At 36.9% G+C, this 72,089-nt stretch overlaps 1 protein-coding gene across 1 annotated transcript; it reads right to left on the reverse strand.

The window, feature by feature from the left end:
- Positions 1–510: 510 nt before the first annotated feature.
- Positions 511–50,454, reverse strand: ISOC1 (isochorismatase domain containing 1). The gene is given in 9 exon segments (XM_044004612.1): positions 511–741; positions 19,107–19,120; positions 25,735–25,837; positions 26,050–26,106; positions 26,108–26,181; positions 26,184–26,214; positions 26,217–26,249; positions 26,358–26,477; positions 50,041–50,454. Coding segments are annotated over 9 exon segments (915 nt in total). The 5' UTR covers positions 50,377–50,454; the 3' UTR covers positions 511–594.
- Between the last annotated feature and the right edge of the window lie 21,635 nt (positions 50,455–72,089).

Raw genomic sequence — 72,089 nt, forward strand, 5'->3', positions numbered from 1 at the left:
AATAAATAAGAGCCAACTTCTGCCGTCCAAAGTAATTAATATATCATGGCTTGAGAATTTGCTCCTACTTAAAGAAGAAGTAAAACGCTTTTTTAATTGAAAAAAATTCAGAAATGTTTTTGAAATTCTTTTAAAATAATTTTCATTTAATCAGTTTACATTGTGAGAAAGCATGGAATCCATATGACATTTATATATATATATATATATATGTATATAAATATTATGTTAATGCCAGAAGTGAAACCACTCACAGGTACTTTTTATTATTAACCAAGTGCCCAATTGAGAAATTTCACAGAAGTATGAACTTTTAAGAGCTTTTACAACAAACAGGACCAAGTATAGTGTTTTGAAAATGAAAGAACAAGGATGAAATTAAGGAAGGAAATAAATAACAAACACCAAAAACCTTTGATTTTTGTGACCAAATTCTGATACCCAAATAGACGAATCAAATTAATTTTATGAAGACAAGCAAAAGAAAATAGTCAATTTTTAACATTTTAATTGAAGTACATGTGAAAAGACAGCACATCTATATTTATGATTTTGTTCTTATTTAAGATGGATTAATAACCAATCATTTAAAACCTACACTTTGGAAAGTAGACCAGATTCTGGGGCACTTGCTTTAATTAGGTTCTGTATTTCCTTGAATTTTGGATGATCCTTGTCAGCTACCAGCTGTAACAGCACCGCTTCACTTGTAGTAACTATTATTCCAGTACGAGCAAGACGCTAAAAAAGAAACCAAAGAAATAAAATCAGTATAAGAAATAAAATTTTCCCAAAAAGAAAAGGCATATCAGGTTATAATAATTTAGTGCATTCTGTATGGAAGCCAAGGCATCTAAGTACTACATAAGAAAATAAAGCATAAAGATTTCTTTATTTTATGTATAACTTAGGGCTTTCCCCTGGATATGTGGTATCTGGTGGTTCAGTAGCTTTAGTTGTGTCTCAGTCTTTGTGACCTGCCTGACACTGGTCCATAGCACCCAGAGGCAAAGAGCTATGGGTGGTGATGTTGGAAAAATAACAATATTGGGATATGCCAAGATATGCTTCTACACTTGAGTAAGTATTTCAGTGCAGGAAAGAAAGAAGAAAAAAAGAGAGGTGGAGAAAGGGAAGCTGTAGTAGTAGAAAAACTTCCTAATCCTTTACAATTTGAGATTAATGCCTTCAGCCTAGGAGAAACTCAAGCTGCTACTGAGTCTTTCTAGAAGAGTTTTTCCGATTCCATTTGTTTTCTTTTTCTTTTCATTCTTTATAAAAAAGAATCTTTATTAATCTACTTTGTTTTTTTAAGACAACACTTTACTTTTTCCTATTCTTCCTCTCCCCACTCTAAGAAAGTCATTTTATTTTTTGAAAAGCATCTTTTTGAAAGATTAAAAAAAAAGAAATGAGGAAAAAAAATCAATATAATTGGTCATACATTGAACAATTCTGAAAATGAGCAATGTACAACACTTGTAGGTCTTTCATTTCAGTTCTACTAAGTGAGAGCATCTTCTCATATCTTTCTTTTTTCTTTTCTTTTTTTTTTTTTTTTTGCGGGGCAATGAGGGTTAAGTGACTTGCCCAGGGTCACACAGCTAATAAGTGTCAAATGTCTGGGGCCAGATTTGAATTCATGTCCCCCTGAATCAAGGGCTGGTGCTTTATCCACTGTGCCACCTAGCTGTCCCACTCCCATATCTCTTTCAAGTCACATTTGTTCTTTATAATTTTGTAATACTCAGATTTGATTGTATATGTAATTTTTCTTTCTGTTTACAGTTTTGTAGTCATTGAGTATAGTATTTTCTTGGTTCTGATTATTTGTTCTTTGCTATATCATAACATTCATCATTTCCTAAAGCACGGTAATATTCTATTACATTCATATACCACAACTTGTTCAGCCATTCCACAAGTGACAGGCATTCCCTTGATTTCCAACTCTTTGACATCACAAAAAATTGCTATAAATATTTTTGTATATTAGGTCCTTTTCCTATTTCTTTGATCTCTTTGGGATACAGATCTAGTAGTAATATTGCCAGGTCAAAGGACATGCACAGTTTTAGTGAATTTTGTTTTTTTATAAAAATGCTGTTGATTTTTGAGGCCTTATTTTATAGCCTATAACTTTACTAAGGCTATTATCTTTATTATTATCTTTCTGACTCTCCAGAATTTTCTAAGTAAGCCATCACATCATCAGCAAATATAGTTTTATCTCTTCTTTACCTATCTTTACACATTTAATTTCAAGTTTCTTCTATTATTGTTACTGCTAGAATTTCCAAAACTATATCAAATAAAAGTGGGAAGAGTAGGCCTCTTTGTTTTACTCCTATTTTTATTCAGAAAGGTTCCAATTTATACCCCCCTCAATAAGTCATTTGCTTTCATTTAGACATTTTCCTTGATATAAAAAAAATCCCTCAGTGCCTATACAGACATACTTTGTTTATTATGCTTCACTTTATTAAACTTCACAGATAATGTATTTGTAGTAACCCTGCATCAAGCAAATCTATTGGAGCCATTTTTCCAACAGCATGTGCTCACATCATGTCTCTTGTGTCACATTTTGGCAATTCTAACAATATTTCAAACTTTTTCATTATTATCATGGTGATCTATGATCAGTGATCTTTTATTAGTACTATAATTGTTTTGGGGTGGCACAAACCATGCCCACATAAGATGGCGGACTTAATAGACAAATGTTGTGTGTTCTGACTGCTCCACAATGGGCCATTCCCATCTCTCTCCCTCTCCTCCAGCCTCCCTATTCCCTGAGACACAACAATATTGAAATTATATTAGTTAATAACCCTACAGCAGCCTTTTAGTGTGCAAGTAAAAGGAAGAGTCAATTGATGGGGCAAATTTCATTGTTGTCTTATTTTAAATTGCCACAGCCACCCCAACCTTCAGCAACCACCAACCCCCCTTAGCAGCCATAAACATTGGGGCAAAACCCTCCACCAGTAAAAAGATTGAACTTGCTAAAGGCTGAGATGATAATTAGCATTTTTAGCATAGAGTATTTTTTTTTAGTGAGGCAATTAGGGTTAAGTGACTTGCCCAGGGTCACACAGCTAGTAAGTGTTAAGTGTCTGAGGCCAGATTTGAACTCAGGTACTCCTGATTCCAGGGCTGGTGCTCTATGCACTGCACCACCTAGCTGCCCCGCATAGAGTATTTTTTAATTAAGGTATTTACATTGGGTTTTTTGGACTATTGTATACTTAATAGACTGTAGTATAATGTAAATATAACTTTTATATGTACTGGGAAACAAAAAAAAATTGGTGTGACTTGTTTTATTACAATATTTGCTTTATTGTAGTGGTCTGGAACTGAATCCGCTGTATCTCTGGAGTATGCCCATACTTTGTATAGGTATTGCACAATAAAATCAGTCAATAAACATTTATTAAGCACTTACTACATGCCAAGCTTGATGTTATTGCACTGGGGATATAATGAAAGAAAAAGACTGTCTAACTCACAAAGAACTCATGGTTCAATGGAGAAGACAACATGCAAACAAACTATATGTAGGATAAATTGGAAATATATCCATGGGAAGGCACTAGATTTATGGGCAACCAGGAAAACCTTTCTGTAAAATGTAAGATTTTATCTGGGACTTGAAGGGAGCCAGGAAGATGAGCATGGAATCATTTCAGATCATTCTAGGCACTGAGAGACAAACAGTGAAGAAGCCTGGAGTCAGAAGACTGAGTATCTTGTTCAAAGAATAGCAAGGAGGTGGGTAGCATTGGCAAAGCATAATGTGTAAGAAAAATGAACAGTGTTGAGGGAGGGAAAAGGTTATGAAGGGCTTGGAAAGTCAAACTGAGTATTTTATATTTGATACTGGAAGTAATAGGGTACCACTAGAATTGAATAAAGGTGGGGTGTGTGACCTGGTGAGACCTACACTTTAAGAATATTACTTTGACAGCCGAGTAGTGAAGTATGGAGAGATATGTAGCAAGGAGATGTACCAGTAGGCTATTATGATAGTCCAGGTGTGAAGTGATGAGGGCTTTCATCAGGTTGGTAGTAGTGTCAGAAGAGAAAAAGGGGCATGTGAGTTGGTGGTAAGGTAAGATGGGCTTTGGCAATAGATTGGATCTGGGAGGTGAGAGTGAGGAATTGAGGATGACATATAGATTTAGGGCCTGGGGGATAGGGAGTATGTTTTTATTTTTTAACAGGATTGTTTTCCTAATATTGAACCATTCTCTCATTCCTGATATAAATACAAATTGGTCATGATGATTTCTTGATTGAGTTGTTGTAGTCTGTTTCACAGGATTGCCTTTAAATTTTTTTTAATTGATGCTCATTGATGATATTGTTCTATAGTTCTGTGCTTTATCCTACCCTATTTAGATATTAGGAGTATTTTTGTCCTATAAAAAGAATCTCACAGTATTTTTTCTTCCTTAATTTTTGAGAATAATATGTATAGTACTGGAACTCATTGTTCCTTAAATGTTTAATAGAGTTCTTCTCTGAATTCATCAGTTCCAGGAATTTTTTTCTTTAGTAATTACTTTACAAATTATATTTTATTTTCTGAGAATGGATTGTTTAACCTTTATTAGTGTGGGTACTTTATATTTCTGAAAGTATTCCTCTACTTTGTGTATAATAGGTTCTGATTAATCTTTTTATTTCTTCTGTTTTTATTGTGAGTCATCTTGTTCATTGGTTATATGCTGATTTGATTTTCTGTCCTTGTCTTAAAATTATATTGGTTAGGGGCAGCTAGATGGCGCAGTGGATAGAACACTGGCCCTGGAGTCAGGAGTACCTGAGTTCAAATCCAGCCTCAGACACTTAACACTTACTAGCTGTGTGACCCTGGGCAAGTCACTTAACCCCAATTGCCTCACTAAAAAAAAAAAAAAAATTAAAAAAAAATTATATTGGTTAAAGATTCAGCAATTTTATTAGTTTTTTTTAAAGAACCAACTTTTAGTTTCATCATTTGTACTGTATTTTTGGTTTCCAGTTTATTCTTCTTCTAATTTTTTATATCTCCTCTTTAGTGTTTATTTTCTGTTCATTTTTTTGATTTTGAATGTTAATGCATATTTGATTACACATTTAGTGAATCAGTAGTTTTAAAAAAATTATTCATGTGTTTTTGGATATTATTTTTCCCCCAGGGAAGAGATTTAGCTACATCCCCAAAATTCTGTTATGTTGTTACGTCTTCATTTTCTTTCACTTAATTGCTGTTTCCAAAATGTATTTTTTGTTCTGAGGGAATTAATTCTTTTTTAATCTTAATAGTATTTTATTTTTTCCAGTTACATGTAAAGATGATTTTCACCATTCATTTTTATAAAATTTTGTGTTCCAAATTTTCTCCCTCCCTCCTTTCCTTCCCCCCTCCACAAGAGAATAACCAATCTGATATAGATTATATATGTACAATCATATTAAACATATTTCCACATTAGTCATGTTGTAAAAGAAGGATTAGAACAAAAGGGGAAAATCTCAAGAAAGGAAAAAACCAACAAAAAAAGTAAAAATAGTAAGATTCAATTTTCATTCATATTCTGCAGTTCTTTTTCTGGATGTGGAAATATTTCTGAGGGGATTAATTCTTGATCCTATATCATGGATTTGATTTTACTCCATAATTTTATTCTGTGATCATATTCTTCTCTGCCTCTGAGAGAAGCTTCTGTGCTGACTTTCTCCTCTCTAAAGTTAGATACCAAAAGTTAAGGTTTCCCACAATAACTGTCAGTTAAAGAAAAACTCTGTTCTCATTACTTTCATAAAACATTATCTCAGCATTTCCTGCAAGGTTTGTGGGGTATTCTTTAGAAGTTAGGATTATCTGACCTTGTCCCATCTTTAACAATTAAGTGGTCTTATCTAATTATCCAGTTGCCTGTAAGTCTGCCTTTATCAGTAACCTCAAATAACCCATGAAAGCATTTCTTAGAGATAGAGAGGTGACTCATCAGCCTTGGGGTAATGCCCACTTTCTTTGATGTAACCAATCATAATCTCTCACCTAAGTAATACTGGGCCAATTACATGATTTTTTTTCCAGTTCTTTGTTCTATGCTTATAATCAATTCAGAGGCTTTTAGCCAGAGGCAGGATCATTCTTTCTATCCTTTATTATCAGGTAGCATGCCCCTTTTAATAAATGATATCTTGCCTGGAGAAATGACTCAGTGTTCAGCAATCCACAATTATATTAGATATTATGTATTTGACCCTGATTTTGCAGACATTCATAAATAAGACTATTTCTGCAATACAACTACAGATGGATCAGGCCAAGCAAAATCAATTCAATGCTCTGAAGGAGCATTTGCCCCTTTATACTGTCAAAGTTCTTTATAGTAGCAAAAGAAGAAGGGGTATGTGCTGCAATAGGCAGCTATGCATGTATAGACGATTATGCTCCTAACATAATCTTCAATCTTACACTGATAGAAGGAACCAAAAAGTATCTTCCTCAAGATCCAGAATGAGAATTAAGAGATAACTAGCATTAAAGTTATTTAGGGCACTGGATCTGATATGGGGGTTAGGATGACCAGATAACAGGACAGACATATCAAGGAGTCAAGGGACTATTAAAGTTTAAACTGGCTAATTAGATATCAGGATGGACACACCTAAGAAGTAAGGGGAGATAAAATTCTATAGCAGGAAAGTCAATTAGGCATGGCTACTACCTGAGCTAGGAGACAGAGATAATTCCAGAGGTCAGGACTATCATTCAAAAAAAAAAAAATCCCCCTGACTCTCAGGAATCTTTCCCCACCCTACCATCACCCCATCTATCCTCTATAAAAGCTTTTGACTTCCTTCTGTTCAGGGAGGAAGCTATTTCTAAGCCATCTCCTCCCCAAGGGTGAAGTCTTTGACTTCCCTCTTGGTCTCTTTCTCTAGTGCCAAAAAAAGACCATTTTAATCCTAACTGGACTGTGTGTGAGAGTGTAATTCTTTAAGGACCCCCCCCACCCCAACCTCTTCCCTGTGACAGATCCATGGATTCCCTGGGGAGTGGTATTGGTAATGGTAGTTGCAGTGGTGGTGGTAGTAATAGTAGTAGTTAAACTCTGTTGTTTGCTTATTGTGATACTGCTTAGAATTCGTGTCCTGACATTAATTTTATGAATAGTGCCTCTACCTCTAATTGAGGTCTGGATCCTACATTACAAAAGATGATTTGAATCATGGGATAGTTTTTTCATTACCCTAATTAAAAGGCAGAATGTAGTAAGCGTGAGAATCAGAGCACCACCACCCTGCTGAGAAAGACCTTGGGAGAACCAAGGCAGCTTCGCCCTGAGGAGAAAGCATTAGGTGACCTTTCTGAGATGTCAAAGGTCAGATTGGTGCCCAGAAGTTATGTCTACAGCCTGTAAGTTATGTCAATCAATGGATCAGCCAATTAGCTTGGAGCTGTGTGTATGGACTGCCCTCTTCTGGTTCAACAGGGGGTTTCCGGTGGAATGGAGGATATTCTCTCTGGGATAGCTAGGTGAAGGTGGCTTTTCCTCTCTTTGCTAACCCCTAATATACTTTAATAAATGCTTAATGCCCAAAGACTGGTGCTAAAGCTTCTAATTTAAGGTGACCACACATTAGATTTTAGACATTACAGTTAGATTTTTAAGCTTCAAATAAGCTATGGTCAAACCTAAAGGCATTAAAAGCTCTAAGGTGGGGGTAGGGAGGAGAAGCAGGGTGGAGGGAGAAACCAAGATTTCTCAGGGGGACGTTTCTAGGTTGCAGTGAAGATACAATTTTCTTTTTAATTAAAAAAATACTTTATTTTAGAAGTTTATTGTTTTTTAACTTTAAATAATTTTATTAATATCTTTTGGATTTTATATCACTTAAATTTTTTCTTTAATTTTTTTCTTAAGCATTCATTTAAAAAGATTTTTGAGTTCTGAATTCTCTCACTCCCAACCCTCCCTAATGCATTGAGAAGGCAAGAAATGTGATATCAATTATACATGTGAAGCCATGCAAAACATTTCCACATTAGCAATGCTGCAAAAAAAGAAAATTAAAGAAAGTGAAAAAATTATGTTTCAGTATATACTTGGACTCCAGAGAGCAATTTGAATCACAAGTCCTTGGCAATTGTTGTAGATTCCCTATATTGGTCAAATATCTAAGTCATTCACAGTTGATTATTATACAATATGGCTGGTATTGTGTACAATGATTGCCGGTTTCTTTATTTTATATCAATTCATGTAAATCTTTCCAGGTTTTTCTGAAGTCATCCCCCTCCTCATTTATTGTAGCATAATAGTATTCCATCACAATCATATGTCACAACTTGTTTAGCCATTCCCCTATTGATGAGCATCCCCACAATTTCTATTTTTTTTGCTCTGCCACCATAAAAAGAGAGGCTGTCAATAGTTCTGTACATATAGGTCACAAAAGAGGTGTGAAATGAGCGAAAAGAAGTAAAAGGGAAAATGAGCAAGGTAGTGGTGGGCAATGCCTGAACCTTACTCTCATCATATTTGGCTTTAAGAGGAAATAATATACACACTCAGTTGGGTATAGAAATCTATCTTACCCTACAGGAAAGTAGGAGGGGAAGAGGGTAAGGGAAAGGGCAGGAGAGTTAATAGAAGTGGGGGCAATGAAGGAAGGCGGTGGTTAGAAGAAAAACAGATTTCTGAGGAGGGCCAAGGTGAAAAGAGATAGAGAAAAACAGGGGAAAAATAGAATGGAGGGAAATGCAGAGTTAGTATTCATGACTGGGATGAACTCACCCACAAAACAGTAGTGGATAATAGAATGGATTGAAAAACAGAATCCAACATGTTATTTATAAGAAGCACACCTAAAACAGTGAGACACACTGAGTAAAAATGAAAGACTGGAAGATAATCTATTATGATTTGGCTGAGGTAAAAAACAAACAAAAGCAAGAATAGCAGTCTCAAACAAAGCAAAAGAAAAAAATAGATCTAATTAAAAGAGATAATCAGGGAAACTACATTTTGCTAAAAGGTACCATAGGCAATGAAGTAATATCAATATTAAACATACATGCACCAAGTGGCATAGCATCCAAAATCTTAAAGGAAAAGCAAAATGAGTTATAGAAAGCAGTAGACTGTAAAACTATATTAGTGAGGGTATGCAACTTTCTCCTCTTAGAACTAAAAAAATTTAACCATAAAATAAGAAGTTAAGGAGATGAATAGAATTTTATAAAAGTTAATTACATCATAAAAAAACCAAAGAGCAGATAAATGAACTGGGCATGTAATTAAAAAAAACAAATAGACAAACCACTGGTTAATTTGATTTAAGAAAAAGAAAGAAGAAAACTAAATTACCAGTATCAAAAATTTAAAAAGTGAATTCACCACCAATGAAGAGGAAATTAAAATGATTATTAGGAGCCATTTTGCCCAATTATATGCTAATAAACTAACAATCTTAGTGAAATGGATAAATATTTACAAAAATATAAATTATTCAGGTTAACAGAAGAAGAAATAGAATACTTAAATAACTCTATCTTAGGAAAAGAAATTGAATAAGCCATCAGTGAGCTTCCTAAGGGGGGAAAAAATCCCAGGACCTGATGGATTGATTCACAAGTGAATTCTACGAAACATTTAATTAATTAATTAATTCCAGTATTATACAAACTATTTGGGAAAATAGGCAAAGACGAGGTCCTACCAAATTCGTTTTATGACACGAATATCATGCTGATACTAAATCAGTAAAAAAAAAAAAAACAGAGAAAAAAACTATACAACAATTTCCCTAATGAATATTTTTTTTTATTATTTTCTTTTTATGTTTTTGGTGAGGCAATTGGGGTTAAGTGACTTGCCCAGGGTCACACAGCTAGTAAGTGTTAAGTGTCTGAGGCCGGATTTGAACTCAGATACTCCTGAATCCAGGGCCGGTGCTTTATCCACTGCGCCATCTAGCTGCCCCCCTAATGAATATTGATGCAAAAATTTTAAGTAAAATACTAGCAAGGAGATTACAGCAATATATATTAAAGATCTTACTCTATGAGCAGGTGGGATTTATACCAGGAAATCAGAGTTGGTTCAATATTAGGGAAAATATCATCCTAATTGACCATATCAACAATAAAACCAACAAAAATCATACGGTTATCTTAATGGATGCTTTCTAAAACATTTGACAAGGTCAACACTCATTCCTATTAAAAACACAAGAAAGCTTTGGAATAAATGGAGTTTAAAAAAAATAAGTGGCATCTATCTAAAACCAACAGCAAGATTATCTGTAATGAGGATAAGCTAGAAGCTTTCTCAGTGAGATCAGAAGTGAAACAAGCATAGCCATCATCACCACTATTATTCAGTATTGCACTAGAAATGCTAGCTATATCAATAAGAGAAGAAAAAGAAACTTAAGCAATTAGAATAGGAAAGATGAAACACAACTATTACTCTTTGCAGATGATATGATAGTATACTTAGAGAATCAACAAAAAAAACTAGTTGAAATAATTAACAACTTTAGCAAAGTTGAAGGATATAAAATAAACCTACATAAATCATCAGCTTTTCTATATGTGCCAACAAAATAATAGCAAAAGACAGACAAATTCCACTTAAAATAAGTGCAGACAATAAATATAAAATACTTGAGACTTCCCCTGCCAAGAGAAATCCAGGAACTATATAAACACAATTACAAAACACTTTTCACACAAATAAAGTCAGATCTAAACAACTGGGAAACTATTATTTGCTCATGGGTAGGCCAAGCCAGTATAACAAAAAGGACAATTCTACCTAAATTAAAACGTTTAATTGAGTGCCATAACAATCAAACCACCAAAAAATATTTTATAGAACTAGAAGATGAATAGCAAAATTTATCTAGAACACAAAGGTCAAGAATATTTTTTTAAAATATGAAGGAAGGTGGCTTAGCCATACCAGATCTCAAACTGTACTACAAAACAGTAATCATCAAAACAATCTGCTACTGGCTAAGAAATAGAGTAGCATATCAGTGAAATAGATTAGGTACACAATGCACAGTTTGATAAACCCAAAGATCCAAGCTTTGGGGAAAAGAACTCACTATTTGACAGAAACTACTGGGAAAACTGGAAATCAGTTTGGCAGAAACTTGGTCTAGACCAGTATCTCACATCCTATACAAAGACAAGATCAAAACAGGTTTTTGATTTAGACATAAAGGGTGATATCATAAGCAAATTAGGGGAGCATGAAAATTTTCACCTATCAGATCTATGGATAAGGGAAGAATTTTTGACCAAATAAGAGATAGAGAATTATGGGATTTAAAATGGATAATTTTGATTACATTAAAATAAAAAAGTATTTGCAAAAACAAAACCAATGCTGCCAAGATTAGAAGGAAAGCAGGAAATGGAGGAGGAGGATTTTACAGCAAGTTTCTCTGATAAGACCTCATTTCTCAAATATATAAAGAATTGAGTCAAATTTATAAGAATACAAGTCATTCTCTAATTGATAAATGGTCAAAGGATATAAACAGGCTGTTTTGAGATGAAGAAATTAAAGCTATCTATAGTTATATAAAAAATGCTCTGAATCACTAGTGATTGGAGAAATGCAAATTAAAACAACTCTAAGGTACCACCTTATGGCTATCAGATTGGCTAATATGACAGAAAAGGAAGATAACAAATAATAGAGGGGATGTGGGGAAATTGGGACACTAATGCACTGTTGGTGGAGTTGTAAACTGATCCAACCATTCTGGAGAGCAATTTGGAATTATGCCCAAAGGGCAACCAAACTGTGTATACCCTTTGACCTAGCAATACCACTACTACATCAGTATCTCAGAGAAATTTTTTTAAAAAGGGAAAAGGACTTCCTTGTACAAAAATATTTATAGCAGCTCTTTTTGTGGTGGCAAAGAATTGGAAATTGAGGGGATGCCCATCAATTGAGAAATGGCTGAACAGGTGTGGTATATAAATGTAATGGAATACTATTGTGCAATAAGAAATTATGAGCAGGCAGATTTCAGAAAAGCCTGGAAATACATATGAATGAAGTAAAAAAGTAATTAAGAATTAAATTGATTTCTGATAAACATTTCCTCTCCAAGTCTTGATTGATTACCCTGGGGAGTGTGAGCTAGCATCATCTTGGGTGACATCTAGTGACCAAATTGAGAATAGCAAAACTCTTAGGTGATTTGGTCTGTCAGTGGCATTTAGGTATCCACATCTCTTTAACTGTTTTGAACATCACATTAGAATTAATAAGGAAACACTCAAGCTGCTCCCTCACGTGTGTGTGTGTGTGTGTGTATATTTTGCTAAGTGATTGTTTTTCTGTGCCTAATGTTTATCTGTCTATGCGCACTTAGCATAGAAGGCAGGAGGCAGAGGGACTGAGATCTTTTCCTCACTTTGCAGGATTTTATGACATCAAAAACTAATTAGACATTGAGTTTGTAACTGAATTTTAAGTTCTCTACTATAATTCTCCCTATTGTGGTATAAATGTTGATATATTCTAGTGAGTTCTGAGTTAATGGTCTTTAGGATTTGCTTTAAGGAAATAGTATATAACTGTAAAAGTTACAGGGAAAATAATATTCAGGGCTCTTATCACAATCTTCCTGCCAATCAACTGTTTTATTGTTCTATAGCTAAGAGAGCAAGGTTATTTAGCTGATTAGAAAGAAGCTGGTTTGGAAGTAGTTATCAGTGGGAGCCATGATGGTGAAGGAAAGGCAGTGAGCTCACGAACTCATGACACGATTGCTCCAAAAAAACTCCAAATAATGCCATAGGACAATTTCTGGAGCAGCAAAATCCAAAGAAGATCATATTCCAACCAAAGACAGCTTAGGTCAGGAGGGAGCTGCTGTGCTGAGACAGGAGTGGAGGCCAACCCCACAGTTATGCTGATATAGATCTAGTCCCAGGAAGGCCTCAACAGAGAAAGAGACCTCCAGAGCCTCTGAATCAGCTACAGTGCCAGTGTCATCTAGAACAAAGCTCACAGTCTGGTGAGAGGGCTGAACAGATGGCAGGGGGGAGATTACAGGCATCTCTGCTGGTGCTGAGGCAGAACTTGGGCTTTTCACCCCTGTTGGGAACCAGGAGGTTGCCTTGAGTAGCAGTGGCCCAGGTCGGGGAAAGGCACAGGCTCATCAGACCTAACAACCACAGCATACAAAGTTTTGCTGTCTGGTTAATTAGCAACTTGGCCTGGGGTTATCTACAGACCTGGGAACAGGCCAGGTGACTGAAGAACCAGCCCCTCCTTAAATCATACCACCTGGGACTAAGCTCACAGTCTGGTGAGAGGGCTGAGCCCTGGGCAGGGGGGAGACTACAGGGGTCTATGCTGGTGCTAAGGCAGAACTTGGATTTTACACCCCTGCTGAAAACCAGGTGGTAGGCTCAAGTAGAAGTGGCCCAGGTTGGGGAGGGGCACGGGCTCATCGGAGCTAACAACCACAGCACACAAAGCTGGTTGATTAGCAAGTTGGTCTGGGGTCATCTAAGGACCAAGGAACATGCCTGGCGAGTGAAGAACCTGATTTTCCTTAAATCATACCACCTGGGACTTCTTAAGCTTGGGATACTACAGCCTGGAAAGAGTGCCCTTTAGTGCCTTTAAGGAGCTAAAAGTCAAGTAAAAGAAAGGCAAGATGAGCAGACAGAGAAAGGTGAGGACCATAGAAAGTTTCTTTAGTGACAAGGAAGATGGAGGTACACCCTCGAAAGAGGATAGCAACGTTAGGGCTCCTATATCCAAAGCTTCCAAAAAAAAATACGAATTGGTCTCAGGCCACAGAGGAGCTCAAAAAGGACTCTGAAGATAAAGTCAAAGAGGTAAAGGAAAAAATGGAAAGAGAAATGAGGGTGATGCAGGAAAGGCATAAGAAAAAAGTCAACAGCTTGAAAAGCCAAATGGAAAAAGCTCTCTGACAAAAATAATTGCCTAAGAATTAGGATTGAACAAATGGAAGCTAGTGACTTTATGGGAAGCAGTTATTAGTGAAATTTCAAAGTGTAAAAAAAAAGTTTTCATCTTACATTTTAAATTGATCTGGCATTTTAAAACTTTGTTGCGGGGTAGCTAGATGGCGCAGTGGTTAAAGCACTGGCCCTGAATTCAGGAGTACCTGAGTTCAAATCCGGCCTCAGACACTTGACACTTACTAGCTGTGTGACCCTGGGCAAGTCACTTAACCCCCATTGCCTGCAAAAAAACAAAAAACAAAAACAAAAATTGTTTGTTTATTAATAGCTCTTTCTTGGTTCCCTAAAATAAGTTTGTGTAAATTAAAGAACCAAATAGTAAAAAAGTTTGATTAGGCCTTCTAATTAAATACTTGGAATTTACAAATTAAAGTTAAGTACTAGCCAATTTAGAAAGAAAATTTCAAATTTGTGTGTCTTACAATCAGAAATTTTGCTGCAAATAATATTAGGCTCCCCATTTGGGTTTGGATATTAATTGGAGTAGATTTCGAACAATGTGCCAAGAAGAAAATGATACTCCTACCCACTTTTTTTTTTTTTTTTTTAGTGAGGCAATTGGGGTTAAGTGACTTGCCCAGGGTCACACAGCTAGTAAGTGTTAAGTGTCTGAGGCCGGATTTGAACTCAGGTACTCCTGACTCCAGGGCCGGTGCTCTATCCACTGCGCCACCTAGCCACCCTGCTACCCACTTTTATAATAGATTATGTAGAATGCTAGGGCTAGATCTACTCAGACCACATGATGCAGAAATTACTAACTTTGCTTTTGTTAACCAATCCTTGTCAAGAATTAAGTGCTATATCTATTTTTTTTGCCCTAGATGGCATGAGAAGGGTACAAATAAACTTAGGAGCATCACCATAGAGGTGGGAGAGAGAGAGAGAGAGAGAGAGAGAGAGAGAGAGAGAGAGAGAGAGAGAGAGAGAGAGAGAGAGAGAGAGAGAGAAGACGAGCGCAGGCAAGCGAGTGCAAGTGCAAACACACACAAAGAAAAGGAAAATCAACACCATCATCTCCACCCTACTGCCCAGGGCAGTTATACCCTTCTGAGATCCTCCTATTCCTGGCCACCTGTTCCTAGTACTGACTATATCTCTATAAACCCCAACTACAATTCAATGTCCCCTAGCTATTCTACATCATGTAACCATAGGCTGAAAGAATGTTTTTACTATCACAAGAAGGATCACACTGTTTGAAAGTTGAAAAAAAAATGATAGTAACTACCTCCCAAGGTTGTTGTGAGAATCAACATAACTCCATCTTAGGAAAGGAATGTTCAACATAAGACCTGGCATGTGGAAAGCAATATATGCTTGTTAATTATTATTTCTTTGATTGAATGCAATTATTCCATACTGGATGACTCTATAGTAAGTTTTAAATGTGATTGGTGTAAAATTCTAAAGTTGGAAAAGTGGATGGTTTTCTATATAAGATAATTTGGAAATGTATTTGACTGAATTGATGTCATCTGATTAATAAGTCTTGTTCATGTTTTCCATTCAAGATGCTATGAATGTTATAATTGTATTTCTAAATTTTCTCTCTATTGTAAATTCTGAGAAACCATTGCTTAAAAATACTGTTAAGAGGATGATAGTTTTTCCTTTTTCTAATACTATAAAATTATTAATTATGCTATTAGAAACTATTGTCATAATGTTAGGGACCTGTGAATCATTTAATTGGGTATATTTCAAAAGGGAAGAATAATTATTGCTTGCTTTACAGTGTAATGATTGGAATGACGCCACCTACTGGAGACTTGCTGTGGAGAGCTCCACCATGAGGAAAATGCCTCAGAGGCATTGTGGCTTTTCCTTGGCGTCAGGAAATGACGCTTGCTCATGGGTGCTGTCTATCAAGTCTACCAGCCAATCAACTGGAGGAGCCTCCTATGGTCTGGGAGGAGACAGGAAGGAGGAAAGGGAGCCTGCGCAGAGAGCGCGGGGCCCCTTTTTGGCTTCCGGACTTGATGGTGGTGGAGGCAGAGGACTTCACAGGAGATTTGAGGAAAGATAGGAATGCCAGACTGTTAGAATTCGTTCTCAATCAGTTAGCAATAGTTATTATATTCTTTTTACTGTTCCGTCAAGGAAACATTTTGTTTCTTGAGGAACAACAGGGGGGACTGTAATGATTGGAATGACGCCACCTACTGGAGACTTGCTGTGGAGAGCTCCACCATGAGGAAAATGCCTCAGAGGCATTGTGGCTTTTCCTTGGCGTCAGGAAATGACGCTTGCTCATGGGTGCTGTCTATCAAGTCTACCAGCCAATCAACTGGAGGAGCCTCCTATGGTCTGGGAGGAGACCAGGAAGGAGGAAAGGGAGCCTGCGCAGAGAGCGCGGGCCCTTTTGGCTTCCGGACTTGATGGTTGGTGGCGGCAGAGGACATTCACAGGAGATTTGAGGAAAAGATAGGAATGCCAGACTGTTAGAATTCTGTTCTCAATCTTTTTTCTTTCTATTTTCCAATAAACCCTTAAAAACCTAAACTCGTTTTATCAGTGATTTTTAGTCAGTTTCCCCCAAACTGGGGGAACACATTAGAATCCCACATTTAGAATCTTAAATTACACAACAGAAAAGAATAAGACAGAGGGGGAAAAAACCTTGTAGAAATCTTATGTGTATACCCGCCAAATTTCTTGGGACCATATGCTTGAGCAAGGTCATAAACTCTTATCAGCTCTGTGAAACATTTGTTAATTTTTATTTCACTTAGAAGAATGGGTTCTTCTTTACTCCTTGGCAAATGGAGAAAAATTTTAAAGTCTGTTTATAGTATACAAGTGTCTTATGTTATGATTTATGATTATGAAAATTATGAAGTTATATCTGGACTAGTATATTTCTAAATTACATTTTTAATCAATTTAAAGACTTAGAGATTTATTTTTGTTTTAGGGATAAATATATAATGGCTCAGGAAATATTAGTTTGGGGATTACCATCAGTGTTTTCTGAGGGATTCTTTCAAGTAAACATATTAATTATCTATATGAGATTACAGCCTGTAATTATTTTAATAATTTCTAAAGACTGATTTTACTCCATGATGAGTTTAAAGGGGGGGGGGAGGAAATTGAGTGATTTTTGGAAGCCTGGTAGCCTTTTATTGCTAACTAATTTATTGCAAGAACATGAGAATAATAATAACTATATCTAATCCTAAGTGTGATTAGTCAAATTTGCTATTTAAGGTAAAATCTCGTGGAAACTGTAATCTGATGTTATCCTAAATTTTGATTTCAGGTATGATTGTCTGATTGATCATTAAAGTTAGTAATTCACCATTCAAGGGAAATGCCACAAGCTGCTCAGAGGGAGGGCCGTCTGAGAACAGCTACAGGGGAGTTTATGTCCCTGGGTTGAGGGGATCCTCTTGACTCATTTTCCCTATTGTGTTGCTTCCTTTTTGACACAAATGTTTCCCACCTGGTCGAGCCTAAGCCCTGACTGATACTCTGTAAATGAAACTGAACTTTACTATCTGAAGTCAATGGAACCAAAGATGCTTTATCCTATTATATATGTTTTGAGTCATTTCATGTCCTTGGGCTTAAGCCTGGGGGACCAGAATGGATGCCTGTTATAATCATGTCCCTGCTTTTTCCTTTTGTGACAAATTTCTGTGATAAGGGTAAGTAAAGTTGTCATCATTTTTTTTAATATATGAATCTTGTTGCAATACTTGAGCACCTCTGTACTGCTATGTGAAGCAAGTATATATGATCTTACTGTTTTAATCTAAAATTACAGTGGTTTCCGTATCCTAAACAATTTAGCAGATGGGTATTTGAGCATATCCTCTATCTATCAATATTCCTGTATGAGTTAAGGTTGCTGAATTACCTCACACTGTTTTGGGAATGATCAGACAATGCAGAAGTTTCGGATCATTATATAAATTTAGTATTTAGTGTAGTTTAAATCAGAATCATCTACGATTTTGTTTTTAAGATATGGATTTTGCTTCAATCATTTATTTAGAGGGGTAAAAATTATGGACTATCTTGTGTTACCTCAAGGGAAATCATATTTTGCTTAGGTTTTGGGATTGATACTTCTGTGTGGAACAAGCAATTTAAATGTCCATTGCTAGCTGGAAATAGTCACTGTTCTCTGTATGCAATTTGGAATTGATTATTTAGCATATTTACACATCCGATACTTGAATTTTTGTTAAAATTGACATAAATTAGCAAACTTTGGGGGCAGCTAGGTGGCGCAGTGGATAAAGCAGTAGCCTGGATTCAGGAGGACCTGAGTGTTCAAATCCAGCCTCAGACACCTGACACTTACTAGCTGTGTGACCCTGGGCAAGTCACTTAACCCTCATTGCCCCACAAAAAAAAGAAAAAAAAATTAGCAAACTTTAACTAAATTCATTTCTATACTGGAGTTCATCCCCTTATAAAGAGTGTTGTTACCTATGTTTTCATATGAGGATTAGATCCTTATCAGTCTCTATTCCTTTATGGGGGCTATTAATTGAAATTTTAATTATTAATTGGAGTTCTAATAATTTAAGTGGAAAATTAGGTGGAATGATTGGAATAAAAATTTTTTTTTGAGATAACAAGATCAGATGACTATATATGTCAAATGTAAATTATTCTAAATGGGTTATGTATGCCCTGAACATGTTTTTAATAACAAATTCTAAAAATTGGGTTCAGAATTTTTTATATATAAAATTATATTGTTCACTCTGTATAAGCCAACACTTTCTGGTTTCTTTTTTTTTTTCTTTCTTTCTTTCTTTTTTTTTTTTGCAGGGCAATGGGGGGTCAAGTGACTTGACCCAGGTCACACAGCTAGTAAGTGTCAAGTGTCCTGAGGCCAGATTTGAACCTCAGGTCCCTCCTGAATCCAGGGCGGTGCTCTTTCCACTGCGCCACCTAGCTGCCCCGGTTTCTTTTAACACTTAATTTAAAAGGTTCTAAATTGTTTAGCTCTTGATTGCTCAGATTATTTGAATTTCCTAAATATAGCAATATCATTTAATTTGCTAATCTACATCGAAGGAATGATGAAGCATACTATATCCACCTCCAGAGAAAGAACTGATCGTTGTCTGAATATAGACTAAAGCATACTATTTTTCACTCTTTCTTTCATTTTTTTTCCTTTTACTCGAGTTGTTCTTATACAAAATTACTAATATGGAAATGTTTTATATAATTACACATGTATAACCTATGTCTGAATGCTTACTGCTGAGGGAGGGGGGAGAGGAGGGAGGGAGGGACAGAATTTGGAACTCAAATCTTTAAATAAAAATGTTTTTTTAAAGAAATTTTTTCTTTTTTGGGAGCAGGGGGGCGTAAAGGGGAAAGTAAAGGACTAATAATAGTGATACAAATAAAGAAAAATAGCAAAAATCAAACTTTAAAATATATAATTTTTAAAGCCCTATATAATTTCAGTTTCATATACAATCTTCTTTTTTAGCCTTCTTTATATATGTAAATGTTTATAACAGACCAAACCACTAGTATTATTTTTTTATCATCAGAATAGCCTTTTTTTTTCCCCTAAAGTAATAAATGCTGTTTAGCTATATTTTAGTGAAGCTTTTTGTTAAGTATTTTATACTTTTATTTTGGACAAGTGAAGAGGTATAGTTCAGAGGATAATAAAATCAGATGAATTAATAACTGGCTGGACAGCAAGACTCAAAAGAGTTGATATTAATACTTCAGTACTGGCATAGCAGATGTTCACAGAGTACCCAGGGATATGTGTTTTTGCCTTGTTTGTTTTTCATATTTATCAGTGAGCTGGATAAGGGTATAGGTGGAATAGTCATTGAATTTGCAGATGACAAAAACTAGAGGGAAAGCTAAACACATTGGATGATAGAAGTCAGGTTTCTAAACGTATCTTTACAGGCTACAATTGAAACCTGATAAAAACAAAATTCAACAACAATAAATGTAAAGTTTTAATACTTATATATCAATAAATTGAATCAAATTTAAAAGTTTAAGAATGGGGAGGGGGAGGGGGCATCTGGTTGGTGCAGCATGGGCCCTGAATTCAGGAGGACCTGAGTTTAAATTAGGCCTCAGACACTTACTAGCTGTGTGACCCTGGGCAAGTCACTTAAACTCTCATTGCTCCACCAAAAATAAATAAATAAAAAGAATGGAGAGGGGCATGATCTGGACAGTTTTCATTGTGAAAAAAAGTGGACTTTTCAGTGGACTATGAACTCAATATGAATAATGAGTGTGATATGACAACAAAAAAAGCTAATGAGAACTTGAGCCTCCATTGAGAGGCATAGCTTCCAGGAATAGTGAGGTGACAGTAGTCTACATCTCATCAGAACTCATCCTGGAGAACTGTGTTCAGTTTGGGGGACCACAGTTTAAGAAGGATGTTCATTGTCAATGTGGACAGTATTCTCAGGAGGCAATAAAGATGACTAAAGTGGTCTAAGACAGTGTCATGTGATGTTGGCTGAAGGAAGTGGGCAAATTTAGGCTGGAAAGAAAAGAATGGGGGGGCAGTGGTAGGGAAGGTGTCTTCAAATATTCAAAGGGCTAACATGCAGAGGAAGTAACAGATTTGGTTTTTCTGGTACTGGAGAACAGAAAAGGAGCAATGGGGTAAAGTTAAAGAGGCAAAGTTAGACTACATGTTAGGAAGAACTAACAATTACAGCCCTCCCAAAGTGTAATGTACAGTCACTTCTTAGAGGTCTTCAAGTAGAAACTAGACAAAACCCTTTTCAGGTTATATTATAGTTAGGATTCCTTTTGTATATGGTTTGATTAGACAGGTTGAGATCCTGTCAGCTCCCAAATTCTGTGATTCTGTAATTGTGATTCCTGGTTTGAAGGGCAATTGAGGGGCACATCTGGATAATCCCTCTTATTTAAAGAACTGCATACCTCTTTCAATAATCAGTTAGCTTGAGCTCCAATCCAGTATATTAAATATGAAATAAACCAGAGAAACCTCTTTTCCCATAACCGTTGCTCATCTCTCTGTCAAACCCCCTCATCTATTAGGCTCATATATGAATACTACTGGCTATAGGAAAATTTCTTAAATGGATACATGTTTTGATCTATTCCTGAGTTCCTTCCAAAGATTTAGCTTGCAACCCATTCCTGTGTAAAGCCAGGGTACTCGTAGTCCATTTAACAGTTAACAAAACTATGTGTGGGCATCTGGGTTTGGCCCTGTGCTGTTTATTATACTTACCAATGAACTAGCTACTAGCCATAGTAAGAAACAAATATTCTTAAAATATATTAAAGGTATTTACCAAAAGAAACATTGGTTTTCAATTAAGCACAGCTTCCCTGCATCTATGTTACCCATTGGTGATTCACTAGTAAAACCTTTGGGTACAGGCTGAAACTCAATGTATCTTTTTGTACCCAATTGACCTGGAAGCTACATCAACCTCTGAGCTTAAACTAAGTCTCTAGGAGAGATATTTGGTTTTGTTTTCATTAAGAAAAGAAGTGGCTCATCTCCTACAGCAATGGAATCAGGATGATCAAGTCCTACTACCACCTGCTACTCCTTAGTTGCAAAGCTTCAACCACTTAAACTGCTTTATGTCTCTTAAGGGATAGGCCAAATTTGTGAGAAGTTTGGCACAGACCATTCAAATATGTATTCATACTTAAGTAAATTTGGGGTGAGTTTGCCTAAAGTCACGGTCAAGGTTTCCCTGAAGCAACACTATTGAGGAGAGAAACATCCTTGTTTCAAGCAGAAGTATTTGGAAGATCCCCTGTGGGGATAATAGTTGTGGCAACTAATCAGAGGAAGTTATGTATGTCCACCCTAGGGGTGATAAAATCAAATGACCATTTCATTTCTGGAGCCAAAGCTTCCTGAAGCTACCACTTACTATACCACTTTAAGAAAGCAGTTCTTCAGGTCATTTCAGTCATGTCCAACTCTTTATGACCTCATTTGGGGTTTTCTTGGAAAAGATACTAGAATGATTTTCCATTTCCTTCTTCAGCTCATTTGACAGATAGGGAAATTGAGGCTAACAGGCTCTAAATGACATGCCCAGGGTCAAACAGCTAGTAAGTGTCTGAGGACAAATTTAAATTCAGGTCTTTCCTGAACTCCAGGCCTGGCCCTTATTCATTGTCATTTAGCTTCCCAAAATGCAGTTACTCTCCGTTATTGGATCCTAGTGGTTACTAAGCAGATGATGCTTATCACCATTACCCAGAGTTGCCTGTTGTAGGTTTGGTGATAAAAGATGAATCTTTTAGAGGTGGACAGATAAAGCACAAGAGGGCTTACTATTGTTTAATGTAACATGGAAATTTTACATTCAAGAATAAGCCTGACCTTTCTTCTCATTTTATTTATAACAAGACCATTAAGATTGATATGGTGTCTTATGTCTAAAGCCAGATTTGGGCTTGGGTCCTCTGGGGTCCTGGACAGGTGCTTTGTCCACTGTGTCACTTAGCTGCCCATGATGAAATCTTTAGGGTAAAATTGAGGGGGGGAGAGGACTACAGTGGGGAAGGGGAAGAAGAGAGGTAGAATGGAATGAAATCTCACATGAAAGAAGTAGGAAAGGGCTTATGGAGTGGGGAGAGAGATGGGGGAGGAGTGGGGGCAGTGAATGAGCCTTACACTCATCAGAATCAATTCAAAGACCCTACTCTCATCAGACTTGGCTCAAGGAAGGGAACAAATAGACACTCAACTGGGTGGAATAGTCTACCTAACCCTGCAGGAAAGTAGGAGGGGAAGAGGATAAGGAGGGAGGGAGTAGAAGAAAGGAGGGCAGAGTAGGGGAGGGGACAGTCAGAAGCAAAACACTTTTGAGGGAGGAATAGGGTAAAAGGAGATAGGAAATATAGTAAATATCATGGGAAGGGAATAGGATGGAGGGAAACCGTTAACAAAATAGTAACTGTGAAAAAGATTGATATGACTCAGCTCTTCTAGTACTATGTCAACTCATAGGATCTCACATTTAGAATACAAATGGTCAAATTAAAATTTGTTGATGGATTAAAAACTGATTTTTAGCACCCTCTGCCACTTTTCCCACTACTTTGCCACTGTCACATAAGTGAAAAGGGGCTACAAGGTATGAAGACCATTTAAATTTTTTTCTTTGTTTTACTGGTTGCCATGGCAAAAAAAATATTATTTACAATCCTGCTTGTGATATACTTTTCTATGATAATTTAAGTTAGCCATCGGGAAACAGCTCTTCCATTCTGGGATCAAAAATGAAAATTTTCAAGCATAGTAGAACCTGCCACAGCTTATACTTCATTGTCATAGCCTTCAAAAATCCAGGGCTGTTCCTCCCATGATGCTTAACAGTATAACTCAGATAAGAGGAAGAGAATCAATAGTCCCTCAGGAGAAGAGCTACTGAAACTGGGGTTATGTTAGCATTAAGTAAAATGTAACAAATAGCTCAGGGTTTTAGCTGGCCAATAAAATATCCTATTTTAATAGCTTAGAAATGAAAGTTATTTTAGGCAAAGACTAAAACTTCCTGAGCTCCTCTAGCAGCCTTTCAACCAGATTGACAGGGAAAGAAAGGAAATGAGGTATTAAAGTGAGTAGATAACATAAAGGAACATTCAGTTCCTTCATGCGAGAAAGAGAGAGGAAGAGTGTCTTCATTTCTCTTTCCTAGGTATGCTTAATCATCAGCAGAGATGTTGCTCTATTAATAGTGAGATCCATTGTTCCAGTTTATTAACACTGATAAGACCCTTCTGGCAGTTCCTAATGTTCCTTTCTGGTGTCTTATCTGCTTGTGATGGCTAGCATTCTCTTCACATAAGTCCTCTTGATTCCAAGGCCAGAGTCAAAGGGGTAACCTAGGAATCAAGATGACCTGCTCTTGTAGTTGGGGGGAGGGGGGAGGATGGTGGAGCTTGTGTTTAAATCATGGAAGCACCAAGAGAATGAGAACCACAATATATTAGCAAAAAAGAACTTTTATTGAATGAGGATAAGCTTACATTTCCAGAAGCATGGACACAGTAAAGACCCTGCAGGCAGTATAGGCAGCTTGTAGGGGAAATCCTTTTATAGAAACCAGCAACCTGAAAAGTCACATCTTGCCCCACCCAAAATTAAAAAAAAAATCAGTATGAAGCTGCAGGCATACTTTCAGTGCTAAGACTAACACCCAAAACTGCTCCTTCTCCTAACTTCCCTTTTTCTATTGGTGAGACCACCAGTTACCAAAGCATGAATCCTCATATTCATCTATAGAACACTGAAGGGGGTTAGAAGAATTATATAAGATGAGAAAGTGAAGGAACATTACAAACTGCATCAAAAGAGAGAATACTCACAAATCTTTCAAGTTTTCAAAGAAAACGGTGTTTCCTTGTAAATTAATTTTCAGTCTTCTTACTTAAAATAAGTTGCTTGTAGATTTTTAAGAACTGATGCAAAGTGAAGTGAGCAGAACCAGGAGAACATTGTACACAGCAACAGCAATACTATATGATGATCAACTGTGAATGACTTATCTATTCTCAGTGATACAACAATCTAAGACAAGGCGTTTTGATGAAAAATACTATCTCCAGAAAAAGAACTGATGGAGTCTTAATGCAGATGAAGCAAATAATTTTTTACCTTTTTTTTTTTTGTAGTGTTTATTTTTTTTTTGGTTTGTGTTTTCTTTCCCAACATGACTAATATGGAAATGTTTTTCACGGCTTATACATGTATAACCTAAATCAAATTATTTGCCTTCTTAATGAGGGGGGAAGGAAAAGAGGGAGAAAATTTGGAACTTAAAATTTTTAATGAATGTTAAAATTGTTTTCTGCATTTAATTAGAAAAATAAAATATTAAAAAAATATTACTTGCTTAAGTGTTTCCACTAATCAGTTCATTTGTACTACAATATTTCTACTAAGATATGTGGGTAAAAAGGAATATTCACTCTTGGGGCGGTCAATACATTACTCGTTAATGGTTTTAATAGCAACTTTAAAAAAGAATGGGGGCAGCTAGGTGGCGCAGTGGATCTGCGCACCGGCCCTGGAGTCAGGAGTACTGAGGTTCAAATGCGGCCTCAGACACTTGACACTGCTAGCTGTGTGACTCTGGGCAAGTCACTTAACCCCAATTGCCTCACTAAAAAAGAAAAAAAAGAAAAAAAAAGAATGGAGGGGGCAGCTAGGTGGCACAGTAGATAAAGCACTAGCCTGTATTCAGGAAGACCTGAGTTCAAATCTGGCATCAGATACTGACACCTTACTAGCTGTGTGACCCTGAGCAAGTCACTCAACCCTCATTGCCCCACAAAAAGAAAGAAAGAAAGAAAAGAGCTATAGATACTTGGATGAAAACTATACCAGCTTTTGGTTTCAGCAAACTTAAAGAGTATGGCATAGGTTATTCAAATTTAGGACTATGGTGGTAAAATCGTGAGGTCAGTCAATTCTTTAGGACATCAGCAACCATTTACTTAATATGATTATACTGTGCACAATGGTGGAAGCCCTAATGAATTATATACATTTTTACTTTCTCCACATTCCCGAACTCAAATATAATGATATAGAGCCATTATTAGGTTGTTAAACATTGTTTTAAAAGCAAGTTTACTTGGAAATTTGATAGGATCTACTACAAGAGATATATAAATAATTGCAGATATTAAAGAGATCATGTTACCTCAGAGCAAACATCTGTCCATCATGCTTCTTGATGAAGTGGCATCAGCTACTAATGTGAACTTCAACACCTCGGCCAACCAATTCAGAGCTGTTTGCTGAATGCACACATGAGTCTAATAGAAAAGTGTCGAAATTATAACAGAACAAAAAAACGCAACAACATATTAATTCAGAGTTGTTTTGATACCCCTCTATTCTCAAAATAATAAAATAGAACATAAATAGGCTTAATAAACACAAACTAAGACTTCTATTTGTCAGATTACGTTTTAAGAAATAAATAAAAATCAATACCAATAACAATTTAATAGGAAAAATAACCTACTTCTACTCCAAACAAGACAACACTACGGACTCCAGGAATTTCTGCTAATGCAGCTTCTTACTTCTGGTATTACCATTGAAAATTTAGTCTTCGGAAGTACAAGTTTAACACCTGTTAAATCAATTTCTTGTAAGTACTGCCAAGACCTTTGGGGTATTGTTCTGTTATACAATAACTGGAATTCCTAAAATCCGTTGCCCCTTGTAACTGAAAAAAAAAAAGAACAATTTTTTCCCATAAAAGATATAATGTCTCAACTAAACAGAATAGAAATGTAATACATAACACAAATTATTTTTTAAACCTACCAATCTTTGTCCTACACTAATGATATCACCAAAATACTTGATGGCTGGTCTGAATCTTTCTTGCATATCACAGCAAAAAAACACAGTGCTTGAAGGTGTAAGATTTCCCAATGTGGTGAGCTGGAAAAAAATATGAGCAAAAAAAATTAACAATTAATTTTAGAATTTTAATTCTAGAATATATTCATTAGCAAATTTTTAATGTTTGAAATTTTAAGCAGGTAATTGGATACCTTAAAAATGAAAGGCAAAAACAGAAAATTGCCAATTTGACATGAACTGTGAGAGAACAAAATTGCTTAGAAAAATGAGAGAAAACCAGAATAGTATTGCTTTCCTAATGAACACACATAGTAGAATTATAAAGACCAGAAACTTTTTAATATTGAAATTTGTGCCCTAAGTGCCCTGGCTTGTCTTCTGGTATGTACCTGCTAGTCTGTTGGAGAGGCGTCAGTCAGTCTATAAGGCATGAAACTTGATTCCCATTCTCTACCTGAGAATCAACACATAGCAACAAGGTCTTTCATCCCATCCTCCTTATCTCTAGTCTCATTTCCCAATGTGGCAATTCCAGAGAAGCTAAGTCCCCAATGTCCTATCTATCACCTTTTAGACATATGCATCTTCCTGGACAGTTAGCTTGTCTCTGAGATAACACTAGCCTATCACCTTTTAAAAAAAATCTTTACCTATCAGGATTTGTATTACAGTATTAGAAAAGTTGTCTTTAAAAGCAGCTCACAAATTTGGAACTATGCCCAAAGGGCTGTGGGGCCATGCATACCCTTTGACCCAGTAATACTCCTGCTAGGTTTGTATCCCAAAGAGATCATAAAAAAAGGGAAAAGGACCCCACAAGTACAAAAATATTTATAGCAGCTCTCTGTGGTAGCAAGAATTGGACATTGAGGGGATGCCCATCAATTGGGGAATGGCTGAATAAATTGTGGTATATGGAACACAATGGAATACTATTATATAAATGATGAGGAGTCATATTTCAGAAAAACTTGAAGAAATTAAGTGGACTGATGCTGAGCAAAATGGGCAGAATCTGGAGAACACTGTACACAGTAACAGCAACATTGTGTGATGATCAGCTGTGATACTTAGCTCTTCTCAGCAATACAATTATCCAAGACAATTCCAAAGGACTATGGATGGAAAATGACTCCCACATTCAGAAAAAAATTTGTAGAATCTGAATGCAGATTGAACATGCTATTTCTACTTTTTTTGTTTGTTTTTTCTTTTTTGAGGTTTTTCCCTTTTGTTCTGACTCTTCTTTCACAACATGACTACCGTGGAAGTGTGTTAAATGTGATTGTATATATATACCACATATATCAGATTTCTTTATGTCTTGGGGAGGGGGAAGGGAAGGGAGGGAGGGAAGAAAATTTGGAACTCAATTTCTATAAAAACAAATGTTGAAAACTACATATAACTGGAAAAAATAAATACTATTTAAGATGGAAAAAATAAAATAAAAAGCAGCTTGCAGTTTGAATCCCCCCCACACCCCACTGGCTCCTTGGCCAACCCACCAAGGTGTTTTTAGCCTTGATGGGTTTTTTTTTGTTTTTTGGGGGGGTGGAGGGGGTTTGGGGAGGGGCAATGAGAGTTAAGTGACTTGCCCAGGGTCACGCAGCTAGTTGTCAAGTGTCTTAGGTCAAATTTGAACTCAGGTTCTCCTGAATCCAGGGCTAGTGCTTTATCCACTGTGTCACCTAGCTGCCCCATAGCCCTTGATGTTTTTAAAATAAACTCTTTAAATTTTTCCATATGAGTTTTGCTTCTTTAATCAGGGAAAATAAACATTTTCTTTTAACACTCAAAATGCCAATTTTTTCGGAAGAAAGCAAAAATTGGAGAAATAGAGGTTTTTAATCAAAGGTTTTCACTCTTGAAAGAAAACATCTAACCACTGCTAAACAACCTGCAACATACCATGGAAACAAAGTCTAAAACAATATCTCTGTTCATAAATAGGTATTAAGACAATGTAGAAATTCAATAAATTAAGATAAAAAAGTTGCCTTATTTGATATTGCCACATTTAACAACAGATTCCACTAAGAATCTACAAGAAGAGTTCGTAGTAGTCAATTGATCCTTTAAGGAGGGTGTATTTGTGTTCAGTTGTTTTCAGTCGCATTGGACGACTTTTCTTCAACCCATTTGGGGTTTCCTTGGCAAAGAAACTGGAGTGGTTTGCTATTTCCTTCCCCAGCTCACTTTACAGATGAAGAAACTGAGGCAAACAGGGTTAAATGACTTGCCCAGGATGACATAGCTAGAAATGTCTGAGGGCGCTTGAACTTAAACTCAGGTTTTCCTTACTACAGGCCCTAGCACTATGCCAATTAGACTGCCCCCATTAGGGAGCCCTTTGCTAATTGCCAAGTTTCTGTACTGCAGGGTTATCTCAAGATTAGAATTGGGTGGTGAATAACACTTTACAATTACCATGAATAATAATATGCATTAATTTTAAATTGAAGTTTATACTTTTTTCATAACATCTCTATGAAATAAGTCAATAACCCCTGAGACATATTTTCCACAATTCTCCCTTAATTGTCCTGTTTCCCCACAAAATTTATTTTCACTTTTATCCTCTAATTAGAATGTAGCATAGAATTTGTCCTATGTGGGATAATGATGTTACTTGGTAAAAACTTTAAGGATAGGGGCAATGCCATAGTAATCTTTATTCTTTGCACATACTAGGCACTCAATAGTCAAATGATAACATGAATGGGATCCTGGATCTAATGTAATAAATCAAATATAATAATATTATATTTAATAGTACTGTGAGAAAATAATGGGGTTCTGGAGGACCCAGAGCCCCCCCCCCACTCAGGGGTACTTGTATTTTTTTTAAACATGTACACAGTATGAGGGGAGGGGAAGATAGAGCTAGGCTAGGAAAGAGCTCATGTGAAAGGCAATAGAAGTAACTGTGGGAAAATGGAGGTATATTAGAAAATAAAGCAACTTCAAACATCTACAAACACCTCAGTAAATTCTAAAGAGCAATGGAAGTATTAACCCCAGATAAAGAAAAGCAAGGGGAAACTCCTGCAAGCTCTGTATGCCACTCTAAAATTGCACAAAAAGACTTGCCAGAATCTTGGCAGAAACCTCTAAGTATAAAGACTGAATAGCAATGGGGCTTATGGCAGGGACTGAAACAGGAACTCAGACCTGCTGAGGTACTGCAGAAGACAAGGCTGAGCAGAATGTAGGAAGCAAAACTTCTGAGATTTTGCAGCTAACTACCTGTTTGGGGACTGTGCCAGGAGATAGAGACAGAAAAGAGGCACCATTTTAAGTAAGATTCCAGAACACTGAGGTCAAACCCAGGAAGTCCTAGATAAGATGGGTCCTAGTCAACACTCATAGAGGACCAAACAGGGACCTTCCCACTGCATTCAAGACTATAGGTGGGAGCTAAGTCTTGACTTTCAAATACCAAGTCTAGAAAATGAGTTGGAAATGAATAAGTATTATAGGACTGAGAGAAGTCCTAAGAGGGTAAAGAGCAAAGAACAAAGTAACTTTACTAGTATATTTCATCAGAGAAAAGAAGGTCCTATGAATAAAGACTACAATAGTACCAGGAAGAAAGGAAAGATATAAAATGGAATAACACAGGAGGAAAAAAGGGCAAGGAGAACTGATAATTCCTTAACACAGACATTGGTAAACCTTATTTAAGAATTGAACTTACTGGGGGCAGCTAAGTGGCAAAGTGGATAGAACACCAGCCCTGGAGTCAGGAGGACCTGAGTTCAAATCCGGCCTCAGACACTTAACACTTACTAGCTGTGTGACCCTAGGCAAGTCACTTAACCCCAACTGCCTCACCCCCCCCCCCAAAAAAAAAGAATTGAACTTACTGAGAATTAGAATGGGATAAACAGAAACACTGGCCATTTACCCAAACAAGTGTACAAACATGGACATTTCTTATTGTCCAGGAGACAGTAAGAAATATTAAAATTTTAACTCCCTTGGCCTCTGTTCTCCTGATTTTCCCTCCTTCAACACCATGCCTCTACTGCAGTGTCATCTGGATCCTCCCTCTATACCTGGAACCTCCTAATCCAGAAATATCCATCCATCATGGCAGCCTCTTCCTCCCAGGTCCTCTATTTTAGAGAGAACCTGAGGCTAGGAAATCTTCATTCCTTTCTGGCTATGCTTCTAATTTTCAATACTATGCCCCCCACATGAGTACCTTTGTTTCTTCACACACATACATCTCTGATTTTCAGCTCCCTTTTGTGTGTTATATTGCCCCATTAGAATGTAAGGTCCTTAAGGGCTTGTTTTCTAATCATTGACATTTATCATAGTACCTGGCATTTAGTAAGCACTTAATATATAAAAACAAAAAAGATCAAGTACCAAGGAACCACAGCATCACACAGGACTTGGCAGCTGCCACTGTCAAGAAGATAGGTTTGGAATATCATATTCCAAAAGGCCCAAAACCAAATAAATAAATGAAGGCTTGTAACCAAGAATAACCTATTCATCAAAACTGAGTGTGTGTGTGTGTGGGGGGGGGGGGATTTATAGGAGAAAAAAGAAATGAAAGAAAAGATTTCCAAGCATCCCTGTTAAAAGGCCAAAATGTAAGAGAAACTTGGAAATGCAAATACGGGAGTCAAGCGAATTTATGGGACTAACAATGATGAAGTGTTTATTTTCTAAAGGGAGAGAAGAAACGAGAGTTTCTTCAGATACTTCAGGTTATAGACAAAGTTAAATCAGATAAAAGAAGGCCTGCAGGTGGTCTTGTCCAGTTTTGATGATCTTGGGAAAAGATGGAGAAAGGGGGAAATACTGAGGAAGAAAGTAGAAGGAATCAAATAGAATATTTCTAACATATATTCTAGAGATTCATGAGATAAAGAATATACAAACACAGAGAAAGGTATGTGGGACCACGATGAACCTCACTTCCATCTGAAGCAGAAAAAGGAAGGTTGAACACACAAACACACATTCGAGGAATATAAGCAAAACAAACTCTCATGTCATATAGTAACATGTAAATGGGGGATAAAAAAGAAAGAAATAGTGAAAATTTGAGGCAAGGTAATGGCAAAGGGGAAAAAAAGAGGCAATAGGGCAAAATAAGTAGCTTCAATTAGAAATCACTAACTTAAAAAAAACTATTCTCTTTCAACACCTTCTTGTAAAAAGGGGATAAGGGCTCAAGGTGGGGGCAAAGAGGAAAAAGTACAAGGGGATCTAATAGAGAGAAATATCCAATTAACAATCATTACTGTTAATGGGAATGGGATGAACTCATCATAAAATGAAAAAAGGACAGGAATATGGATTAGAAGGCAGACTCTAAAAATATGTTATATATAGGAAACATATTTGAAATATAAAGGTTACCATAGAATTTTAAAAAGAACTCATGCTGAAGGTGAAGTCAAAAAAAACAGAGGAAGCACTCATGATTTAAGACAACACAAAGTAAAAAAGAGTAGATAAAGAGATAAGCAAAGAAACTATGTTAAAAGCACAATAGAAAAGAATATCAATATTTAATAAATATCTATACAAAATTTTATAGCATCTAAATATTTAAAGGAAAAATTAATCAAAAGTTATTCAAATTACAGGGAGAAATAGTAAACTATGATAGTGGGGAAACTCAATGTACACTATTCAGACCTAAACAAATCTAACAAAAAGATAAACAAGAAAAAAGTTAAGAACCTGAGTAGAATAAATTAGATGTTAGATCTCTGATTATTACTTAATAACATTAGAATTTAAGCTCCCTACAGGGGTAATTTCTTTCTTTGTATTTATATCTCCAGTGCATAGCAGGTGCTTAAAGGAGTATTGTTTTATTGATGGGAACAAAAGGAGTTTACATATTTTTTTTTTCAGCTGGGCATAGCAATTTACAAATGCCAACAAATTACTGGGACATAAAAAACTTAAATATAAAAAAGAAAATATATTATACATATGTTTCCTTTTCTGACCATATTACAATAAATACTCTTAAATAAAGAGTTTACAGAAAGGATAAAAAATAATTTGAGATTAAATAATTTAACCTTACTCAAAGGTAAAGCAAGGAAACATAAAATTTTATCTTAGAAAATGACAATATGAAATAATATACCAAATAGAGCTGAAGTGGTCCTTCAGGGGAAAATTTTATGTTACTAAATACTTTTTTTTTTTTTAGTGAGGCAATTGGGGTTAAGTGACTTGCCCAGGGTCACACAGCTAGTAAGTGTTAAGTGTCTGAGGCCGGATTTGAACTCAGGTACTCCTGACTCCAGGGCGGTGCTCTATCCACTGCGCCATCCTAGCTGCCCCCTAAATACTTATTAACAAAAGGCAGAAATAACAGATTAATGAACTGGGCATGCAAATAAAAAAATTAACAGCATCAATTTAAAAATCCTGAGTAAAATACCAACCAGAAATTCTAAAATGACAAGAAGAGATTAACAAAGAAGAAAATCACAGTGAACTGATAAAGAAAATTACAAAATAGAAAAAAAACCACAATAATAACAGTTAAACTATTGCCCAGTCTGGTTAAAAAGACGAGAAAGTAAAACCAATTGTATGGAAAATGAGGATTCATAACAAATGAAGATGAAATAAAGAAACTGTTAGAAATGGAAAACTACCTCTTTCCCAAGAAAACCCCCAAAGAAGTTATAAAGAAACCAGACATGATTGAACAACATTAGAAATCTTGTCTAATTAAATGACAATAAAACTGATGCTTTGATAAAGATGGGTGAATATTTAGAAAAATATAAAATACTCATGTGATAAAACCAATACTGTTATCAAGGTTTCTCTCATATCTTCCACTCCTCAGTGGTCCAGATGTAAATCAAGAATGAATCTATGCTCCCCTTGACACAGTAAATCACTGCACCCTGCCCTAATGTACAGATTATACTGAGACATGGGGGTGAGGAGATCAGGAGACATCTACAGAAGTCAAGTTCCACTGTGTCCTTGTTGTATATCCTCGCTATGTTAGAACTAAGTTACCTTTTTTTTGGCTTAGTGCTTCATTTTTGTCTCATCATCAATCCTAAACTAAAAAAGTACTGTTTAACAAGTCCTGCCACTGCTAAACGTAATGTATTTGGTAACTGGGATGAGATGAGATTTCACTGTCACTCAAATCATGATTGAACTGGAAGGATACTGCAAGTCTGGAGGGTGGGACATCAGAAGAATGGCAAGAGACCTTCTAAGACATTTATGGGGAATTCTTTCAATGGATATGAGCAGGATCCTGTTCATATCAAGCTATTAGCTCAGTGGGTGTTGAGAGAAGCTGCAAGAGAGGATAAAGCAAACAAACAAAAAAGAGAGGAAAAAGTATGAAGTATAGAATACTCTTGTTCTTATTAACCATCATTTAGAGATTGGACTGCCAGCATAATAAGACTGAATGTAAATTGGACCACCACATTCAGAAACTAAAGCCAGAGTTCTCTGACTTTCAATGAAAATTGAGAGGCAGCTAATGGAGTTAGTGGATGCAAAAACAGATCTCTATTGATGAGGTTGAGGACTGACAAGCCACAGATAAAACATCAGAATATACTATTCAACCTGGAGGCTTCAGTTTTGATGCATCATGCTGAAATCAAAGAACTCTGACAGGAGAATGAGAATGGAAATGAGTAGGAAACTTAGGGACTTCAAATGGTGGTTAAAAAAAAAGATTCAAGGAATTGGGTAGGTTGCATGAGAAGTTTAAACCTGATAAATCCCGGGAGCCAATGTTGAAACCTTCTCTGCAGCTGGGTTCCAGAGATCTAGTGAGCTCTCTATGGATTTATTATTACAGTTGGAAAAATTCAGACAGAGGCTCCAAATGAGGATTAACCATCTCCTTACCCCCTCTCCCAATTTTAGATAACTGAGATTTAGAATTATTCACACCTGGTCCCATAAAGATGAATTCCTACTGTAGCTGGGTTACCTGATGGAGATCTTCAAAAGAGGGCATGGAGTAACTAAAGGGAATGAGTTTGACAGATTGGGTCTATACACACATTCACAGAGCTTCACAAATTGTATGACTGGCTTGCCTTTGGCACTTAGATCCTACCTTCTTGGTGCAGCCTCCTAGAGAATGCCTTCAGATTTTAGCTCTATGTTTCCCCTAGGACACAACTATACCAGTGTAGGTAAAGCAATTAGTGAAGTTTGATTAATAAATTGAGGCATCCGGGAAAAAAATTGCTATTCGTGTGTAAATAGCTACTCCGGGAATGAGGGTAGGAGTTATAAAGCCTACTCCTCTGCTGGGTGGACAAAGAACAATGACATCCCCTCCTGGAGGAAGCTTTGGGTATGCTCTGGAAACACTGGGCAAAAAGAATGCAATAAATGACCCAGCTCATGGAGGTGCTAATAAAACCATACAGGTATTTAACACCAGGACACAGAGTCCCTTCGTCCTGCTCAAGCCTAAGGCCTTCTCTAAAGCCCTAGCCACATTTGTGCCATTCAAGGAAGGCTACAGAGGAGAGGCCAATGGAGAATGGCAATTATGAGCTCTGGGGAGGCAATATCTGCACAGGCCTTTTCAGCAACATCTATGCATCTTGTATGGATATGACTAAATTGGCAACCTTAGAGTTACCCAAACTGTGCTATGTAGTTAAGAGCGAACCAATATCAAGTAGGAGTTGGGGAAGGAGAGAGTGAAAAATATTTCTTCTCTAGTGAAGGAATTGAAAGAACGTGTTCAAAATAGATTTGGCTGAATTTTGTTAAAAACAATTTTCTTTACAACAACTTTGTGTGGACGTGAAGAAGGCAGAATTGCAAGGAGCTAAGCAAAGTCATTACACCCAACACTATAGCTGGTCCGGATCTCATCAGTGTTATGGTCCAGTAAGAGTATGGTATTATTGGCCTCAGTAGAAGCAGTTTGCTATCACTTAGGAAGTAGTCCAATAAATATTTTATTGTTTTTTTGCAGGGCAATGAGGGTTAAGTGACTTGCCCAGGGTCATACAGCTAGTAAGTGTCAGGTGTCTGAGGCTGAATTTGAACTCAGGTCCTCCTGAATCCAGAGCTGGTGCTTTATCCACTGCGCCACCTAGCTGCCACCCCCCTCAATAAATATTTTATATTAAAAATCATTAACTATAACAAATTTATTATCTGTCCTGTGACCCTGATGCTCCTAGTACTATTCTTATTCAGTCACTGTCTTGTATCAGAAAAAATATGTCACTAACTATAATAGAAGTGTCATCATTTGTGCTGTGTCTCATATTCCTGACGCTCCTCTGGTTCTTCATCACTATCATGCATTAAAACCCACTGTCAACTGCAAAGATTTGTTATCACTCACCACATGGACCAGAATATTGAGATCTAAGATTTAGTCCTTCTAACAGGAATAACTTAGGATTGCTAGTTTTTGTCTTCCTCCACATTTTCCTCTTTCCTCTTTTTCTTTATGCTGACTCTTTTGGAAGCTGTATTTCTTTTTCTTTTCCCCTTCGTACTGCCTATGCCAGGAGGGCATAGTAAAAGCCCTGATAAATGGTAGAAGGTCCTCTAGAAGATCCTTGTGATGAGGAGGGTATGTGATAGGATCATTACTACGGTTTCTCCTTTCTCTCCAATTGGACTATGCTAGGGCAGGACTCAAGCTCTGCCTCTCACGATGCCATTTCGTTGTGGCCTCTATCTGGCATGGCTTTCTGGTCACCAAGGGGCATAAAGGTTTCATCCAAATTGAGTCAAGGCTCCTCTGACTTGGTGGGTGACTGAAGACCATGCCAGTCACCATGACTTACAGAAGTTATGTACCACTGTATCCTTGTTGCATGTCCCAGCTATGTTAAGCCTAAGTAAATCTCCTATTGTTCACTGCTCAGTGACTTAGAAGTGCCTCATTTTATCCCAACATCAAACCTGAACTAGCATGATGTTGAAATCAGGCTCACCCTTATAACAACTCAGAATAAAGAAATAGATTATTTAAATTACCTAACACCAGAAAAAAAGTAATTGAACAGTAAGCCAAAAAGTATTTAGTGCTACTACTTGCTAGGAACTGTGCTAAGCAATGGGATTAAAAAAAAAAAGGTCTGGGAGGGGGAGGCCAAAAAGCAATACTTTGCTCAAGAAAAATATATTCTAATGGAGAAAACAGCATGTAAATAAATAGCTAGGCATATATAAGATAAATACAGAGAAGGTTAAGGTAATTAGAAAGAAGATATTATTCCAATTAAATTAGAAAGAGGCATGGATTAGCAGCTGGAGGGTGAGGAGGCTGGGAAAGGTCTTTTAGAGAAGGGGAAGATATGGGCTAGGTCTGTAAAGAAGGCAAGGAGACTAAGAGGCAAAGGTGAAGGGGCAGAGTATTCCAGGCATGGGGAACAGCAACCTTAAAGGCACAACATCAGGAAATGAAGTATCAGAAAACGAAGAATTGAAAGTAAGACTGTAATTCAGGGAGGGAAGAAAAGTGTAAGAAGGCTGGAAAGATAGAAAAGAGACATAGTACAAAGCACTTTAAAAGCCAAAGAGATTATTGTATATTTTATCCTGTAGTTAATAGGCATCCATGGAGCTCACCGAGCAGGAAAAAGACCAGTTATATGTTCTCTATAGCAGGAGGCCAGGGGTTGGGTGGGGGTGTTGGGGATGGAGGTGGGAAATGACCTTTGTATCTTACAGAAGAATGATTTTGAGCATCAAGAGATTTGAGGCAGGGTAGAGCTAAATGGCAAAGTAAAGACTGGGACACCTGAGTGCGCCGAAATTTCCCTCCAAATGATGTTAAAATAACAGCTCAAAACAAATTCTGGAGTGGCAGAACCAACAAAAAGTGAACAAAGTGAAACATTTTTCCAGCCCAAGACAACTTAGAAGGTTAGCAAGAGAGGTCTGTCTCACTAGGGTGAGTTGGAGTGCTGTTTAGCCCAGCAGACCATGCCCTGGCAAGCCACTGGAAAGGGAGTCCCTGGGGGTGACTTACTGTTGGACTACCTGAAAACCATGATCAAAAAAAGAAGCTGGACATCATATTGCAAGAAATTATGAAGGAAAACTGCCCTGATATCCCAGAACCAGAGGGTAAAATAGAGATCCCAAAATGAAAACTCTCAAGAATATTCTAGTTAAATTCCAGAGCTCCCGGTCAAAGAGAAAATATTGCAAGGGAGGGGAGACAACAAAAAACAATTCAAATACTAAAAAGCCACAGTCAGGATAACACAAGGTTTAGCAGCTTCTACATTAAAGGATTTGAAGGCTTGGAATATTATATTCTGGAGGGCAAAGGAACTGGGATTAAAACCAAGAATCACCTACCCAGCAAAACAGTATAATCTTCCAGGGGAAAAAATGGGAATTCAATGAAAGAGAGGACTTTCAGACATTCTTGATGAAAAGACCAGAGCTGAATAGAAAATTTGACTTTCAAATGCAAGACTCTAGAGAAGCATAAAAAGGTAAACAGAAAAAAGAAATCATAAAGGATATTAAAAGGTTAAATTGTTTACATTCCTACATGAGGAGATGATACTTGCAACTCATAAGAACTTTCTCATTATCAGGGCAGCTGGATGGATATTTAAACAGAGGGCACAGGTATGGGTTGAATATGAAAGGATAATATCTTTTTTTTTTTTTTTTTTTTTTTTTTTTTAGTGAGGCAATTGGGGTTAAGTGACTTGCCCAGGGTCACACAGCTAGTAAGTGTTAAGTGTCTGAGGCCGGATTTGAACTCAGGTACTCCTGACTCCAGGGCCGGTGCTCTATCCACTGTGCCATCTAGCTGCCCCGGATAATATCTTTTAAAAAATAAAATTAAGGGGTGAGAGGGAATGCATGGGAGAAAGGGAAAAGGGAGAGGGGTAGAATGGGGTAAAGTATTTCACATAAAATAAGCAAGAGGGGGCAGCTAGGTGGAGCAGTGGATAAAGCACCAGCCCTGGATTCAGGAGGACCTGAGTTCAAATCCTGACTCAGATACTTGATACTTACTAGCCTGAGCAAGTCACTTAGCCTTCATTGCTGAAGAAGAAGCAGCAGCAGCAAGAAAAAGCTTATACAGTAGAAGGGAAGATGGGGGAGGTTCTAGAGAGTGAGTGAACCTTACCAAATGCAGAAAAGCAGAAATATTAAATGCATCTTTCCCAGATCATAACGCAACAAAAATTACATTCGATAAAGGGCTGTGGAAATTATAAAGAGAAGGGATACAGCCAAAGAAATACCTGGGGAAAATTTATGTCTCTAAATGTTTATATCAATAACACAGAGCAAGAGCTGATCAATGAATTGGGCATGCAACTAAAGAAACTAGAAAAAGAACAAATTAAAAATCCCCAATTAAACACCAAATTGGAAGTCTTAAAATTCAAAAGAGAGATTAATAAATTTGAGAATATTAAACCCATTAAACTAGAAGCTGGTTTTATGGGGAAAAAATAAAATAGATAAACTATTCATTAATCTGATGAATAACAATTAAGAAAACCAAATTACCAGTATCAAAAATGAAAAGGGTGAATTCACCACCAATGAAGATGAAATTAAATTATAAGAGGCTATTTCACCAAATTACATGCTAATACATCTAACAATCTAAGTGAAACTGATGAATATTTACAAAAATATAAATTGCCCAGATTAACATCAGAAGAAATAGAATACTTAAATAACCCTATCTTAGAAAAAGAAATTGAACAAGCCATCAATAAACTTCCTAAGAAAAAAAAATCTCAGGACCAGATGCATTCACAAGAGAATTCTACCAAACATTTAAAAAACAAACAATTCAAACACTATATAAACTATTTGGGAAAATAGGCAAAGAAGGAGTCCTACCAAATTCCTTTCTCGACACATTTATGGTGCTGATACCTAAACCAGGAAGAGCTAAAACAGAGAAAGAAAACTATAGACCAATTTCCCCCATGAATACTGATGCAAAATTTTAAATAAAACAGTAGCGACTTGAATTATAGCAATATTATCACAAAGATCATACACTAAGAGCAGGTCAGAATTATACCAGGAAAGCAGGCTGGTTCAATATTAGGAGAAACTATTAGCATAATTGACAGTAACAAAGCCAACAGAATATATGATTATATCAATAGATGCAGAAAAAACCTTTGACAAAATACAACACTAGTTCCTATTAAAAACTCTAAAAAGTATAGAAATAAATGGAGCTTTCCTTAAATTTATAAGTAGTATTTATCTAAAACCAACAGCAAGTATTATCTGTAATAGGGATAAACTAAAAAGCTTCTAATAAGATCAGGGGGTGAGGAAGGTGTCCATTATGCGCAACTATTAGTCAATTTTGTACTAGAAACATTAGCTATCATAATAAGAAAAAGAAATTGAAGAAATTAGAATAGGCAATGAGGAAACAAAAGAATCACTTTTTGCAGACCATACAATGGTATACTTAGAGAATCCTTGAGAATCAATTAAAAAACTAGTCAAAATAATGAACAACTTCAGCAAATTTGTGGGATACAAAATAAACCCACAAAATCATCAGCATTTCTACATATTACCAACTGAGGAATTAATTTTTGATTCTATTTTTATATTTTATTTTATTCTATAATTTTATCCTGTAACCATATTCTGCTTGCTCTATAAAAAGCCTGGGTTTCCTTCTCTGTCTCTGAGAGGTTACCTGTGCTAAGTTCAGCCTCTTCCTTTCTGAAGTTAGATATTAAAATTTAAGATTTCTCACAGTGAACTATCAAGTCTAAAGAAAAACTGTTCTTAATAATCTCTTAAAATATTATCTCAGCATTTCCAACAAGGTTTGTGGGGTATCTTTGAGAAGGTAGGCTGACCTTGTACCTGACCATATCCCATCTCTGACAATTAAGGTCATCTTATCTAATTTCCCAGTTGCCAGGAAGTCAGCCCTCATTAGTAACCTCAGAATGAAGTTAGGACCCATAAAATTCACAAAAGCATTTTTTGAGAGAGAGAGAGAGGGAGAGAGTTGGTTAATTCCCAATCTGGGGGCTATACCTGCTTTCTTTGATGAAAAAAAAAGTAATTTCTCACCTCTGTAATATTGGCCAATTACATGATTTTTATTATGTTCTTTATTCTATGCTTATAAAAATGTGTTGTGCCCTCAAATTGGGATCTTTTGGTCAGAGGTGGGGCAATTTGATCCATACTTTATTATAAGGTGGCACTCCCCAATTAATAAATGAGTATCTTGCTTAAAGGATTTCTTAGTTTATGCTTTGTTGAATTTCCTTGCAACACAGCAAGTCTAGCAGGAAAAGACAGAGAAATTCCATTTAAAATACTGTAGATAATAAAATACTTGGGAGGCCTTATTGTACCAAGACAAAACCAGGAACTATATGAACACAATTATAAACACTTTAGCCCAAATAAAGCCAATCTAAAGAACTGGGTAAGCTAAACTAATATCTAAAAATGACCATTCTACCATAAATTAATTTGTATAATTAATCCGTGCCATACCAATCAAACTACCAAAATTATTTATAGAGCTAGAAAAAAATTCATCTAGAAAAACAAAAGGTCCAGAATATCATGGGAATCCACAAAGGAAAAATTAAAAACAAAACATGAAAGAAAATAGCTTAGCCATACCAGATCTCAAACTATATTACAAAGCAATAATCGTCAAAAACAATCCAGTACTGGCTAAGAAATAGAATGGTGGATCAGAGGAATAGATGAAGTACACAATAACACAGAAGCAAATGACTATAGTAAACTAATGTTTGAGAATCCAAAGATCCAAGCTTTGGGGACAAGACACTCACTATCTGACAAAACTTCTGGGAAAACTAGAAAGCAGTTTGACAGAAACTAGGCATAAACCACTATTCACCTGATATACTGATATAAGTACATGATTTTGACATGAAGAGTGATACCATAAGCAAATTAGGGAAGCATGGAATAGGTTTACCTGTCAGATCTATGGATAAGGGAAGATATAAGAGAACATTACCAATATACAAAATGGATAATTTTGATTACATTAAATTAAAAGGTTTTTGCATAAACAAAACACATGTAGCCGACATGAGAAGGAATGCGAAAACTGGAGGAAAAAAAATTTATACAGCGAGTTTCTCTGATAAAGTCCTCATTTCTCAAACATATAGAGAACCGAGTCAAATTTATAAGAATATGAGTCCTTCCCCAATTTATAAATAATCAAAGAATATGAAGAGGTAATTTTCATTTTCAGAGGTAGAAATATCTGTAGTCATATAAAAATGCTCTAAATCACTATTGATTAGAGAATGCAAATTAAAACACCTCACATCCATCAAATTGACCATATGACATAAAGGAAAATCACAAATTCTGGAGGGCTTATGGGAAAATTGGACACTAATGCACTGTTGGTAGAGTTGTGAGCTGATCTATCCATTCTGGAAAACAATTTGGAAACTATGCCCAAAGGGCTATAAAAACTGTGCATACTCTCGGACCCAGCAATACCACAACTAAGTCTATATCCCAAAGTGATCCAAAAAAAGGGGGGGAAAGGACCTATTTGTAGAAAATATTTATAGCAGCTTTTTGTGGCAGCAAAGAATTAGAAATTATGGTTATGTCCATTAAAATGGTAAAGATTGAAGATTGTTGTGGTATATGATTGTGATGGAATACTACTGGTGCTATAAGAAATGATGAGCAGGATGCTTTAAAAAAAAAAAACAACTGGAAGACTTACAACATGAACTAATGTAAAGTGAAGTGAGCAGAACCAGAAGAACATTGCACCCAGTAACAGCAATTGTATGAGGAGCATTGTGAATGACTAAGCTATTTTCAGCAAAAAAAATGATCTAAGACAATTCAGAAAGACCCAAGAAAAAATGGCTATCTACCTCCTCCAGAGAAAGAAGGGATGGAATGTGAATGCACATTGAAGCATACTTTTTAAAAAACCTTTATTTTTCTTGGTTTGGGGGGTGGTCTGGTTTTTTCTTTCCCAACATGACTAAAATAAAAAAAATGTTTTGTGTAACTGCACACATATAACCTATATCAAATTCCTTGCCTTCTCAATGCTGGGGGAGGGGTAGGAGAGAAGGAGAGAATTTAGAACTCAAAATTTAAAAAAATTAAAATGTTTTACATGGGATTGGAAAAACATAAATATTTAAGAAATTTTTAAAAAGAGATTTGAAGCAGCTATCGCAATAGTCCAAGAGAAGGCAGATAAGGGCCTGAACTACAAAGTTGCTGTATGAGTACAGAGAATATGACATGTTGGGAAGCTAGAAATATCAAGACTGAAAAAAATAACAAGAAACAATAAGTGTAGGACATGTCAGCATTTTGTTAATTCAGTTTTAATGTTAGGATGAAATGAAGAATTCACAGGTCACTGAATAGTTAAAAAAATATTTACTTAGCCCTAATATGGAAAGGGTATACAAACAAGGGTACAGGAGCAGTAGCTTTGTTGCTTGTTGTGTGTGTGGGGGGGACCCTAGCCTATTCCATGTTGGGAAGGGGAAGGGGAAGGGGAAGAAAAGTCAATAGATATTTATCAGTTCTACCACAGTGTGAGACGAGGAAGAAGTCAGAGATGATACTCAGGTTATGGGCCTGTGTGATTAGGAAGATGGCGGTACTCTAGAGAGTAGTTGGGAAGTTCAGAACGTGGGAGGAAATAATGAGTTCTGTTTTGGAAAATACTGGATTTAAGATGCCTACATGACACCTAATCAAAAGAGGAAACTGGAGGTGTGAATGTAGCTCAGTGGAAAGATTATGGCTGGATACATAGATTTAAGTGTTGTCTCTATAGAGATTTTTTTTTTTTTTTAGTGAGGCAATTGGGTTTTAAGTGACTTGCCCAGGGTGTCACACAGCTAATAAGTGTTAAGTGTCTGAGGCCAGATTTGAACTCAGGTAGTCCTGGATCCAGGGCCGGTGCTCTTTCCACTGCGCCACCTAGCTGCCCCTCTATAGAGATTTTAATCAACAGGAGCTTAGATCACCTAATGAGAGAGTATAGAGGCAGAAGGGAAGCAGGGCCAAGACAAAGCCTTGGGAGATAGCCATAGTTAGAGGACATGACATGTATGAAGAACCAGCAAAGGAAACTTTTTCAGGGAAAGTTGGTTAGATAGAAGGGAAACTAGATGAGATTAGCATCACAGAGAACATACAGAAAGAAAAGGCAATCTACAGTATCAAATGCTGAAGAAATGTCAAAAGGTGGTAGTGATTGGGAAGACCCTGGACCAGATGGATTCACAAATGAGTTCTATCAGCATTCCAAGAACAATTAATTCCAATATTATGTATGCAATTTTCAAAAATAAGAAAAGGGATCCTCCTTGTTGTAGACATGCTTCTAAAGCCTCTACCCTATTAATTCAATGTTGCGATGAAATGGAGCACTTGTGAATCACTGAATATTTGAGTTAAGAGAGACAATCTGAATGGTGTGGTTTGCCACAAGTAAAGGCTAATGGCTATCTAACATGATGTAAGGCAAATTGTATTTGACTAGGCATTAGGAGAATTCTTTTCTTTTCTTTTCTTTTTTTAAAGTGAGGCAATTGGGGTTAAGTGACTTGCCCAGGGTCACACAGCTAGTAAGTGTTAAGTGTCTGAGGCCAGATTTAAACTCAGGTACTCCTGACTCCAGGGCCAGTGCTCTATCCACTGCGCCACCTAGCTGCCCCAAGAATTATTTTCTAATCTGAATTTTACCAGTAAGTACATGTGACCTTGATCAAGTCACTTTATCTCATTTCTTTTTGGCAGGGCAATGAGGGTTAAGTGACTTGCCCAGGGTCACACAGCTAGTGTCAAGTGTCTGAGGCTGGATTTGAACTCAGGTCCTCCTAAATCCAGGGATAGTGCTTTATCTACTGCAGTACTTAGCTGCCCCCTCACTCCATCTCTCTTAACCTCATTTTCCCAACCTGTTAAAATAAGCAAGTATCCAAAGCTCCTGTAAAGTCAAAATGGGTACAAGATCTAGACATAAAGGGTGATACCATAGGCAATTAGAAAAGGAATAGTTTACTTGTCAGAACTATGGAAAGGGGAAGAATTTATGACCAAAGATGAGATAGAGAACATTATGAAATTCAGAGTGAATCATTCTGACTACATTAAATTAATAAGTTTTTGTACAAACAAAACCAATGCAAACAAGATTAGAAAGAAAGCAGAAAAAAAAAAAGAAAAAAGGAAAGCAGAAAGCTAGGAAACAATTTTTACAGACAGCATTTCTGATAAATGCCTCATATCTAAAATACATAGAGAAGTGAATCAAATATATAAGAATACAAGTCATTCCCCAATTGAGAAATGGTCAAAGGATATGAAGAGTTTTCAGATGATGAAATTAAAGCTATCTACAGCCATATGATAAAATGTTCTCAATCACTACTGATTAGAGAGATGCAAATTAAAATTACTCTGGGGTACCACCTCACACCTATCCAATTGGCCAATATGACAAAAAAGGAAAATGATAAATGTTGGAGAAGATGTGGGAAAATTGGAACATTCACATACACTGTTGGTGGAGCTGTGAACTGATCTAACCATTCTGGAGAGCAATTTGGAACCATGCCCCAAAGGCTTTAAAACTGTGCATACCCTTTGACCCAGAAATACCACTACTAGGTCTATATCCCAAAGAGATCATAAAAAAGGAAAAAGGACCCACTTGTACAAAAATATTTATAGCTGCTCTTTTTGTAGTAGCAAAGAATTGGAAATTGAGGGGATGCCCATCAGTTGGGGAATAGCTAAACAAATTGTGGTATATGAATATTGTGCTGTAAGAAATGATAAGCAAATGGATTTCAGAAAAACCTGGAAAGACTTACATGAATTGATCCTGAGTGAAATGAGCAGAACCAAGAGAACTGTACACAGTATCAACAACATTATGTGATGATCAACTGTAATAGACCTAACTCTTCTCAGCAATACAATGATCCAAGACAATTCCAAAAGACTTATGGTGGAAAAAGCTCTCCACATTCAGAAAAAGGACTATGGAGTCTGAATGCAGATTGAAGTATACTATTTTCACTTTTGTTGTTGCTTTTTTGTTATTATTCTTGTTTATTCTTTCTTGCTTTTTTTTCCTTTTGTTCTGATTAATGTGAAAATATGTTTAACATGATAGTAATGTATAACCTATATCAAATTGCTTGCTGGCCTCGGGATGGGGGAGGGAAAAAAGAGTGGTAGAAAAATTTGTAACTCAAAAACTATCTTTACAATTAAGAAAAATTAAAAATTAAAAATTTTTAAAATTTCCTTCTAGAATAAAACCTTCTATTTCTAGAGAAAACGTGAAAGGAAAACATGGTCATTGTAACATAAATATTCCCATTACAGGAAATTCATAGAATATTAGAATTGTAAAAGATGTTCAAATTAATGCAATTCAGTTTTATATTTGAGGAAACTAAAGTACAACTGCCTTAACCAAGGTCACACAAGTCAACACAGCAGAGATTATAATACAGGCCTTCTAATTCCCAGTTTTGTTGTGCTGTTCCTGAAGAATGTTCTACTTCAAGGTCTCAGTACAAAGCTTTTCAGAAGTTAAAACTGGAGATTTCTGGCTAATATGGTTGTCTTAACAAAAAAGCAGATTGCTCAGCTGCCACATATTTGCTCTTTATATATATATATAGCCCTTTAGTTGGCAACAGACCAAAAAAGGTCAAGAAATTCAATTAGAAATTACAGAGACTTCAGTTACTCCAGAACTACACAAGAGGGTCATCTAGAAGCCTGAGGGCAAAAAGGGAAAAGGAGTTGCTAGCAAAGTCAGTGACTTTACACCATAGTCTCAAAATGGAACCAGAGACTGGCAAGAGACACATGTAGCCTGCAAAACTCAGTATCTGAAGGAAGCAAGAACCAGACTATCTAGAAAAAGTCCAAAGGTGATCAGTGAGCCCCAAGTTGGGGCCTTTGGAAGTACCAGAGTGTACCAAGTAGAGCAAGCAACCAATGTAATCCTGATATATTTAGAGGAGACCAAGGCAAGTAGTTGTCCTGAGACATGTCCTGAGATGCCACAAAGAGACAAAAGATACCCTGATTCTCAAAAATCTGAATGGAGGTAGAGTAGGGTTCAACACAGGAATTCTAATGATCCCAGACAAGACCAAGTAAGACTTACCACCCTTCCCAAAAGCACACTCAAAGCACCAATTCAGGAAGCTAGGAAGATGAATAAATCAGAGAAAATACCATTAGTATAAAAATATTATTGAAAATGTAGAGATCCTCTAAAAAGGATAGAATAATTCTATAACAAATTCAGAGATTCTAAGAAAAAAATACTTTCCAAAAGGACTACATTAAAACCTAGAAGAAAGGAAGCAAGAGATTTTTAAAAATGAATAAAAGCTCTAGAGAAAAGAAAATGAAAAGAAGAGTTATAGTGTATTAAGAGTAAAGTGGTAAAACTTATCCTAGAAATGGAGTTTGGGGAAACTAGAATAAACAAACAAAAATCAATGACTCCACAAGACCAGCAGAACATTCTAAGAAACTATGATAAAAACAAAGCCTGTACTCTGTATTTCAAGAAGAGATGAAGAAAATTGCTCGTACCTATCCAAAACCTGAAAGAATCTCCAAAAGGAAAAACCCTAGAAATATTATGGTCAAAATCCAAAGCTCATCAAAGAAAAATACTAATTGGTAGAGCTCTGAATTGTAACACCAACTGGAAAGCAATTTAAGTGAACTAAAATGCTGATAACTTTGGGACACCCCCCCCAAGAAAGGTCTCTAAATACATCAAATATTTAGAAAAGCTTTTTGTGTGTGTCTGTGTGTGTGATAGCAAAAAACTGGAAAAAAACCCACATTCATCAAGTGTGTATGGGCTAAACAAAATGTGGTACGTGAATGAAATAGAATGCTGGTTGTCCTTTGTGCTTGAAGAGGACCAAAATGACATCACTATGTCCAAGTCAAGGTACAGTGTGTCCAACTGTGGCTGATCGGGCCAACAAAAGCTCAGAATGTTCTACTGCAAGTTGGGGACAAATAGTCCGGAGTGGAGATGTCTCTAAATTTGCAAATCTCACATTTCTATGAAATAAAATATTTCTATGCTGTAAGAAATGATGAATATTTATAAATACAGTGAAGCCTGGAAAGATTTACATGACTGATGAAGAGTAAAGTAAGCAGAGTAAAGAAAGGAATATATAAAATATATAATTCAAAAAAGTAAGTGAAAACAAAAACCAGCAAAGAATCAAAAGAAAATGTGCAAATTACAAAGAACAAGTACGACTCCAAAAAATATATATAAGATATTTCATTCCCCCAACCTTTGCAGAGTTAAGAGGTACATTTGGGTGTGGTTCATTTTGAACATATTTTCAGACATTTTATATGCATGATCAGTTTTGCTGATTTTTTTCTCTCCCTTTTCTTTTTTTCTTTTCTTTAAAATAGTATCTGTGATATGGGACAGTTTTCCAGGGGTGGGAGTAGGAAAAGAAACTGGGAAAAATTTGGTAATGTAAAAAAAAAAGAAAGACATGAATAAAAAATTGTCCTAAGAGGGGGAGAAGATAAGAGCAAAAAACTAGAATCTGGGGTAGTATCTTAGATTAAACAATTGAGAAATAGCTGAACAAATGTGATACCTGGATATAATCAAATATTCCTGATCATGACAGAAAAGATGATATCATAGTATCATGAATAATATGAAGTATAGTTAAAACAAACAAACAAAAAACCCTATCAGGATTAGCTAATGCATATATTAAAGTACTTTAGAAACATTTTTAAAAACTATAAATTCAAAAGTTTTTCTATTGGAATATAAGTTTCTTGAGGTAGGAAGCTGTGCCTTATTTATCTCTGCATCTTCCTCTAGTACTAGCCCAGTATTGTGCTTTAAAAAAAAATCTCTTATTGAAAAGGAAAGGAATTTTTTGTACCTTAGCAACTTTTAATTGCTAAGAACACAAGGGGGGTTACATTTTAATAGTGATTAATTGATGTTGGCCTAAGGGAAAAAAAATGTACATTTTAAGTCTGTGAAAGGAATTTTTGTTTTAAAGCAAAATAAGTATCCAGTGATTGTCTCCTACATGTAGAACAACATGATTCAAAAATCACAACTGATTCTATGAGGGATCTTCCTAATGAGGTTTACTTAAAATTCAAAGGGGATATCAAGGAGCCAAGTGTCTTACTTAGATACATTTAAAAATATTTAGTTAAAATGAATTTCTTAACCACTTATAAAATGACATTGGATGGTAACTTTCACCATAAAACTATTTTTATGACATTCAAAAGTTAATAAGTTGATCACAAATAAATGAGAATAAATTTATTGGCAATCTTCATTCTTCCCCTCACCCTAATTGCTACTTTGTTTTGTTTTGGGGATTGTTTAGCAGTATTTAAATTACCATATATCAATGGCACATTCTCCAGTAATGGCATTTACTTTATCAGAAATAGCCTCTCAAGGAAAGTTACTGAGAGACATTAACCATAAAAATGTTTTGACATCAAGATGGGAATAGTATTTGAGGGCATCATTCCAAGGTTGCTGAAGAAACTTTCAATATGTCTAAAGACTGAGTATAAAGACTCAGAGAGAGACTTGATAAACCCTGAAGCTTTCAGATGAAGGGAACATTATTTGATTTAGCAAGCCACATATGAAGTTTTTGGTCAGGATGTTCAAGTGATTAGAGGGCAGGAGCAAGTAATGGCAGGTAAGAAAGGCCACAGATAACTCAGTTAAAGAATTGATGCTTTAAGTAATTGACAGAGGGTGACACCTGAGCTCTAAATGATCCAAGATCTGAATGAATTCCACATTTGTTTCATTTTCAACCTGAACGGCTAGTTTCTATGAATTATACAAAAGGAAAATAAAAATGAAAAAATAAAAACTAAATTTAAGATCTGTATAGTTCTAGGTATCAAAAGATCTGTAGGTTATTCCAAGCTTTCCATTCCCTTCTCTTCTTCCACCCCCACGCCCCTACTGCCAAAAAGCAGGGTTTCAAAATAAAGTCATGACTAATGATTAATACCAAGAAACAAATTATACGTAACAACCCGTTTCCAAAATCTTAGACTCTTCCCTTCCTCGCCCCCCCCCCCCAAAGGCTATCTCACAGTTATTGAGGAAAACATGATGTGATTAACTAAACAGAATAACCAAATCCAGGGGGCAATAGCTAATTTCCACATAAAAACTTGGGAGTATTAAATTTAAAGATTTACAAGAACATTTTAAAAGACATTTTAAAAGATTTTTTAAAAAGAGAGCTTGAACAGCTGTACTTTGGAAACCACTGCTACCACCTCTTACCTACATGGGTTGGTATGTTTATATGTTTACTCGGAAACACTGAGAAATGATGACTATGACACAAACATGTGCAAGCACGCTCACATGCATTTTGAAGTAAAGAAGTAACAGAACTATAAGCACACAAGCACCAAAAGTCTTGGCACAGGTTCTGTGGGGAAGGGTTATCAGCTATGGTTGCACCAAGGACACCTGAGGAGCATGCATATATAAGAGAAAAGCAGCGTGCCTTCTCCAATACCACCCTGCTTTCTCCCGGGTTCTTACCTGGATCTGCAAGGGAACCAGACGAACTTTGCAGCGTTCGCTCACCAGGAAGCCCTTGGGCAGGTCTACATACTGGCCCCACTCTTCGGCAAAGAGCTGCACCACAAATTTGCGGTGCATGTCTATCTGGTCGCCGTAAAGGCTCAGGAACTTCTGGATAAGCAGTTCGTGGCCCGCGCCATGCGGCACGGTGGAGGGCCGGGCAAACACAGAGAAGCAGAAGAGCACCGGCACTGCACCCCCAGTTGACAGCGACCCCGGGGCCCCGCCGGCGCCACCACTGCTGCTGTTGTTGTGCAAGTGTGCAAGGGAAGCCGTCTCCGCCGCCGCCGCCATGTTCCCGGGCAGCTCCAGTGCACAGCTGAGCACGCTCTCTGTAGCTTCCTCTTTCTAAGGGAACAGCAACTGACTAACAGCTCCTCCTTTTCCTCTCGGTTTCTTGCCAACCAGGAGAGGGCTCCAGTCCCCAGCAACCAGAGAGAGGCGAAGAAGAGGAGGAGTCTCTCTGCTGCTTCTTTCCTCGGGATTCTCTCTCTGACCCTCCCTCCCCCACCGCAGCCCACCCCCACTTGCTCAGGGTGACAGGACCGGGGTGGGTGGCCGAGGAAGAGTTTCAGTGTTTGTCGGACTGCCCCGAGGCTTGCCGAAGAATCTCCCAAATACTGGACTTGAAACCCCTCGTCAAGACTTACACCTGTACGTAGGGCTCATCTTCACTAATCTTTTCTTTTCCACAAAGGACACCTAAAGACCTCCTGGGACTATGGCTCTTGCTTTGAACTGTGTCTCCATCTCTCTGTTCCTTCTCTGTCTTCCCAGACTTACTTTGTGAGGGATTTTCCGTTTTCCAAAGCAGAACTAGGATCCAAATAGCTTTTTAGAGATGAGCCTGGGAATGCGTGTGGCCCTTGTTACTACTACTGGGAAATGGGAATTGGAGTGACAGCTGTAGACCAATGCAGATAAGTGATACTGGTAACAGTCATATATTGAGTTCTCTGCTATAGCAGAATGCTTTTAACAAGCATGCAGTGTGGAAAGAACACTGGATTTGACATCAGAACCCGAGTTCAAATCCCTGCAATGCTATTTTGGGCCTCAGTTTTCTCATGTATAAAATTGGGGGAGGGGGAAGAGAAGAGGGGTGGAAAGGAGGTTCCGTAAAATACTAAGACAAATATGTTTTAGAACAGCTACAACCATGACTTACTAGGTATCACAAAATTTCCGCTTTTCTCTTTCTTACTCAAGCAACAGAGGATATTTTTTTCCAAACTAGAGCCCAGGTCACAAAGTGATTTAACCACAGTACTTTATTATAGTGCATTTTTTCAGCTGGGAAGGAGCATATGCTAGCACTACCTAGGGATGGATAGATAGATAGATAGATAGATAGATAGATAGATAGATAGATAGATAGATAGATAGATAGATAGATAGATAGATAGATAGATAGATGTAGGTAGGTAGAAGATAAGTAGATAGTTGATAGATAGATGATAATTTATTAAACTCTTACTATGTGCTAGACACTGTGCTAAGAATACAAATACAGGCCAAAAAGAAAAGAGAGTCCCTTGGCATCAAGGAACTTATTCTAATGGGAGAAGCCTCATTAAAAGGAGATGAACAGCTAGGAGTAGAAGTGGGAGGGTTGGAGGTAGTTTCATTGCTGCCTTTGAGAAGGCTGTTAGAATAGAGATGGAAAAGTAGATGAAAGAGCCAGATTAAAAGTGAAAATGCCTGGCATGGGTACCCTCTCTGCAGGTTACTTCCCCATCTCCCACTGGAAGGGCTGGCTGCTTACTGTTCCTTTCAAGGTACTAGGGGGAACTGAGGTGATAGTACTTTTAACTCATTAGCCCTATTCAGTCTACTCTCTATTGACTATCAGCTAGAGTTAATTAATCCCTTAGAAAGTAAATACTTTTTTAAAAAGTGAAACTTTTAAAGGAGATTTAACAGCACAGTTGATACAAAATCAATTCCCTGAAAAATCTGGCGCACACTCTTTCACAAATGCATATACAATCCATGGGATGACAGGGAACAAACAATCCATTAATAGTGAGATACCTATGGAGAGCATGTGGGGCCAAAAGATGAATTCACATTTCCTAGTTACTGGAAGTTCTTTCTTGAGTCCATAGCAAACCAGTATTCTTATCTAGTAAAAGGCCAATCATACTTCTTGAAACTGCCATGTTTGCTTTTAGTGTGTCTCCCCCTTCTAGCTAGATTATTGGTCTAGTCCTTTATGACATGGGGGGTTGAAGCAGGGAAGGAGGAAGGAAGTAACATAACACAATGAACTCATTTGACATTCCTATTTCTTTGTTGCCCTATTGTTTTTGTTGTCCAGTCCTCTCTGACTCTTCATGACCCCATTTGGGGTTTTCTTGGCAAAGATACTGAAGTGGCTTGCCATTTCCTTCTCCATCTCGTTTTACAGATGAAGAAACTAAAGCAAAGGTTGAGTGACTTGCCTAGGGTCACATAGCTAGTAAGTGTCTGAGTCTGAATTTGAACTCTTTTTTTGTTTGTTTAAATGTGAAAAGAAATATTAGTTTGGCCGTCTCCTTGGTCAATGAGGCAAACTCAGGAAAAGAAAGATTAAAGTGTTTTATTTAGCACACCAAAGCAGCAAGCAATTGGGTGCTGCTGCCCAATTCATATCACTGCTTTTTATAGACGGGAGTAAACAACTTCCATATAAGGGAAAAAGTATGTTGATTGGTATACAAAATCATGAGGAGATGGGGTTAATACCGCTTCAGCTCCTCCCTCATTATAGTATCATAGAGAGATGGGATCAGTGTGTATACACAAGGGTATTTCCAGACCACCATCTCCTTGCAGTCTGGCTGCACATGTGCCAAAGTCAAAACAAGGTTTAAAAATGGGATCACTCAGACTGATTGCATAAGTAACTGACTTTACACAATCATCCCTTTGGTGCCAACCATACTTATGGGTAAACATGACAATCAGACCTATAGCAGTCCTCTGTCCTCAACTGCATCATCTTAATTTCTGCTACTTCTACTTTGGGAGTCAGTAATTCCTATGACAACACACAAGAGAAAACCCACAAACAGATATTTTAGCTATGGGAGACTTGGGAGCCAAGGAGTTAGCCATTCCCATGGGAACCAGTGTTCCTTCCCATCTCCTGGAACTTGTTCTAGGCATTCTGAACCCAGTACATATGGGTATGAATATCATCAAAGTTGTCAGGAACCTAGGTGCAACACTTTTGACCTATGAGAGCACATACTCCTCCCTTCTTTTCCAGGAGGAAATATAGAGTCAGTCTATTTTGAAAGGCCACAGCCCTAAGTGTGTGGACTTCAGTATTAAGGTCTGCACCTATGGTTTCATTGATAAACACTTGCAAAAAAATGTTCATCTTACTCAGGAGTGGCAGACTGCACCTGGGACATACATGGGCAATAGTATGGAAAAGGTATATTCAGTGTCACTAAAGAGGGAAGTGTGGAAGAAACTTGGATGGTTGTATGCTTGCTTTTCAAATGTGCTAGGAGGCAGGGTAAGTGTGGGCCAGAGGCCAAAAAGCACCCACTCTAACCCACACCTGGCAGTCCAATTTGAGGAGAGCCAGTAATATGATTTTTTGTTACACCGGAAATAAAATCCTTGTGGGGCTATCCTAAAAAATCCACTGGTGTGGCAGGCCTTCTAGCTTAAAAAAATTCTCAGAAGACCCTTTCCATCCTGAATGGTCACATTTCATTTCAGGGATAGAGTATTATTACATCTCATTTACCATCCCATTCCTTTATCTTGTATCCTGTTTGCTCATAACACAGAACTAAAGACCTAACAATGTCAGAAGCTCAAGGAGTAGATGAGAATTTGGAAATGTTAGTAATCTTTTTTTTCCCTGCAGGGCAATGAGGGTTAAGTGACTTGCCCAGGGCCACACAGCTAGTAAGTGTCAAGTGTCTGAGACCAGATTTGAACTCAGGTCCTTCTGAATCCAGGACTGGTGCTTTATCCACTGCACCACCCAGCTGCCCCCTAAGAGAAAATTGTTTGGTTTTTTGGTTTTGGTTTGGTTTTTGCAGGGCAATGGGGGTTAAGTGATTTGCCCAGGGTCACACAGCCAGTAAGTGTCAAGTGTCTGAGGTGGGATTTGAACTCAGGTCCTCCTGAATCCAAGGCCAGTGCTTTATCCACTGCTCCACCTAGCTGCCCCCATTGAAATGTTAGTAATCCTTCTGCAATTAAAAGTGAATAAGTAGAAGGACTCATTCTCCCAGCCCATGGTAGTACAAGTTGGCATTATATCTGTTTGCCTCATTGATTGCAAAATAATAAGACCTGAATTCCTACCCCCACACTCACCAGGGGCATCCCTTCCCCAAGGACAAAGGGGCATGTATGTGCACATTTCCAGCAGCTACTACAGTTAAAAGCATGGCTGGCACATTTTATCAGATGCACGTAAGTGTTGTGCTATTCTCCCAACCCCAAGGGTCCAAAGCAGGGCATAAAGCACAAACAGAAAATGCATAGTAGATAGCAGGTGAGGGGTTAGGTCCTAATTATCAGGTCAAGTTACTTGACCTCTGTATGTCTTAATCAACTGGAGAAGGAAATGACAAACCACTCCAGTATCTTTGCCAAGAAAATCCCAGGGAAAGAATGGGAGTCCACGGGGTCATGAAGAATCAGACATGACAGAAGTACTGAACAACAACAGGTAATTTTTGAGGCAGTTGGTTGTCTCTGTGGATAGAGTTCTAGCCCTGGGGTCAGGAAGACCTGAGTTCAAATCCAGCATCAGACACTTATTAGCTTTATGACCCTGGGCAAGTCACTTAACTTTTGTTTGTCTTAATCCACTGGAGAAGGAAATGGCCAGCCATTTCAATGGGCAGCTAAATAGCACAATGAATAGAGTCTTGGGGCTGGAATAAAGAAGACCCATTTTCCTGATTACAAATCTGGCCTCAGACACTTATTAGCTATGTGACCAAGGCCAAGTCACAACCTTGTTTGCCTCAGTTTCCTCATCTGAAAAATGAGCAGGAGAAAGAAGTGGCAAACCACTCCAGTATCTTTGCCAAGAAAACCCCTAATGTGGTCACAAAGAGTTAGACATGACTGAAAAATGACTAAGCAAATCAGGTCAAACAAACAAGCAGCCAGAGATCATGGATTGGTCTTGGGGTCCTTTTTCAGCTTAACTGGGTTTAGGGGCTGATCAGGGGTTGCTTCCTCAGCTGGGTTAAGGTCAATCATGGAAGACTTCACACTCATGTGATGTATTCAGGTTGTTTACTCAGTAACCTTGATGGCAATATGACTAGTTAGCAAGACCTGAAAAGGTTCATCCCAGGAGGGCTGGAGACTAGATGGATAGCTATCTTCCAGAAGTTGTGGATCCACATGTAGTCTTTTCATGGATGTAGTGTCTTTTCCAAAGGCCAAGTTTGCATCAAGGCTTCCCCCTTCCAGACCTGTGAAAGAGAACTAGATGGAGAGATTGTTTATCTCATCATGCTTTCATCTCCTGTGGCCAGGCTCAGGATTCAGGAGTTCATCTAGGACCTAGGACTACCAAACAGAATTTCAGCAGGTGACAATCCACAGTTATGCCCATTGTAATCTCTAAATGGAACAACATAAGGGGAAGTACCTGAGGACATTCTGTTTCCTGACATACTTTTCCCAAAAGGATCTTAACTTCTCTGTTCAGCTGCTTATGTTCCCCTGATAATTATGGGTTTTGGGCATGTGTAGGCCCAGGTTTATCCCAAAACACTTTGACATTTGTTAATTTCTTCAGTAAAGTGCAGCCGTGGGTTGCAGTCAATAATATGTAGCAGGCTAAACCTTGGTATTATGGCCTTGACATCTTGCTACTATGTTTACTATAGTATGTTTTACTGGAAAGGCCTCTAACCAAAGCTCAACTGCTCTCTACACACCAAAAATATATCTGTACTCCCTAGAGACTGGAATTCAATAGAGTCAATCTATAGGTATTCATATGGGAGGGTCTCCTACTTTCTCCTACTTTCACAGTTTTCACAGATTTAGAACTAAGAAGGATCTTTAAGATAAATCTAGTCAAACTCTATAATTTTATAATTCAGCAAACTGACCCAGAAAAGCAATGATTTATCCAGGAATTAAGGTGGCAGGTCCAGGTATTAAGTGGAAGAGGTAGGATTTGAACACAGGTCTTTATGTCTTTACATCTAGCTACTATACCACTAGTTACATATCTTCTATTTCACACAAACTATACTGGTTTTTGCTTTTTTCCCCCAATTTCCCAGTTACTCAGTTAATCATTTTCTGTGACTTATTCCTGCACTCCACTATACTCAACTATACACAGACATTATCCTACCTTTAAGCTTGCCATTGCCATGTCTGTAAACTCAGAAATTCCCTTATGTGATCACAATCTGTTGTCATTCCATCTCTCCCTCTGCTTTTTTTTTTTTAAGTGAGGCAATTGGGGTTAAGTGACTTGCCCAGGGTCACACAGCTGGTAAGTGTTAAGTGTCTGAGGCCGGATTTGAACTCAGGTACTCCTGACTCCAGGGTCCGTGCTCTATCCACTGTGCCACCGAGCTGCCCCTCTCCCTCTGCTTTTCAACCCTTATCTTCACTGTGAATTCCAACCCCTCAGCCCCTTAGTTTTTTCACCAGGACATCATTCCTACACTGGCTACACTCTCCTGCCTAGTCACCTTTACACCATTCTCTTCTTTTAAGTCCCTTCTGCTTTATCCTCTCTTGCTCTGTGAAGTTTCAGCCCTGGATTACTGCCTTTGCCCCTACTCATGTACTGCTGAACAAAACCTCTTCCCAGCCAATAAACTCCCTATCAAGATTAAATATAAAATCCTATTTAGCATTTCCTTCATAACCTGCCTGCACTCACTTTTCCAGCCTTTTTACACCTTACTTCTCTGCAAATATTTTTTGATGAAGTGACACTAGCATTTCTCACTCAAGACACTCTACCAAATCTAAGCATTTTCACTGGCTCCATACCTGGAATTCTTTCCTTCCTTATCTCTGCTTCCTCCCTTCCTTCAAGTCCCAGCTAAAATCCTATCTTTTACAAGAAGACTTTTATGATTGATCCTCCTTAGATTATTTTCCTGTATAAGTCTTGTTAGTATAGTTATTTGCATGCTGTCTCCTCTATAAGACTGTGAACTGCTTGATATCAGGGATTGCTTTTTGCCTTTCTTTGTTTCCAAGCACTTAGCACAGTGCCTGTACATAGTAGGCTATTAAGAAATGTTTATTTGGGGCAGCTAGGTGGCACAGTGGATAGAACACCGGCCCTGGAGCCAGGAGTACCTGGGTTCAAATTCGGCCTCAGACACTTAACACTTACTAGCTGTGTGACCCTGGGCAAATCACTTAACCCCAATTGCCTCACTAAAAAAAAAGAAAAAGAAATGTTTATTTACTGATAGTTCATTGTCTGTTATCTTTATTCCCTCTACTCCTCTCATCTTCTTTTCCACCAAATAGCTTCCCACCACATTCACACGGGTGTTTTGCTTTCCTTAGATCTTATCACCAGCCTCAGCTAATCCTTCCCTTTTTTCACTTCTGACATCATTCTTTCAGGGCCATGTTGTACACTTGTATTCAATCTCTGTTGATTGATACTACTATCAGCTATATCTTTTTTTTTTTTTTAGTGAGGCAATTGGGGTTAAGTGACTTGCCCAGGGTCACACAGCTAGTAAGTGTTAAGTGTCTGAGGTCGGATTTGAACTCAGGTACTCCTGACTCCAGGGCCGGTGGTCTATCCACTGCGCCACCTAGCTGCCCCTATCAGCTATATCTTAAAAAGATATCTTTAAAAATTATAAGTTGTTTATTGAGTTGCCTATGCTTCATCATCTATCATTTTAGAGCTGGGCTTCTTAAACTTTTTCCACTTGTGACACCTATTTTTGCCCGAGACATTTTTATGTATCACCAGGTATATAGGTATATAAAATAGGTATACAAATCAAACATTTATTGCCAAATTTTTCACGACCCCCACATTCAGTTACGTAACCCCATATAGGCTTTCCACAGTTTAAGAAGTTTTGTTTTAGAAAATTTGAACTTTTCTTCTTTATCCTTTTTTTTTTCCAGGTCAATGAGGGTTAAGTGACTTACTCAGGGTCACACAGCTGGTAAGAGTCAAGTGTCTGAGATTGGATTTGAACTCTGGTCCTCCTGAATTGAGGGCTGGTGCTTTATCTACTGTGCCACCTAGCTGCCCCTTTTCTTTCTTACCTAAATTGGTTCTTTGCATCTTCATAATTTCATTTCTGAGCGCTTCCCATACCTACAGAACTTTCCCTCTCAGATTTTCAATTGTGGCATATTACTTATCTTTTCTCTGAACTCCTGGAAATCTCTTCTCTTAATCTAAATTTTGAATCTAAATCTACAGTGTGTAATAGGTTATACCTAGCTTCAGTATAATTTCCCCCAATTTTTCTTTCTGTTTATTTTTCCTAAAATTCCAGTATAGTTGTAAAAATGAATTTACTTCATGAGGAATCTGACAAATTATACTTTGAAATTATGATCACCTAAAAATCTTTAAGACTAATAAATATATGGAGAATGATTTTGTTTTCTAAATGTTGTTCTTTTAAAGTGTATAGTCAAATCTCACTAATTAATTTTTAAAATTAATTTTTATTCAATTAACAATTTTTTCTCTTTGCCAAAAACCGTTTTTAACCCTTGTGACAAATATGCATGGTCAAACAAACAAAAAGAACAACCCTGCTTGTCAAAATTTTTAAAATATATATGTCTCATTTTATACTGAGTCCATTTATGAGGAGTTAGATAGCATTTTTTAAGCATTAGTCTTCCCAAATTTCATTGAACATGTCACTTTCATCTTTCCTTGTAGTACAAAAGTATTCCATTATATTGGTACAAAATAATTTGTTTGTCTAATTTCCAATTGATGAGTACTCCTTTAGTTTTTAATTTATTACCACCACAAAAAGACACTAAATATTTTTTAATTTATGGGTCCTCTTTCTCTCTTTTAGAGGTATAGGTCTAGTATTGCTGGGTCAAAAGATATATAGTTTAATGACTTTGGGGGCATATTTCTCAATTACTTTCCAGAATTGCTATAATAATTCACCATTCTACTAACTGCATTAATGTACTTGCTTTCCCATAGACCCTCTAATATTTGTCATTTTCTATTTTTGTTAACTTTGAACACTTAGTAGGAGAAATGTGGGCTAAGAAGAATATAGAGAAAAAAAGGAGGTGGGGGGGGGGGAGAAGCTAGGTGGTGCAGTGGATAAAGCACCGGCCCTGGATTCAGGAGGACCTGACTTCAAATTTGTCCTCAGACACTCGACTAACTGTGTGACCCTAGGCAAGTCACTTAATCCTCATTGTCCCACCAAAAAAAGAAGAAGAATATAGAGTCCTCAATTTGTAATCAAACTTATTCTCTACTATTTCCTTTTACAGTTATAACTAAGTACTAATTCACTTCAAAATTACCATATGTCTGTCAGTTTAGATAGGCCCAAAGTATCTAATACTCAGAATTATAAAAGTTAGTTATGTCAGTAAATAAACCAATATTATTAAAGTTCAATCAAAAGGAACACAGAAAGCTAAGAAGAGGAAGGCAAATAAAAGAGTATAAGAACAACTTTGAATTAATATGTAAAATCTATGACAAGGTGGGGCAGCGAGGTGGGGCAATGGATAAAGCACTAGCCCTGGATTCAGGAGGATCTGAGTTCAAATCCGGCCTTAGACACTTGACACTTACTAGCTGTGTGACTCTGGGCAAGTCACTTAACCCTCATTGCCCTGCCCTTCCCCACCCCGGCCCCCCAAAAAAATTCATGACAAGGCAAACATTGAGTGAACCTTACTCTCATCAGACTTGGCTCAAAGGGGAATAACATATACACTCAATTGGGTATAGTATCTATCTTACCCTTCAGGACAATAGGAGGGGAAGGGGACAGCAGGGTGGAGAGTGAGGGGGTAGGTGGCAGAAGGGAGGGCAAATTGGGGGAGGGGGTAGTCAGAAGCAAAACAATTGAGGAGGGACAGGGTAAAAGGAGATAGAGAATAAAGTAAATGGCATGGGGAGAGAATAGGATGGAGGAAAATACAGTTTGTAATAGTAACTGAAAAAATTTTGAAGCCAGTTTGATAAAGGCCTCATTTCTCAAACACAGAGAGCTAAGTCAAATTTATTCAAATAAGAGCCATTCCTCAATTGATAAATGATAAAAAGATATGAACAGGGGCAGCTAGATGGCGCAGTGGATAGAGCACCAGTCCTAGAGTCAGGAGTACTTGAGTTCAAATCCGGCCTTAGACGCTTAACACTTAACTAGCTGTGGGACCCTGGGCAAGTCACTTAACCCCAATTGCCTCACTAAAAAAAAAAAAAAAAAAGATATGAACAGTTTTCAGATGAAATAATCAAAGCTATCTATAGCCATGTGGAAAAAAATGCTCTAAGTATTGATTAGAAAGATGCAAGTCAAAACAATTCTGGAGTACTACATCATACCTACTGGATTGGATAATAGGACAGCAGAGGAAAATGACAAATGTGGTAGGGGATATGGGGAAAATGAAACATTAATGCATTGTTGGTGGAGTTGTAAACTGATTCTGTAGAGCAATTTGGAACTATGGCCAAAGGGCTATAAAACCATGCAGATTCTTCTACCTAGCAATACCACTACTAGGTCAATATCCAAGGAGAGACAAAAAAGAAAAAGTTGAATTCGAATTTGAGGAGATGCCCATCAATTTGGGAATAGTCGAACAAATCATGGAATGAAATTATAACGGAACACTATTGTGCTATAAGAAATGATGAGCAGGATGCTCTGAGAACGACCTGGAAAGATTTACATGAGATGATGAAAAGTGAAAATGTACTGTATACAAAGTAACAGCAATATTGTAAGATGATCAGCTGTGTTGGGCAGCTAGGTGGTACAGTGGATAGAGCACCGGCCCTGGATTCAGGAGGACCTGAGTTCAAATCCCGCCTCAGACACTTACTTAACACTTACTAGCTGTGTGACCCTGGGCAAGTTACTTAACCCCAACTGCCTCACTAAAAAAAAAAAAAAAAAAGATGATCAGCTGTGAATGGCTTTGCTATTCCATCTCTAGAGAAAGAACTGATGACATCAGAATTCAGATTGAAGCAAAATTTTTTCTTGAGTTTTTTTTTTCTGTTTTCTTTCACAACCTAATATGGAAATGTTTTGCATGACTATACATGTATAACTTATATTGAACTGCTTGTGTTCTTTCCTTTTTCTTTTTTTTTTTTCTTTTTCTTTTGGTGAGGCAATTGGGGTTAAATGACTTGCCCAGGATCACACAGCTAGTAAGTGTTAAGTGTCTGAGACCAGATTTGAACTCAGGTCCTCCTGACTCCAGGGCCAGTGCTCTATCCACTACGCCACCTAGCTGCCCCTTAACTGCTTGTGTTCTTAAAGGGGAGTGGGGAGGGAGAGGAGAATTTGGAGCACAAGGTTTTAAAAATGGATGTTAAAAAATTGTTTTTACATGTAATTGGGGAAAATAAAATTCTAAATATATGGAAAAAAAGAAAAAAAATTACAGCTTATTTAATGGATCACTGTGGCTCAAGAATTCATCACCAAATTGCCAGCACATAATTTGTAATGAGTCCATAAACAACAGCTCATCTTTTAAATACAGATTTGGTAGTTGTGAGCAGGCTTTTACACATAACAAAAGAATAGAAGTAAAGGATGTCATAAAGGAGGATTAGTCATGTAGTAAGCGAAAAGAATATCTGAGGGACAACCTGGTACTTTATGAGTGTTGGGTAATATCTAGAGAAATCCATCTATGTCTCCAGAATATTTAGTGAACTTGTTAAAATTAATTATCTGAAATAAAAGGAAACCAAGGAGAAAGGTACCAAGCATCTATGATTTAATTTGCAAAGCTAGCATTTGCATATCAGATCAGGTCATCTGATTTTTCAGATGTCAGAGACAAGGAGTAATTTACACAGCTGATTTTAATAACAGAAAAGAGGAATAAAAAAAAAACACAGAAATTTGTTTTGAACATAATTCAATTGGACAAGGCAGGTTACTTGACTAGTTAGCTTCCCCTAAGCTTTCTTAATCCTACCCCAGAAGTCCTTCCTTACTTGTGGTACCTTTTTTTTTTTTTTGTGGGGCAGTGAGGGTTAAGTGACCAAGGTCACACAGCTAGTAAATGTGAAGTGTCTGAGGCCAGATTTGAACTCAAGTCTTCCTGAATCCAGGGCCGGTGCTTTATCCACTGTGCCACCTAGCTGCCCCCTTGTCATGAACTTTACATATTAATTCAAAGTTGTTCTTGTACTCTTCTATTTGCCCTCCTCTTTTTTAACTTTCTGTGTTCCTTTTGATTGAACTTTGTTACCTTTTCTAACCAGAAGAGCTCACTGGGAAAGAGGAACTTGTGGTTTGGTGTTAGCAGTCATCCCTTATTTTTCAGTTGCCAAGCTTAAAAGATTCCAATACTCAATTTAGACTCTAGCTCAAGAAAAAAGGGAGCTTATCCACTAAGACTGGAAAGAGTAATTTAACCTCTAGTCAACCTTTCTCCAGCTGCCAGAAAGGGGAATTTTCTACTAGAAAAGGAAACCTAGTCTTTAAAAAGTTTTATAATCCTATGATTATTTTATTATGTCTTACTCTAAAATATGTGTTACTAAATGATAAAGTCTTACCAATATATCTATTCACTAAATCAATAGGTGACTTAGATTTAAAGAGACTATCTTAGTCTGGATTTGCTGTTAGGGCTAGCTTTTCCTAAAGAAAGGAGTTTAATCCTATAATCAAATTAAAAATAAATCAAAGTAATCAATATTAATTGATTTCCTGTTCAAACCCACGATGAATTTACAGGAGGACATGGTGTCATACAAAATGGACAGCTAGGGGTGGGTTATAATCTGTGCCTTTGACAAAGCATTCAAATCAGTAAGATCAAAGATCCACTTAATTTTCTTTTTTTTTTTTGGTGAGGCAATTGCAGTTAAGTGACTTGCCCAGGGTCACACAGCTAGTAAGTGTCAAGTTTCTGAGGTCGGATTAGAACTCAGGTACTCCTGAATCCAGGGCCGGTGCTCTATCCACTGCGCCACCTAGCTGCCCCTCCACTTAAATTTTTGACTAGGATTTGGTGTGTTGTTTTTTTTTAACCTAGCTGAATTTTACAAACTCAAAATTGTCTATCTCCTGTGAATATTTCTATTCCTTGTTTTGTTAAGATGTTTTACCCTGGCTATAGTTGTATAAAATACCTCCTTCTGTTGTCTTCTAGGTTTTGTATCCATTTTGAATTTATTGTGTGTATTATGTGGAATAAGATGTTGCTCTTAACCTTTCTGCAAAACCATTTTCCAGTTTTCTTACCAGTTCTTGTTTATTAGGAAGTCCTTTTCTCACTAGGTGTACACACACACTCACACACGTGCACATGTACACTATATAATGTATATACACATACATATATAATACATATATGTAAATAGACATATATGTATTATATATGTATGTGTATATACATTCTTTGGTTTACTGAACATTGGGCTATTGTGTATGATTGAGTCCTAAGTCTTGCTGTTCTAGTCTATTCCATTATTCTATTTTCTGTCTTTAATAAAATTTTAATAGCTCATATTTATATATTATTTTGATAATTCATATTTGTATGACACTTTGATAACTCACATTTTTAAACAAATAATTTTGATAACTCATACTTTGTAATATAAGTTCAAATTTGAAGCTCATATTTCCTAGGTATATTCAGGGCTACATTTTCAACTCTGCTTTCTGGAAAATAACTATTTAATATTTATGACTACCAGACTAGGATCCTGTTGATCTCCCACTATGTACCAGTGAGTTTAAATTTGAGTGTTTCTGGATTGCACTGAAAATATCTGCTGCAATTTCTGAATAGTTTGCCATAGATTTAGGAATACGGTACATTTGTTTTGAAACATTGTTTCCTATTCATTCTATGTTACTGTTTGAGATTTAATTTTTTTTTGTACAAAAATATTTATTTTTCTTTTTTTATATTCAATTTTAATTAAAGCATCATGCACATAATTTCTTATGGCACAATAGTATTCCATCATAATCACATATCACAACTTGTTTGATCATTTCCCACTTGATGGTTATCCCCTCTCAATTTCCAATTTTTTGCCACCACAAAAAGAGCTCTATGTACAAATGTTTGTACATAGAGATCCTTTTCCTTTTCCTTTGATCTCTTTGAGGTATAGACCCTAGTAATAGTATTGCTGGGTCAAAGCATATGCAAAGTTTTGATTATTTTTTGATTATTCTTACCAAATTGCTCTCTACCACAGTGCATTAATGTCCCAATATGCCCTCCAACAATTACCATTTCTTGCCATAATAGTCAATCTGATAGATGAGAGATAGTACTTCAGAGTTGTTTTAATTTGCACTTTTCTGTATCCCAAAGAGATTTTTTTTTTTTTGGTGAAGCAATTGGGGTTAAGTGACTTGCCCAGGGTCACACAGCTAGTGTCAAGTGTCTGAGGCCAGATTTGAACTCAGGTACTCCTGAATCCAAGGCCGGTGCTTTATCCACTGCGCCACCTAGCCACCTCCCTAATTTGCACTTTTCTAATCTATACTCGTTTAGAACATTTTTTCATATGACTACAGATAATTTTGATTTCTTCTGAAAACTGTTCATATCTTTTGACTATTTAGCAATTGGGCAATTACTTGTATTCTTATAAGTTTGAATCAGTTCTCTATATATTTGAGAAATATGGTCTTTATCAGAAAAACACTATAAAAATTTCCCCTAGTTTCCTGCATTCCTTTTAGTCTTGGCTGCTTTGGTTTTGTTTGTGAAAAATACTTTTTAATTTGATATAATCAAAATTGTTCATTTTTTAAAAAAATCTTAAAATGGTCTCTATTTCCTGTTTGGACATAAATTCTTCCCTTAACCATAAATCTTACATTTAACTATTCCATGATCCCCTAATTTCCTTATGGTATCATCCTTTACGTCTAAATCATGTACCCATTTTGACCTTATCTTGGTATACATTATGAGATGTTGGTCTAGACAAAGTTTCTGCCAAATTGTTCTCCAGTTGTCCCATCAGTTTTTGTCACATAGTGAGTTCAAATCTGGCCTCAGACACTTACTAGCTGTGTGACCTTGGGCAAGTCACTTAACCCTCATTGCCCTGCAAAAAAAATACTCGTAATATAATTTGAAATCTGAAACTGCTAGGCCACCTTCCTTCACATTTTTTCGCACTAATTCCCTTGATATTCTTGACCTTTTGTTCTTCCTGATGAATTTTCTTATTATTTTTTCTAGCTCTAAAAATAAAATTTTTGGAGTTTGGTATGGCACCAAATAAGTAAATTAATTTAGGTGAAATGGTCATTTTTATTTAATTAGTTAGGCCTACCCATGAGCAATTAATGTTTCTCCAATTGTTTAGATATGACTTTATTTGTGTAAAAAGTGTTTTATAATTGTGTTCATATAGTTCTGGGGTTTATCTTGGCAGGTAGATGCCCAAGTATTCTATACTGTTTACAATTATTTTAAATGGTATTTCTCCATCTCTTACTGCTAGAATTGGCTGATAATAGATAAAACGGTGATGATTTATGTGAATTTACTTAATAACCTGCAGCTTTGCTGAAGTTCTTAATTATTTCAACTAGTCTTTTAGTTGATTCTCTAGAGTTCTCTTACTATATATACCATCATCTGCAGAGAATGATAGTGTTATTTCCTTATTGCCTATTCTAATTCCTTCAATTTCTTTTTCTTATTGCTATAGCTAGCATTTCTAGTACAACACTGAATAATAATTGTGATAATAGGCATTTTTGCTTCACCCCTCATCTTATTGGGAAAGCTTCTAGCTTCTCCCCATTACAGATAATGCTTGCTTATGGTTTTAGATGATTACTATTTTTCAAGATAGTTACTATCATTTTAAGGAAAGCTCCATTTCTTTTTTCCTTTCTTTTCCTTTCTTTTCCTTTCTTTTCTTTTCCTTTCTTTTCTTTTCTTTTCTTTTCTTTTCTTTTCTTTTCTTTTCTTTTCTTTTCTTTTCTTTTCTTTTCTTTTCTTTTCTTTTCTTTTCTTTTCTTTTCTTTTCTTTTCTTTTCTTTTCTTTTCTTTTCTTGGCAGGACAATGAGGGTTAACGACTTGCCCAGGTCACACAGCCAGTAAGTTTCAAATGTCTGAGGCTGGATTTGAACTCAGGTCCTCCTGAATCCAGGGCTGGTGCTTAATCCACTGTGCCACCCAGCTGCCCCAAGCTCCATTTATTTCTAAGCTTTCTAATGTTTTCAATAGGAAAAAATGTTTTATTTTGTCAAAAGCTTTTTCTCTATTTATTGAGATAACAATATGGTTTCTATTGGCTTTGTTATTGATATGGTGGATTACACTGATAATTTTTTCCTAATATTAAATTAGTAGGGGCAGCTAGGTGGTGCAGTGAATAGAGCACCATCCCTGGAGTCAGGAGGACCTGAGTTCAAATCTGGTCTCAGACATTTGACACTTACTAACTATGTGACCCTGGGGCAAGTCACTTAACCCCAATTGCCTCCAAAAAAAAAAAAAGAAAGAAAAGAAAATTAGTACCAAATTCCTGGCATAAATACCACCTGCTGGTATTTTTATTTAAAAATTTTTTTTGCATGAATATCTATCAGAAAATTGATCCATAGTTTTTTCTCTTTGTTTTTGCTCTTACTGGTTTAGGTATCAAAACAAAATTTGTGTCATAAAAGGAATTTAGTAGGACTCCTTCTTTGCCTATGTTTTCCACATATTTTATATAGTATTTTAATTAATTTTTCTTTAAATGTTTGATAGAATTCATTTTAAAATCCATCTGTTCCTGGATATTTGTACTTAGGAGCTCATTTATAATGTTAATTGTTTTCTAAGATAGGTTTAGTTAAATATTCTATTTCCACTTTTATTAATGTGGGAAGTTTATATTTTTAAAAAATATTCATCCATTTCACTTAGATTGTTAGATTTGTTGAAATATAATTGGAAAAATAACTCCTAATAATTATTTTATTTTCATCTTCATTGGTAGTGAATTCACCCTTTTCATTTTTGATATTAGTAATTTGATTTATTCTTTCTTTTTTGAAATCAAGTTATCCAGTGGTTTAACTATTTTATTCTATTTTTTCATAAAACCAGCTCCTGGTTTTATTTATTAGTTCAATGATTTCTTGCTTTTATTTTTATTAATCTCTCCTTTGATTTTCAAGATTTCAACTTGGTGTTTAATTGGGAATTTTTTATTTGTTCTTTTTCTTGTGTTTTTAATAGCATGCCCATTTTATTGATCTGCCCTTCCTCTATTTTATTAATACAAGCTTTTAGAGACCTGCTTTGGCAGCATCCCATAAATTTTGGTATGTTGTCTCATTGTCATTCTCTTAAATGAAATTATTAGTTGTTTCTATGATTTGTTTTTTGATCCACTCATTCTTTAGGATTAGGATACTTAGTTTCCAATTAATTCTTTTTTTTTTATTTAGGGCCAATGAGAGTTAAGTGACTTGCCCAGGGTCACACAGTCAGTAAGTTTCAAGTGTCTGAGGCTGGATTTGAACTCAGGTCCTCCTGAATCCAGGGCCGGTGCTTTAACCACTGGGCCATCTAGCTGCCCCCCAATTAATTCTTTTTTTTTTTTTTTGGTGAGGCAATTGGGGTTAAGTGACTTGCCCAGGGTCACACAGCTAGTAAGTGTTAAGTGTCTGAAGCTGGATTTGAACTCAGGTCCTCCTGAATCCAGGGCTGTTGCTGTATCCACTGTGCCACTTAGCTGCCCCCCAATTAATTCTTTTTTTTTTTTAAGTGAGGCAATCGGGGTTAAGTGACTTGCCCAGGGTCACACAGCTAGTAAGTGTTAAGTGTCTGAGGCCGGATTTGAACTCAGGTACTCCTGACTCCAGGGCCGGTGCTCTATCCACTATGCCACCTAGCTGCCCCCCCAATTAATTCTTAATCTATGTTTCCATGACCCTTTATTGAATGTAATTTTTGTTGCAGTATGATCTGAAAAGGATGGCTTTAATATTTCTGCTTTTCTGCATTTGGTTGTGAGGTTTTGGTGTCCTAACACATGTTCATTTTTTGTGTGAGTACCATATACTGCTAAGAAAAAGGTATATTTCTTTCTATTTTTTTTTCAGTTTTCTCTAGGGGTCTAGCATATCTAACTTTTTCTAAAAATTTGCTTCCTCTCCTTAACTTTTTTCTTGTTTATTTTTTGGTTATATTTATCTAGTTCTGAGAAGGGAAAGTTGAGGTCATCCACTAGCAGAGATAACACCTTGCAAACAAATGTCCATATAGTCGAAGCTATGTTTTGTTTTGTTTTTTTCAGTAGCAATGCATGGCTGTGAGAGTTGGACTATAAGGAAAGCTGATTTCCACAAAATCAACACTTTCAAATTGTGGTGCTGGAGAAGACTTTTAAGAGTCACTTGGACAGCAAGGAGATTAAATTAATCAATACTTAAATAAATTAATTCAGGCTATCCAATGGGAGGTCAAACACTGAAGCTGAAACTAAAATACTTTGGCCACATAATGAGAAGATGGGACTCACTGAATAGACCCTGATGTTAGGAAAGATTGAAGGTAAAAGGAAAAGGGGATTGCAGAAGATGAGATAGATAGATAGTATCATGGAAACAATGAACATGAATGTGGACAGATTTTGAGAGATAGTGGAGGACAGAAATGCCTGGAGTGCTATGGTCCATGGAGTCACAAAGAGTTGAACACTGAGAAAAATAATTCTTTTTCTATCATACTAATAACCAATTATTAAATTAGGATTGAGGTTTTTCCTTTCTATTTCTGCTTTCATTGATCAATCCCTTGTAGGTCATTCAGCCAGTCTCTGAAGGAAAAGGCTGATAGATGAGATTGGCTGAATCCTTGGGGTATATACTCCATGATCCTGGGAGGACCCCACCCAAACTAGGGAACCTTATTTTTGTTTAGCGTGATCTACAGAATATAATCTAGGTGCATTCTAGCCTTAAAGTATTGAGCTCATGCCTTTGCACCCCTCTATTGTAGTGTAGGGGCACTTGGCTCATGAAAGAGAAAATCAATCAGAGTGTCTGGATAGAGATAGATTCCTTTGTCTAGATTGCTGGAGGTGGCTAAATTTCATGATTAAGTCACATTCTCAGAAGAAGAAGGCAAAGACTTTTAGTCCTTCACTTCATTAATATGTTCACCTCCTCATTAATTGTTTACCTGTCAGGGTTGATTTCTACCTGTCAGGGACTCCTTCCTTTCCAAAGGTACTTAAGCATTCAGGGATCTCCAAGGTTTTGTCATTGGTTATCAAGAGAGACTACTGACCATCCATTTATGGATTATTTGCCAGCCTAATTAATAAGTTGATTATTAATTACCCAGAAACTCTGTCTCTCAAGCTTTTCATTCATCTCAGTATGACTGCATGACTCAACAACAATAACAACAACAAAAGCAACAACAAAAAAAAAGCAGCAGTAGCACTTTCTATTTCTTCCTGTAACTCATGCAACTTTTCCTTTACAAATCTGGATGCTATACCATTTGGTCCATATATGTTTAATGGTGATATAATTTCATTGTCTATGGTACCTTTTAGCAAAATGTTCTTTCCCTGCTTATCTTTTTAAATTAATTATTTTTTTCTTTTGCTTTGTCTGAGATCATCATTGCTACTCCTGATTTTTTTATTTCAGGCTGAAGCATAAAAAAGATTCTGCGCAGGGGCAGCTAGGTGGTGCAGTGGATAGAGCACTGGCCCTGGATTCAGGAGGACCTGAGTTCAAATCTGAGTTCAGACACTTGACACTTACTCGCTGTGTGACCCTGGGCAAGTCCCTTAACCCCAATTGCCTCACCAAAAAAAACCAAAAAAGATTCTGCTCCATCTCCTTACCTTAATCTGTGCATGTCTCTTTGCTTCAGTTGGGTTTTTTGTAAACAACATATTCTGGGTCTTAATCCATTCTGCTATCTGCCTCCATTTTATGGGTGAGTTTATCCCATTGAAGTTCAGAATTATGATTACTGTGTATTTTCCTCTCTCCTACACCTCCCCATTTATCCTTCTGTCTCCTTTCGCTCTCTCCCTCCTCAAAAGTGTTTTGCTTCTGACCACTGCCTCCCCCAATTTGCATTTTCTTTAACCTCTCCTCCTATACTTCTCCCCCTCCCATATCCCTTTAATGTAAGATAGATTTCTATACCCACTTGAATTGTGTATGTCATTCCCTTTTTGAGAATTCCAATGAGACAAGATTGAAGCATTGCTTACCCCACCTCATCCCATTTCCCCTCTAACATAACAGCCATTTGCAATATTTTCTCATCGACTTGAGAGCTCTGGAGTTTGGCTATGATATTCCAGAGAGATTTCATTTTGGGATCTCTTTCAGGTGATCAGTGGATTCTTTCAATTTCTCTTTTTACCCTCTGGTTCTAGGATATCAATGCAGTTTTCCTTGATAAATTCTTGAAATAAAATGTCTAGATTCTTTTTTTTTTTTTTTTTTGCGGGGCAATGGGGGTTAAGTGACTTGCCCAGGGTCACACAGCTAGTAAGTGTCAAGTGTCTGAGGCCGGATTTGAACTCAGGTACTCCTGAATCCAGGGCCGGTGCTTTATCCACTGCGCCACCTAGCTGCCCCTAGATTCTTTTTTAATCATAACCAACAATTCTTAAATTATCTCTCCTTCGTCTATTTTTTTTTTGGAGGGGGCAGGGCAATGAGGAGTAAGTGACTTGCCCTGGGTCACACAGCTATTAAGTGTCACATGTCTGAGACCAGATTTGAACTCAAGTCCTTCTGAATTCAGGGCCAGTGCTTTATCCACTGTACTACCTAGCTGCTCCTCTCCTGTATCTATATTCCAGCTTGCTTGTTTTTCTCTTTTTTATGTTTTCTTCTATTTCTTCATTATTTTGATTTTTTTCTTGTTTCTTGATGTCTCATGCATTCATTAGCTTCCACTTGCCTGATTCTAATTTTTAAGAAATTATTTTCTTCAGTGAGCTTTTGTACATCCTTTTCCTTTTGGCCATTTCAACTTTTTAAGGATTTCTTTTCTTCAATGAATTTTTGTACTTATTTTTGCATTTGGTTAATTCTGTTTTTTAAGGAAATCTCTTTAGTGCATTTTTGTGCCTTTTTCTTTTAAACATTTGACCTATCCTGTTTGTTTTTTTAAGGTACTATTTTCTTCAGCATTTTTGTGCTTCCTTTACCAAGATATTGACTCTTTTTTCATTTTTTGGTTCATTTTTGGTTTTGTTTTGTTTTTCTGGGGCAAAAAGGGTTAAGTGATTTGCCCAGGGTCACCTGTAAATGTCAAGTGTCTGAGTCCAAATTTGAACTCAGGTCCTCCTGTATCCAGGGCTGGTGCTTTATCCATTTTGCTACCTACCTGCCCCCTTTTCACATTTTTCTTGCATCACTCTCATTTCTTTCCCCAATTTTGCCTCTACCCCTTTAAAAATTTTTTTTTAATCCTTTTTGAGCTCTGCAAGGAATTCTGTTTTGGGGCATGAGAGAAATTCACATTTTTCTTTGAGGCTTTGCATGTTGCTATTTTGACATTGTTGTCTTTTTCTTACTTTGTATTTTGATTCTTCTTGTCACCATAGTAACTTTCAATGGTCAGGTTGGTTTTTGGTTGTTTGCTCATTTTTGTAGCCTGTTTTTTGACTTTTAAATTTATGTTAAATTGGACACTGCTCCTGGCTGGAGGGAACACTGCCCCAAGCTTCAGGTTTTACATTCTGTTGTTTTTAGAACTGCTTCTGGAGGTCTGTAAGTTTTCATTCTTATAAGGTGATATGATTTAAGGAGAGGTGAGGTCACTGCTCTCCTGGCCTGTACTCTGA

The sequence above is a fragment of the Dromiciops gliroides genome, chromosome 1 (assembly GCF_019393635.1).
Source record: "Dromiciops gliroides isolate mDroGli1 chromosome 1, mDroGli1.pri, whole genome shotgun sequence".
Taxonomy (NCBI): Eukaryota; Metazoa; Chordata; class Mammalia; order Microbiotheria; family Microbiotheriidae; genus Dromiciops; species Dromiciops gliroides.